A 58,496-nucleotide genomic window follows, 5' to 3' on the forward strand; every position below is an offset into this window, starting at 1 on the left:
TTAGTTTACAACAAATGCACCTTACGAACAGATGTACACCTGTATGTATGTATGTAAGTATGACTAATTGCATGTTTGTGTGCGCAATTATGACAATTGTACGGGCAGAGGTAGCGTAAGAGTCGCGGAAGAAAGCGACAAAAGGTAAGTGCCCTGCAACGGCGAATGACATTGAAAATCATGTGAAAAAACATGCATCGTGAAGACCATCATCAACAGCACAGTAGAGCATTTTTCTTCAAAAAAAGTAACGCAATCTGTATTAAGAAATTAAGTGCTCATAAACCATTGCGCGACCCCCAGTAGTGCAATGCGACCTCTGGAGTGTTCTACTGCGCTTGACTGCGAGCCTATTGGAGGCTTCTAAAGGATTTGAGCACATGCTCAGAGCCTCTTTTCCATATCACTACTCGATTTATAGTCACACCACCTGAGTGTGCGAGTCTTCGTCTCGTGCAAGAGCCTATGCATTTGCAGACGATGTGTGTTTCGTCGTCCGGGTCGCAAAAACACCAGACGCTTGTTTTTACTAAGCCTAGTTTTCACGCTGTTCGTTGTGTCCTTTCCAAACTGGATAAAGATGCAAAGCGAATGGGGCTGGTGGTAAACGAGCACCAAACGAAGTTCCTCCTGTCATCAAGCAAACAGTCGGCGCACTCGCGTATCGGCTCCCACATCACTGTTGACAGCTGTGATTTCGAGGTTGTAAAATACATCATTTCTCTAGGAACCAGGATTAACACCAATAATAATGTCAGCCTGGAGAATCTCGCTATTTTGGGCTAAGTAGGCAACTGAGTAGTAAAATCCTCTATCCACGAACAAAACTAACACTTTATAAGGCATGATAAGACCCGTTCTATTGTCTGGCGCAAAAGCTTGGACGGTGATAATCTCCCTGGAAGAATTCCTTGGAGTGTTTGAGAAAGAGACTCTGCATACGAATTTTAGACCTTTGCACGTTGGTGACGAATACGGCTACATAGATATTACGCAGCGAATAAAGATCAAGTGCTTACATAGACTGGGTCATATCGTCCGAATGGAAACAAACGTTTCGGCTCTGAAAGAATTCGATGCGGACTTAGCTTCACTTGGTGTGTCCAACTGATGCCGGTTATCACGTGAAGGATATGACTGGCGCACTTTGTTAAACTCGTCCAAAATCGCGTAAGGGGTTATCGCACCAATCAAGAAGAAGAAGAAATAAGAAACTCTTGGATACAGCATTTTTTTCTAACAGCCAGGTCTGTTTGAAGAAACATACTAGCCGGATCCTCAAACAGACTTGACTACTAAGCACAGAACAGATGAACTGTTGGTACTCTTGATATAGAAGATAATTAAAAACCAGGCGGTTATCCTGGAGGGGATTATCGATAATCACGAATTTTAGTAGGTCAACAGTTCTCTTGACCAGTTTTCAATTCCGTATACCACTGATGAACTCCGTCATGCCGTAAACTTGAGCCTTCAGTTGGAACGTCTTCATGAAAGTTTTATGAAGCTCCAAGCAAAACTCATTACTGGATCTATGTTCGATGCCCGTGTTTCTCTTACTTTAGATGCCACAAATCCACTTCCTATCCTGGAATTTTTATTGCAAGTCCAAAAAAAGGTGTTGCTCTGTTAGGTGTTTGGCCGAAATCTTCCTCCAATTTGTGATTGATGATTCGTCTTGATGTTCTTCCACAATTCAAGAGACCTACAGTTTTAAACCGACCCCGCACGGCAAACTGTTTTTATGAGGAGCTTTTTCATTGTAGAAATACACTCGGAGGTTTGCCAAAACCATAGGGGTGGCCGATATTAGAAACAAATTTTTTCTGTTATTTGATGTTCGATCACGGAGATTCAAACGTACGCACTGCGGTATGGTAGTCACGCACCAAGCAACTCGGCTACGGCGGCCGCTGTACAAGTAGTGATGGCACTAATCGAGATTTGCTCTGTTTGCGTAGAAGCTCACCTTGTGTGTATCCACGGCTAGTAGTTTAGTTGGGATTCTTGTCTCGAGGTGCTTATTTTAGTTGACTGTCATATCAAAAAAATATATTTATCAACAGGTGGCTTCCGCGAAAATTTCTATAACGATGAATAAATTGAAATGTCTGTAACACGAATACTTAGGACTCCTACGACGAATGAAAAGGCTGGATATGGTTTACAAAAATAGGAGATATGTAATTTCCATGCCAATACTCCTAATTGCCGAATTATAATAGAATATAAGTAATAGCACAAACTTGACCAAGAAGTACTCACACAACGAAAACAATGGCATTTTGCACCATTTATACCGATGTTTTGAAGATGGATAGTGAAATTTAAGTTATAACCACGCAGGGTATCAGCAGATTAGCCAGAGTGATTACTGAAAGGTATTCGAAATGGAATCTTGGCTTTTGCAATACTCCACGATTCGGGCACTCAATATTACTAAAGCTCTTCAAAGGTCTAATATGATATAGTCCACTTTTATGCCAGAAGCATTAATGTGTAAATTTTTCAAAATTTCAGTTATTGGGTTGAATTTATTAACCTTTGGCTGTTCTATATTATAATATACCAAAACCCACAATACCATGCACCCAAGGAAATCGAAAATATCTTTTAAAATCAGAAACCAAACTTTCTAATTTTCATAGAGCAATAAACTCTCAATAAACTTTCAAACATATTTGTGGCGTAGGGGGGGATTATATGTTCTTCAACAAAATCGATAAAATAGTAATGAAGAACATGAAATATGAACTTAGATGACCACGCATTGTCCGGATATGAAAACAGATAGTAACTCTAAAGTTTCAAGATATCTGCTGTAGACGTATTTAAAAAAGGTGGTTAAGTTTCAAGGGCCGGTGTTGATTTTGAATAAAATACAATTTTTTTTTAAATGATTGTCACTTCTCTTTATTATGATAATACTGATATGGCTCAATTGCGCATGGAACAAAAAATCGGCCAAATGGCCGCCGTGGCCTCGGCGGCACATCTCCATCCGATGGTCCAAATTTTAGATGACTCTGAGGCATAATTGATGCTCTAAGCCGTTAATGTGCCGAATTATCTCATCCTTTAGCTCTTGAATTATTGCTGGCACGTACACCTTTTCTTTCAAATAACCCCAAAGAAAGAAGTCCAACGGTGTCAAATCACATGATCTTGGCGGCCAATTGACATCGCCGCGACGTGAAATTATTCGGCCATCAAATTTTTCGCGCAAAAGAGCCATTGTTTCGTTAGCTGTGTGACAAGTGGCACCGTCCTGTTGAAACAACATATCGTCCACATCCATATCTTCCAATTCGGAAAAAAGTTCGGTTATCATCTCACGATAGCGAACACTATTCACAATAACTGCCTGACCGGCCTCATTTTGACAAAAAAAATGGAGATCATTGATGCCGCCGGCATATAAACTGCACCAAACAGTCACTCTTTGTGGGTACATTGGTTTTTCGGCAATCACTCTTGGTTTATCATTCGCCCAAATGCGGCAATTCTGCTTATTGACGAATCCACTGATGTGAAAATGTACCTTATCACTGAAGATGATTTTCTTCGAAAATTGGTCATTCACTGTTGCCATTTCCTGTCACCATGCTTGAGTGTGTATCTTTCCACGGTTCAAATTGAGTTAGTCTGAAATTTGAATATCAAATGAAATGCAGAAAGAAACTTCACGTTTAGGTGTGGTTCACATTCAACATCAGCCCTTGAAATTTAACCACCCTTTACAAGCCGCATTTGAGCCAAGATAAAATATAGCGTAAAATCGATGTCTAGCTGATGCTAAGTTAATCTGTGGTCCGAGTGAAAAGTGATAGTAAACGTTGAACGAAAAACCGAACCTTCTCAACTTCTTGAGAACAGATGAATTTGGTTTAAATTAAACTGTTTATAGAAAACCCTGCTCCTGACCCCACGAAGTCGTCAGCATCGTCTTCCAACCTAGATAGTTTCAACAAAGGTCCTTTTTGAAGTCAAGTAAAAAAGAGGTTGTCTGTAAAGTCGGTTTACTGACGATAGTGTAACGTGACAACGTCATAAGAAAATACTGATGGAATTAATTTTATTTGTTTGATAGATATTTTGTATGGATAAAGAGAAGGAGGTAAATGGAATCGCAATGGAATAGGCCAAGTTACATTTACACAAACGTGAAAAATTACGAAGCATTTATCAAATTCATGAAAGATATGTTCAATTTCGATTGTGCATCAGACGTTAATAAGTCATCAAGACTAAGAGGCAACATCATCGATTTGCCTTTTTCAAGACACTTTACACTTGAAACACTCCCTTTCATTTCCTACTTTTTCCATGAGCAAGGTAACGACGATTAAGCAGCATAACGACACTTTTTTTCCTTCGTGCAGCCGGCTAAATCGAATTATAAGACGTTATCACGTCAAAATTTATTTATTAAAGTAACTGCGACCGACGGTATTGCAAGTTATTATTTGCAGTCTTTAATAATGGGTTTACCCCACTGTATGCATACATGAATATGCATAAATATATTTTAGCTACATAAACTACGCGTAATTATTATTACATGAAGATATGAGGGAACTCCCATTCCATGGGTAGGTCTTTGTCTCGAATCAAGTTAAATTGTTTCTATATTATGCACGCGCCCATATGTAAGTATATGTGTGTATATGTTGGGGATGTTGGACCCGAGATCTCAAAACTTACAAAGTCCTATCCTGGAATTGGTGGCATATACAATTTTCGGGATTTGCATTTTTTACGAAGCATATAAAGTGAAGACAGAAAAATCCCCTTCTATAGCATCAAAGCAACATTGCAAGTCACTCTGTTTTTCTGATCAATATTTTTTTGTTTTTGTTTGGTGGGTGAGGTAGGGTTCAAAATGTCTTCGCACTTACAGTGACCGTCGTCTACCGCGTCGCACACTGGGGATTTTTGTACAGAGATGCGGAAAAAAGTATACATCCCAAAAAATATTTACATTTTTACTACTAACGAAGTTGTATATATTTGTGTATGAAAAGAACATGTCTAAAAACTATTTTTTAAAAAAATTTAAAAATTTTTTTTTTTTAATTCATAAATTTTAATTTTTTTTTTTATTAATATAAGCCAGCAAATATTTACGCACAGGATACATGTAAGTTCATAATTCTGAATTACCCTCAAAATGTCAAAACAAAATTAAAAGTGTTTCGTTATCATTATGCACATACTAGAAAGCGTTTAGTTATTATCATTGCCAAAAAATAATCAGTGGCGCCTGGTGGCACCTGGCAATTGATTAAAACTGAAAGAGACGTTATTAAGCAACACGTTGATACTAGTTTCTGACCGTAGGTAAATGTAGCTCAACTTGCAGATCCAAGAATATGAAGGAATATGATTTTTTTTTTTCGTAAAATTAATTATAAATAGATAATCAAATGCTTTACAGCCTTTGTTCTTCCGACTAAAATATATAAAAATATCGTATCCTAAATGAAAAATAAAAAATTGGAAGTTGGCTCAAGCAAAAAGAAAAAAAAACCACCTTGGGCTTTGAAGTTTTTTCTTAGTCAGTTCAATACTATAAAAAAATTATACTTTTGACATATCTATAAAAAAACTGTAAGTCGGAGTTTAGTAATTCTTTTTGATTTTATTGTTGGTTCTATTCTGGAATTTAGAAATACCATTAAACATTGCGTAGGTGGTATGTTGCAAATTTGACTTTTTTCCGCAAAATCCCCAGTGTGCGTCGTGTGGTGTGACCACTAAAACAATCCCTCCTCTCCTTCTGGGGAGACACCTTTCCCGAAACTGCTTTCTATATTACTTCGGGAGGGCCCAGGACGGCATCCATAAAGGACCCACGTCTGGGTCCACCATATTTGTAGCCAGCTTTCATGCTATAGGCTCGCCTTCTTGTGTCTCTATCTGTGCGGCTTCACTTTGTTGCACTGTGTCGAGGTCGATCTTTTTTTCCGTAATACGTTCTCGATGTATTTCTTTACCGCGTTCCAGCTGTTCTCGCGTTTGAGCATTTTGCTGATTATGTTGCTCGGTGCGATGTCGCCAATCTGCTCCCTCAGAGCATTTCTTTCCGCGAGCCATCTATTACAACTATAAAATTTGTGTTCAGCGTCATCGCTTCGCAGTATATGCACTTGGAATCGGTTATCTTGCCCATGCGGTCCTCGTATAGGTATCTCCGGAAGTATCCGTGGCCCGATAGGAACTGAGTTAAGAAGTAGTTCACTTCCCCGAAGTTCCTTTGGACCCATTTGTCAATTGATGGAATAAGTTTCGCCGTCCATCTGCCACTCGGTTCAGTGTGTTCAATCTTCAACTCTTCATAGGACTGAAATATTAATATTCGTGTTGCATCAAATAATAGTAGAATAATATAAGTGAACGGCCTTCCACTTCAGTTATTATTATTGTTCTAGGTGAATTTAGCGACCACTCGAATAAAGCAGCATGAATCTCTGGCTGCTTACGCGATGTAATATGGTGAAATGGGCATCTAATCTTAAAAGGCAAAGTACGAATTTATAAAACATGCGTTGGACCAGTACTCACCTATGCCGGTGAAACCCGATCAGATACAATCGCAACACAACAAGCAATGAACGAGACTGAGACGGTAACTCGCTGAGATCTTATGCGCAACGAAGAGATTAGAGGGATATGCGACGCGCAAGACATTGTTAGGTGGAGGCGAAGACGATAGAGGGAATGGAAAAATCACGAGCTAAGCATGCCCGACAATAGGTTGACTAAATCAGTAATGACGGGAAAGCCAATGACTATGAGGCCACCCGGATGCCCTCCCAAATGCTCGAATGAGTGTTGGATATCCAGCTCTATCGATAACTAATATTATTTTACATTCAATACAATCCAAAAAAATTGCAACTTTTGTATGAAAATTGCTGAAGAACCGGATTTAATCTTATAATAAATAAGAAGAAGAAGAAGGGATCTGAAAGATCTCTCTCTACACCTTGCAAGCAACACTTTATTTCAACTTTCATCGCTTGTAAAATCTGAAGACCTCAGATTTTTATTGAGAACTAGCGGCTTCAAGTTGACAAAATCTTGAAAAACTGCTAATTAGAAGGTTGCCTTAAAACAATATGTGGGAGGCGTGATCCCACTTCAGTGCCTAAAATAAGAACCTGAAATACGAGTCTATTCTTACGCAGGAGAAAAGCTTTCATCGAAAGTGGCCCACACAATCGTCACTCGATTCAGAAGGTAAGGAAGTAAAAGAATCGCATTTAGAACAGTACCTGTAATGAGCTGTAATTTGATATTCCTCTTTCTGCAATACTTTTGTACTTTTTAGTATAAATTTAGCTATAACCTATCCACTTACAAGCTTTATTTGTTGCTTTTTTTCAGTGAATTGAAAAATTTATCTCGCCCAAAAGATGGAATTAACTCGAGATGATTTATTACGATTTTCGAAGTGGATTATCGAGACCGGAATGCACTGAACACTTTTTTTCGACTGCTGACATCACACACTGAAGCAACACACTTAGCCACTGTGAAACACTCCGTAGTCCAGTAGTCCAACGAAGCCGTCGATCTTTGCAAGATGAATTTCGTGAAGGTCGTTCAAAAGCGGTTGTTGTGCCAGAAACAGTCGATATTGTGCGGCACTCGATAATGCAAGATCCTCATATGATATATAGGAGTAGCCTTGCGCATTAGTGGGACCATCGTACAATCAATATTCTATGAAAATTTGCTCCTCAAGAAGGTTTATACCCCCTGGATACCGCATAATTTGACAATTCCGCAAAAAATCAGTCGTGTTGATTGGTGTCTCGAATTGTTGAAAAAATTCAGCCGCTGTGGTTCAAAGCACGTCTAAGGTATTGCCACAGGCAAATTATTTAAAAACAAACAAAGCCATCGACAGTATGGGTGTTTTAAGATGAGCCTAATCAAACAAAAGTTGTTCGCAGAAGAATCATCTCAAAGTAAATGGTTGCCTGTTTTTTCTGAAGTGTTCAGAAAATCTGTTATCTGGTCATGTCTCAAATGCACCAATAGAGTAACTTAAAACTGTCAATTCTGAGTGGTACACCAGGTACAATTTGTTTGGCAGAAGTTTTCAGAGAATTAAGGAAAACTAACCGCCCAAGACGAATCATTCTTCACCAAGGCAATACGAGCCCTCGCGTGCCGGCTTACACAAGAGAGGTTTTGAGTACTCTAAAGATCGAATTAGCGGGTTATCCGCCGTACAGCTCTAATTTTGCGCCTAATTATTTCTTTTTGTTCCTGATCATCAAAACTAAAATGCGCAGTCAACGCTTTTCAAAGCCTGAAGAAGCTGCAGTAGTCTTTAGAGTGGCAAAAGAGGTTGTAAGAGACTTCGTTTATATAGAAACCAGCATTAAAAACGATAACAGCCTTGAAATCCAATGAAGAATCTCGCTTACCAACAAAGGCTACTTTGAGCTAAATAGGCAACTAAGCAGAAAAGTCCTCTCTCGACGAACAAAACTAACACTCTGCAAGGGTCTCATCATGCCCGTTCTCTTGTATGGCGCAGAAGCTTGGACGATGGCAATATGGGATAACGCGCCACTTAGAGTGTTTGAGAGAAAGATTGTGCGCAAAATTTTTGGACCTTTGCACGTTGGCGACGGAGAGTATCGCAGGCAATACAACATAGACATGACACAGTGAATAAAGATCCACCGTCTACGTTGCTTGGGTCTTGTCGCCCCAATGGATACAAGCGCTCCGGCTCTGAAAGTATAATATTCGATGCGGTACCAGCTGGTGGTAGCAGAGGAAGAGGAAGGCATCTTCTGTGTTGGAAAGATCAGTTAGAGAAATACTTGGCTTCACTTGGTGTGTCCACCTGGCGTCAGTTAGCACGAGAAAGAAACGACTGGCGCGCTTTATTGAGCTCGGCCAAAATCGCTTAAGCGGTTATAGCACCAATCAAGAAGAAGAAGTTGCTTTTGCAACAATATTTTTTGCAATTTTTTGCGGATTAAGTGTTTGAAAAATAAAAATGGGGATCGCGGGATTGTAATTCGCTCAACCCGAAAATTTCGGGATTTTAAAAATCGAAAAAATTGGCATCACTAGTAGGTATGCACACTTTTACGTATCATCTAGCGTGCGAACTTGCACTTGCGCACACATACATACATACTTGACTTATTGCCGGAGTAGAGGCCAGAAGCTTGAGTGGATGTACATACATACATATGTTGATACCAGGTCGTTGCAGCCGTTGCAGAATATTATTATGGTAACAGCTGCTCTTGCCTTTGTTGTTTAAGTTCAGATGTGGCGCGCAGTTATGCTGTGCGGGGAAGTACTTTTTTTATTTATTTTTAATTTTTTTTTTATTAAAATAAAAGTAGTCACGCAGCTACTACACAGCACACACACATACATACACGCACTTATGTGAGTTCGCACATACAAGAATGCACACATACATACATACACACATACATACATACACACATGCATACACCTATGGGTATCCTTTGTTTGTTTCAGCATTTTCGTGTTCTACATATTCGCCTCTTTCTGCTTTAATTTTTGATTCTGCTTGTAAACACACATACACACACGCATATACCATACATGGAGCCATGTATTTCATTGCGTCGTATTTGCTTTCTCTTCTCGCGCATTTCGTTTCTGTTCCATTTCGGCTTTCTTCATTTCTTTTATTGCACTCGTCCGCCATAAGAAATGGACGTTGGCTGCTTAAGCTTCTGCATTTCTGGCAACACAACTTGGTTAAAACACCTTGGCCAACAGAGTTTCAGCTCATTTGTGGCCCAAACCGCGTGAAAGTTGTACGTCCATCAGGCAGACGCTCCCGCTCGTCTCGTGGCATAGCAAAGAATATAAAGAACTAAAAAAAGAAAACAAATATCAAAGTGAAAGAGTTAACATTAGAATTGGCATTCATTATTTATAGGCCACTCACGCGTACATTTCGTTATAAATCTACATACAAACATACATACATACATACGTGTGTACAATACATGCATAGTATTCTTTGTTTGCCATCGAGTAACATTGAGCGTTCAGTCTGTGCGCGTTTTACGCGTTTGTGTGTTTTACGGCTATTTTCTTTAAGTCTTGACCTAATTTTCGTTTAACTGACATTCCAGTGACATTTTTTGTGACTACCGTTGGTATTCGAAGAAACGGCGCCAATTTGCTCGTGGCTCAAAGTGAAATTGTTTGCTACTCGAATTTTGTTAAGCGCCGATTTCGTTTTATTGCACTTTCGCTGGCAACGATCGCTTAACTCAAATATCGAAAGCATCACTTCAGTGCGTTTCAGTGCTACCCGCATCTACCTTCAATATTTAGGGAGTGCTAATTATTTGTGAAAAGATCTGCAACTTTTGCTTTCCGAAAAGTGAAAATACTAATAAAGAAAAATATGAAAATGTTGAAGCTCGGTTTGATTGCGTTTTTGACACTAATCAGCTGGATTTCGGTGAAGGCGCAGGATGATGTGCAACGTGAGTATTTATTTATTTATTTTAGGAAGTAGCCAAAACAACAACTATTGGTTAGAATTAAGCTCAAGATACAATAGAGTGAGGTGGCAATGGCAAACCTCCGAGTGCATTTCTGCCATAAAAAAGCTTCTCATATAAAAAGTCATCTGGCATTCAGAGGAGGCAAAAAACTGCAGGTCACTTTATTTGTTGTGGAAGCACATCACGGTCTTCACCACACATTGGATGAGGAAATCGGCCAAAGACCGAACAGAGGCGTAAGCGCGTAACTAAATAAGAAAATCGAAGAAAAGAAAAAATTTTGACCAGTTTTGACAATTTTTGTATTGTTTTTTATTTTATTTTTTTTAATTTTTATTAATTCCAAAAAAATGTAATTCATTCTACAAAGAATATCATATAAATCAAAGTTTCCAACTTTGTGCAAGATATATAAAAAATCGACAAACTATCATCAGAATTACAAAATTAAAAGTTTCGAATTTGAAAAAATCTAAGTACGCAGTTTCATAGCCCATTTAGTTTCAATATAGTAAAGCGAAGGTTTAAGTTGGCTAAAAATTCTCGTTGATTTTTGACAATTTTTTTCTGACGATGCTGCGCATTTTCTCCAAATAAAAAAATGTACTCGTTTTAAGGTGATCATGACTTAAAATTTTTTAAAGCAGATTTTAAATTGGTATTTTTGTGCTTAAATCTAATATATGTATGTATGTATTATTATTAAGCTACTGCGCACTGCGACTGAAAAAGACCTACCCTATATTTCAAGGGTTTTTAAAAATTTTACCACATTCTGGGGTTTATTGTACCATAAATTATGCGGGGCACGGCAATACCACAGTGGCGTATCCTTTTGCTGATGTATCCTTTTTCCGATGCATCTTTTTTTTATAGTGCAGAACATTCACAAAGGATGTATTCTGAATTTTCAGTGTACATTTCACAGAATCGTCAGGTGATCGTCTCAGAGATGGTATCTATTTTGTTTAAGTGGTATCTCAGCCTACAGTGGCGTGTAAGGTAACCAGTTAGAAGTCTTAAGTCTGCTTTGCTTCGTGAAATAAGCTTATCAGAAGTTCCTCTGTCTGGCATTAGGAATTATTTCGCTTGCCGCTCACCGATAGAATTGCGCCAGTACTCAACGAATTTCTTCTCGTACCACTTTCTAAGAAATGCGTTAACGTGACCTTTTATACAACCACGGAAAGACTCAGGATCAATTAGAGGCATATTTTTCCATTTTTTTAGCTGGATGATCAGCTATTTTATTTCCCTCTTATCACTCATGTCCAGAAACCCTAACTGATCAAACTGTGTTGAAGTTCATATTTCGCTTATAATAGGCTAACGAAACAGACAGTTTGGGATACGGAAGTGCTTTCATGTAAATCAAACAAGAATCCATAGTATTCGCTGGAATTTTTTTTTGGCTTTTTTTCTAGTCCTCTGTAAGACAGTTTCTAGCTCTTTCGGCATTTTGTAAATGTATGATTCTTCGTGCCTTCTCTAAGATGTAATTTTGAGAATTGTAATTTTAAATTGCCCATTATTGCATGCTTTGATTTTTCCATTTAGAAGATCGTATATTTGGAGCATTTGTCTTTTCGAGGAGCATGGAAATTTAAGATAAATTCCGTATTAAATATTTTCCTGTAGATCCATTCCTTAACAAAAGATTGGTTCTTCTCCTCATATTTCTCTACATATAGACTATTTACGTCTAGATCCGGACTCAAATATTCTCGACCAGGAGTGTGACGAGCTCTGGTGCAGTGGCTCTCATATCCTGGAAAACTTAAAGTATGTTCTCGTTTTCATTATAATTTATTTTACCAGTCTACCATGTGGTTCAGAAACACAGCGAAGAGGGGCATGCGTTATTGCAAATTATATTTATATCTAATTTCTTCAAGTTTGCGACTTAGACCACTTTCATAATTGACACTAAATAAATTCTGTATAAAGTTGAAATTACATCCACCTTCTCAAGATTCATTTTTGACGATATCGTGAGTATTTCCACTGAAATAATCCTAATTATTGGCCAGCACCGTTTTACTACCACCGTCGTCGTATAATGTGTTTTTTTTTTGTTTTTTTCTAAGTCAAATCCAAGTATAGCAGATGTCTGAGATCTCATTAATTTGCTGCAGGAAAGGCTTACCAAAGGAATCGAGTCGTGCCCTAGCTAGCTCTGGACCCTCACATAACTAGTGGAAAAGACTTTCCTTCGCTCCTTCCGCTTGACAGCTTCTGCAGATAGGATTGAAGGATAGATTGAGTCTAGCTGTATGATCCCCTACTTTCCAATGCACTATGGGGTTTTTTTAAATTTTTTTGGCATAAATCACAAATTTAAAGATAATGACTTAAATGACAGGCGAATCACGTAGATTAAAGTAGAATTTCGGTTTTTGTTTATTTTTTCATTCGATTACGCCTACACATCCGCCCTGAACATGATCTTTAAAATAATGTAACAATTTATAGTAAATTTTTGTTTCCATATATTTAATTTATTTCGCGAATTTGTGCATTCTTAAACAATAAATATTTATTTAAAATTAATTAAATTATTTCTTTGTTTTTATTAAATTTGTATGGGTGGATAATTCCCTTCCAAAATGGCTTAGGTACATTTTTAAACTGCATATATGGGTTCTAAGAAGAAAGAAAAATATTACGTAACTTACAAACAGCTTATTGAGACTACTTACTACCAATATGAACTTAGTTTTCTTCTATTTTAATATATTTTTCCTCAGAAGTAATCACATCAAGTTCAATATCTTCGTCATATTCTTCATCTTCTTCCTGATAATCTTTGTCATTATTTGTTAAAATATTTAAATATGGCGATTGAAGCAGCGCGAAAACTTCTTTTGGTATGTCTTTTTTTTTTATTTTTGTTTTGTCGTTCTTTTAAAAAGATAGTGGACAAAAATGGGTCCAAAGTATCTAAGGCTCTGTTAAAAACATCTGTCATATTATCCAGCCGACTGCAGTTTCTTGCATGCCCCCTTCTATAGCTCTTATAAAACTTATTTCGGGATTCGGATGCATGTTCCCCAAGACAGCCAACAGAAACCAGCGAGTTTTTTATTATTTGATGACCATGTACTAGTACATTGTGAACAGTAGGGGACATAGGATACCAAGGATAATTGTAATGGTACAGTTCAAAAATCATTCCACCAAAGGTTTCAAACTTGCTTGAGCTAATTTCATGCTCATAGGAAATGCTCACTAAAATTATATAGAAGTTTTTCAGTAATTGTTCTTCAACATTTAAAATTGAGGCTAATAAGGCTACGTCAGAAAATGCCCTCCTTGCTGTGTTGCCGTCATTGGAGTTTCCGCTGCCGTTTGGAATAGGCTTGTCTACATTGAGGCCCATTTCCTTTAAGAGCTATTAATTGAGGTTTATCACAATCTTTAACGAGCCACTTTTTCATCTCGACTCTATATGAAAGTTTCAACACAAACTCGAAAAAGCGGATCCAAGCATGCAAAGGGCTGATTCCATATTGAAGGGCATGTGTTTTGGCCTTGAAAACTTCTGAATTAATATCTTTAATATTAAGTAATTGTGTTGGCTTTGCTCCGCAGATGGGGCAAGACTGGCATGAGTTGCATCCCGACATTATATTTAAAACTTTCCCATCAATTAGGGTCATTTGTCCTAAATATTCCACAAATACCTTTTTACCATTATACCCGTGCATATATGATTTCAGATTTCGAATCTACCTTAGATTCATTCAGACTTTCACCAATTTTTTTAATATATGCTGCTTAACTGCGACTTCTGCCCGATTATTTTTGATATAAATATCTAGCAGTTCTACATTTCCGAACATATATCCCTCTGTAAAAGGGGCAAATTTGTGCAAACAAAGTTAGTTACATATTATTGTGGACGTTTTAGTAAGTAACTCTACATTTAAAACTCTGTGCACTTCTGTGCGCCTTGGAAGTTCTATTATACGAAACGCACCTATACTTGTTAAGACTAATTTAAATAATACATATGAATAAAACACGATATACAAAATCTAAACCACACATAATTGAAAAAATGTTACTAAACTATAATCTTATATTACCTTCCATCATTTAAATTTGGATTCTTTGTTTTATTTGGATAACTCGAGCAATCAAACTTTTTTCAATGTATTCCACCAAACTGTGCACAAAGCGAACACGATAATCAGCTGACTTTGAAGGCGTACCGTTCAATCAGTGTGATCGTAAAAAATTTTAACGACTAATTTCTCAACTAATTAGGGTATGGTAAAAACAAAAATAAAGCTTATTTTAAAATACAGGATACGTTATTTTTTTAATATATGCCAAAAAAACGCCAAAAACCCCATAGTGCAATGGCCTGTAAGGGTTGCAGTAATACGTAAGATGTTTGGCCGAGAGCATCCTAACAGATCATTCGCCCGATTCGATTTTATATGACGGTCATGTGTTTTTTGTTATAATACATGTAGTTAGTTGCTTCCATCTACTTTCGGCTAAAGCATGATAATGTGAAGCAATGGAGGCTTTTATCGTATTGAGTGGGGCGCCTCTGCTATTTCTAGTGTCGAGCCTTTTCTTGCTAACTTATCCGCTTTTGACTTAGACCACTTTCGTAGTTATGGGCACATATGAGTAACTGTAATTGGTTATATCAGCTTTGGCGTTTCGTAGGAATCCCCTACAACAAATGATACCGTTCTCCAACCATCAACACTTTTCTTGCATAACCACACATTTGCCCATTTCATTAATTTCCAGGTGTAAAGCAGTGTATCGAGGCCAGCGCTCTATAAACCATAAAGGGCTTTAACCCCGTGATTTTCCATTTAAAAATTAATTGAAATTATGAAAATTAATTACAAGAAAAAAAGTTAAGCTTTTAGAGAGTCACGATTGTTATCTATTTCAACACTGCTGACTAACACTAACACATGCACACATGCACTTATATATGTATATGAGTATATCCGTAATATTAATTAGCATATTTGTAGGTACATAAATGATAATAGACAGATGTTATATGCATACAAATATAAGTAAATATATTTGCATTTATAAATTTTAATACAAATTTATCCGCCTGAAATGTAAACGGACTTGTTGATACTTTGTCATTACATTTACATACTTATTAATAGTAATAACTAATATTAAATAATAAAAAGTTATTTCAACAACTTTCTAGAAATTTATTTTCATATTCACAAGTTAAAATAATGAAAAAATATATATGAAATGAACAAAAAATATAAAGAAATATTTCTGTTTCAAAGTACTTGCCACTATTACCCCATATTTTGGGTACCGCATGAATTCCATCGCTTCTTCAGACTGTGGACGTCTTTCGTCAAGATGTCTAAGTACAGAATGCAGAGGTGTGGGCAACACCAGATTGTTAACAGCCCCACAGCGGTTTTGAACAAATCAGCTGATTGGCTGACGTTTTCGAAGATGTACGACGGGGATATATTATACAAACAAAAAAAAAAATTGACACAGCCACCCCGCACCATAGTTCGTTGCCATCTGAACAACAACTTTTTGGAAGAGCGTAAGAACTGTTAGAATTCTTCAGCAGAGTACCCGTTGATGTTACAGCGCGGTGAGCCTCAGAGACATAGGAAGCTAGATTATAAGATCGTACGGTCACAGATTCTCCTACAGGGACCCTCACTGCTCAAAAACAAATCAGTCTACACAGTCCCCGACCTTAACTTCAAGAAAGACTTTACGTTACTTGGTACGTTTTCCACCGACAGCCGAATGGGACAAAGGGAAGGTGATTGAAAGATACGATATTGAAATCTACACTGACGGTTCTAAGGTGAACTGTAGTGTGGGAGCTAACTTTCATTCGGAGCCGCTCAACCTGTCTCCGTCAATTCGACTTCCTGACTATGCCAGCGTGTTCTAGGCCGAACTGTTAGCGATCAGAGAAGCATGTAAATCACTAAAACTCCATAAGGAAGTTGGTGCAAGAATAGCTATCTTATCAGACAGTCAACCAGCTATCAAGGCCTTAGACACCAACTCCATTTCATCCAAACTAGTCCTACAGTGTAGAGAGGAACTAGAATTGCTTAGTCATTGGCTTGAAATTACTCTGATATGGGTACCCGATCATAGGAACATACAGGGTAATGAGGTAGCGGATGAGCTAGCAAGAGAAGGTTCGACACTAGACATAGCAGAGGCGCCCCACTCAACACAATAGAAGCATCCATTGCATCACACTATCATGTTTTAGCCGAAAGAAGGTGGAAGCAATTAACTACATGTATTACAACAAAAAACATGTGGCCATCGTACAAAATCCAAAGCACGAATTACCTGTTAGGATGCGCTCGACAAAAAATTTCACGCATAACTGCAACCCTTACAGTTCATTGGAAGGTAGGGGATCATGCAGCCAGACTCAACCTCCCTCTCAATCCCATCTGCAGAAGCTGTCAAGCGGAAGGGGTGAAGGAAAGTCTTTTCCACTACTTATGTGAATATCCAATGCTAGTTAGGGCATGACTTCACTCTTTCGGTAAGCCTTTCTTACAGCAAAAAAAAAATAAAAAAAAAGACATCATCACACGAGAACAGTAGAAGTAAAACGGTGCTGGTCGCTAATTAGGATTTTTTCAGTGGAAATACTCAACCACTTCAACAACAACAACCCGTTGACGCGCCAATTTTGCTTTGAATGACCAAACCTAGTAATCTATCATTCTTGGTTTTTTGCTTAGTGCTCTGCTCAAACGCATTAATTGCATTCGATTACCTCAACCGGTTTTAATAGTTTATATTTATTAGCACCTTGATCAAAACGATCCCGGGGTATATTCAGAAAGTCCAAAATACAAATTTATTCCCCAAAAGTGAAATTATCGCCTTCAAAGTACTCTCCACCTACTGCAACGCCCTTATGGCAGCGTTTGATCCAGCTCTCGAAACATTTCTGGGACTCTGTTTTGAATCGTTTAAGCAGAATAAAATCGCAGAGAGGTATATCAAGTGAGTTCGATGCCTATGGTACTCGTTTCGTTCTTGGTCAAAAATTCACTGCTAATGATGGCACTGGCGATGGTGCGTTATTATGATGCAAGTTGCATGAGTTGTTTTCACACAAATCTTTTCTTTTTTGCCGATTTGCTTCACGTAAACGTGTCTTAACGCCCAAATAGTTGTTCTTATTAACTGTCTGGACTTCTAACAAAAATTCATAGTATAAAATATCGTTGCGGTCCATATAAACCATGAGCACCTCGTTCGTTTTTGACTGATCTTGGTTCATTCGGAGCTCCACTTACTCGCCTGATTTATGCACCCGACTGGGAAATCATGTCTTTAGTGATATCAATGCGGCATGAAATTCAGGTTCTTCTGGACCATTTTTACAGCAACTCGGCGCAAGCCGAAATCATTAACTGCAATGTCCTGAACGGATCCAGAAGCCATGTTCAAGTCCTCTGCCGGCTCTCTGATAGTTAACTTGCAGTTATTGAATAACTTTTCTTTCATTTTATTGATTTTTCTATCAGTTTTCAATGTTTTAAAATTCAATTTTTTACGCAACATTAAATACAAAGTTGTTGTTGTAAATACAAATCCATTTGTACAACGGCGTAACCTTTACATATATCAAGCAATGGCGATACAATTTTGCTCGGAATGTTAATCACAGATTTGACAACCTAATAAAAGAACGGAACTCAAGTCAATTGACTTATAGCACCAACTGGCGGTTGTTTTGGGGACTTTTGTAAATTATTCTTGTGGTTGATATCTTTGATGGTTTTGATGATGTTGGTGGTGTTGATTGTGATGTGTTCTAGGTTGTTGGGCTCGTTGCTCGTTGTTGAATGGTCTATGATGAAATCTTGTACCGTAAGTCAAATCTAAATTTTTGTGTTGGTTGTGGTGTTCTATGGTTTTGACACATATACAAGCGTGCTCCAAATCATGTGAATGTATGTATGTATCTTACCGAATCGACCTCGTCGAAAACAGGTCATAACTTCGGCGTCGTGAACATTCGGTTTGGTCGACGATTTGGAAACATGTCCGAACTTTCGCATGATTTTCTGCACTTCGTCCTATCGAATTGGACTAATTTCTTATCGCCATTTACAATATGACGAAGGAACCTTTTCCGTGTTTGCCTAAGAACTCACAGTTCACAAGTAAAGCATCACCCTTCAACATATCTCGGCTTCAACTCGTTCTCCCATTTATTTCTCCAACTCCTTTTGCACTTTTCCACAAATCTTTAAGAAGTAGTGCCTAATATTAAGAATCTTCGACCTCAAAATCATTACTCTTGAAGTGTTCGTACCACTTGCGACCAAACACGAAAATAGCGACCTTTCTCCTAAAACTTAGCAAAAAGGACCTGAGAGTACTGGTGGGTGTAATCACAGGGCACGACGCTTATGGTCAGCATATGACTGCCATGGGGGTCGTCGACAGCCCGATATGCCTATCCTGTCTTGAGAACGACGACACTGCAGAGCATATTCTCTGTAGCTGTCTGGCGTCTTTCAGAATCAGACTTAGGATATTGGGTTGCGATATACTGAGTATGGATAAAGTCCATACTCTTCCTCTCCCGTATCTCTTAAGATTCATCAAAGAATTCAAGAGATTTGTGGAAGAGTGACTTCAAACTAATTTTTCCGTCTTACCACCCACATTTATCACAACGGACCTGTGAGGTCTAAGCAGACCAACTACCACCATAACCTACCATCCACATTTTCTTCTCTTCTATCTCCCTATTCTTTCTACTGAAATCTCCTGACTGGGTGCTTGAACTTGTCCAACCCCCCACAAATCTAATATAACCACTCGCGACACGGCTGTGTCGCTGCCTGTATTTACGAGCATTCGAGCCGTAGTTTTCTTCGAATGGAAGTAGAAAATCAAAATTTCACACAAATTCCGAGAAATCGACGCATCTTTAAAAAAATACTTACACTGAAAACAAAAGCGTAGTCAATGCATGCAAATTACTTATTTGAACGAAGCCATTTAAGAAAAATTTATTGCATTATTGGAAATGTTTAACATTTATTATTGATTGTTATTTGCTGAAATATTTTAATCGAGACATGATTTGAATTTTTCTTCAATCGAGAAAAGTTTTAAAATCCGAGTAGCAAAATACTCACTTATTGTCATTGTTTTTGTTTTTGTTTTTTTTCACAACTAGACTTTGGAATTTGAATATGTTTCGTGACTATTGCCATGCCTTACCGCATTTGTGCTTTATTATACATAACCGTTATTTTGTGTAGCCAAAAACATCAATTAAATGGCGAAGCGCTCTATTATTACTTATTACGTTTGTCGTTGGATTTTCATTTATTTTTAACGCTTTCAGCCTACTACTTGCAACAGTGTCCGCGCGATGAGGAATATGTCAACGAATGCCTGCGTGACAGCGGCAACAAATTGGTGCATTATCTGCGGCAAGGCATACCTGAGTTGGATATTTACGAGGTGAGCTGCGGGTTATTGCGCCCGTTATTCAAGCAAATGTTAAATTTCAACCCCTTAATTGACACACACACACACACACACACACACACATACACACACACATTCTCATACTCAATTGACTAACTCACACAACATTTTCTTACAGATTGAGCCGGTCGTCATCGATGAGATTGGCATTGTGCTGGGCAGTGGACCGGACGGTTACCGAGCCCTATTCCGTAATATACAAGCGTATGGTGTTAGCAACATAACTGTAACGAATGTGCGGTGAGTAAACCCGAAAAAATATCAACTTATTCTTAAGTCATCGTAAAAGATGTTCTTCCGAGAGTTTAAAGTGAAAATATCGTTAAAAAGCAGAAAAGCTCCATAGGAAAAAGAGCTAAAAATGCTCCAAAAAACTGCTTGTGCAAACTTTTCTCAAAGTAGCTCACAGCTCTAAGGAAACTTACCTGTACTACCTTTGCTGCTTCGGTTTCTAAAGTTTTTTAAGAAAAGTAGCCCAAGGCCGTCCATGTTTGGTTTAGAAATTAACACTGCGTCAAGAAGCTACAGCACTAGGACTTCTTGTCAAGTTTTGACGATTTATTTGCTCTTATTTAATTTTCATAATTTCTGTTTTACCAAAATATAGTTCATTCTCCTACCAACCAAACCAAAAACCATATAAATCTAAATTTTAAGCGTTGTGCAAATTTAAAAAAAATTCAGCGAATTTTTATCACAATTTTAGAAAACTTTCCGGTTTTGTAGTTTATTAAATTTTAGATGTTTTAAATGTTTTTTTTTTCGTGTATTTTCTCTACTTTTCGAATTCTCGGTATTTTTTATGTGGAATTAAACAGCTAACACTGGTAGCAAAAAAAAAAATGGCAAAAATCAAAGCGATTTTTGAGGCACTTGAAACTTGCACTTTGTTGCACCGAAATTCAATTGGCGATAGAACTGAGTACTAGAAATTTTTCTAAAAAATATGTTTAAAAAAATCTTTTTTTTTAATTTGTTGATTTTTTTAAATTTGCACAAATTTTGAAACTTGGATTTTTATAGTTTTTCCAGCAGAATGAACTATATTTTTATTAAAAAAGTTATTGAAATTGAATTTTATTAAAATTTTAATATTTATTATTTATTCTTTATTGAAATTGAATTTTATTAAAATTTTAATATTTATTAAAATTCAATTTCAATAAAGAACAAAAAAATGGTCGAAAATTGTTAATAAGTCTATAGCACAAGTTTCTGAAAGTTGTGAGTTTGCGTCTTATTTCTAAAAGGGAAAGTAAAAAAAATTTCGGGCTTTTGGGCTAAGGACACTCATGCATCAGAGCTTGGCATGTCGCCTGTACATGTTTGGCGGATGCATCTTACTCTCTATAGAAATTGTATCGGAGTATATCCCCAGGTTAGAAGATTCCCATGGAAGATTCAATTTCCAAAGTCCTATTAGAATTTCTGCGAAGATTCTCAAACTATTCTTATTTAACTCCATTTAACTCTTTAAAAGGGTTTAGGTGTATGCTACCTATCATTGATTTTGATAGCGACAAATCCGATAGATTGCCCCCACAAAAAGGCTCTGCGCTTATAAATGGGGAGGCCACTTCTTTCGAGACTAATTACTCTGCTACTTCTTTCTCATCAGAATAAATTAAAATCCCATAATTCAATGTTTTGAAAAGAAATCCAGAAAATTCGTTTAAAGTGTCTTGGAGCTCTTGGGATCCATACCTGATTGTTCCGATCTATGATATCTAGCTGATGAAGACACTTCAGCACCAATTTTGATGTAACTCGGAAAGAGTTGAGGGCCTTGATTGCTGCCTGGTTATAAGTAAGGATAGCTATGCTTCTGTTGTTGTAGTTGCGTTCAAAGTCAGAGGGAGCACATCTTTCTATTACGTAGAGTTCCGCTTGAAAAATACTTGCATTTTTGTCTACCACTTTCGAGTATCTTTTCTCCGGTCCACAGATACCTGTTCATGCACTTTCCTCGGTGAAAGATCCATCCATGTACCATAGGTTATAGAAAACCCTTCCCAAGTTATTTTATTGTCCAGTACAGCCTTCAAGCATTTGATCAAACTGATGACGTGGCTGCCGAATTTACTGTCACAATTTCGTTTGAGATGGCCAAGCTTAGTAGTTTGGCGAGGGAAAGATACTCTGAATACATCCGATTCAAAAATGTACCATCTAAGTCTGGTGAATGCCGGAAAGCAGCAGAAAAATTGCTTTATACCCTCCTCAGTCTTCAAACACGGTATACGCAGTGGATCGCCGATGATGCCTATGGTGGCATCAGAAGAAATTTTGCTGTTACCCTCTTAGTACTTTTCAGGAAACACCGCTGATTGGCGGCCGCCGTAGCCGAATGGGCTTGTGCGTGACTACCATTCGGATTTAACAGAGAGAACGTTGGTTCGAATCTCGGTGAAACACTAAAATTAAGAAAAACATTTTTCTAATAGCGGTCGCCCCTCGGCAGGCAATGGCGAACCTCCGAGTGTATTTCTCCCATGAAAAAACTCCTCATAAAAATATTTGCCGTTCGGTGTCGGCTTGACACTGTAGGTCCCTCCATTTGTGGAACAACGTCAAGACGCACCCCACAAATAGGAGGAGGAGCTCGGCCAAACACCCAAAAAGGATGTAGAGCCAATTACATACATATAAGACCTGATGCACTCGAAAGCTACCGCATTCTTGACGTTAAAATTGCCTCCGACCAAATTGAACACTCCAAGGAACCGCAACTCACCAATTCATCAGCCAGTTCACTGCTTTGTGCACTATTCACATTTCTAAATAGATTCTGACCCAGAGTCTGTCTGGAGCATCATCAGTAACAATTCTAAATTCATCGTTGAACACACATACTCAGAAAACCCACTATTATTAGACCACCTTAGCCAGAAATTCAATGGGAGATACTATTCTTGGATATTGAAAAGACATACGTGACCAAAACTTTGCTGTCAGCAGTCAAGGCGATCAATAAATAGCAAAAACTATGATCTGTAGACGATAAATACCTCGAATCAAAGATGAAAGGTTTAAGGCAGAGAAAGACGAAAGGATCACTTAGCAAACCCTTGAAAACAGAACAATCTGGAGCGACTTCCATTAGCACAGTACTTTGTATCACCATCGGGAAAGTCGGGACAAATAATAACTGAAAGCCATATGGCTTATATGGTATGGAATTAAAGCCTTACTTCTTTGGATGTCTGACAGACTTAGAATCCGCAGTCATCCTCATAGGTATTTCATCTATTTCTATTTCATTCATATTTCCCAAACAAATGGTAGCACAGAGCATATTTAGTTCTAAAATCGGTCCCTCTGCATGCTCATGGACGATGTGCCTTGAACACACAATGCCTCTGCTCACAGGCCTATTGTGCCCCCTTCATGGATTCAAAGTATTTCTCTAAGCCCAACTTCATCAATAAATTAACGCAGCAATGACGACATTGTTCCCGTTAGTAATGAGTCGTTTCTGTACCTTTTTCGCGTTGAGTTAATACAGGCTGACGCATGGATTTTAATTGGTATTGTACAGGAATCATGAATTGGATCAGCGATTATGTAGGAAATCTAAATAAAAAGCGATGGTCCGGTCTAGAACGCTACAGAACTGCAAAGTGTTTTGTGACAAGTCCGAACAGAAAACTGTCAAACTTTCTACTAAAACTTAGAAGGAAAGACGTTCGGTTGATGGTCGGTATCATTACAGGACACAAGCCCGAACAGAAAACTGTCAAACTTTCTACTAAAACTTAGAAGGAAAGACGTTCGGTTGATGGTCGGTATCATTACAGGACACAACCCATGGGGTCAGCATATGATTACCATTGGAATCATTGACGACCCAATATGCCTGTCGTGCTTGAAGGAGGCGGATAGCACTGAGCACTTTCCCTGTAAGTGTCCTGCCTTTGCTAGAGCACGGCTACGAGTTTTGGGTTCCGATGTCGTGAGAATTAGTAATATTCGATCTCTAAAACTGGAGGATATTTACAGATTTGCCAAAGAATCTGGAAAATTCTCACCGGACTAACTATCTCTATCTCTGTCTCTATTATTTCCTATCTCTATCTCTGATACTTTTCTCCTTCCCTCCTTGATTATCTACCCCCTTTCCAGAGCTTTACATACAATGGGCTTTTTAGCCTGAGTATTTTCTCTTGGTGCTCCTTGGCTCGACCTTTGCAAATTTCAATTTCAAGCCTTTATACCGACACACCTGCATGGAAAAAATTATGAAAAAAATGCATTGGTTTTTTTCTTCTTCGGCACCTCCGTTATTTTAACCTTGGCATATTGCGGTTTACTTTACAAGTACCATTTAGTTTGCGTCAACTGAGGCATTCACAAGTACAACATTGTTGATTTGCGTGCAAGTGTGCAATTTATAATTTAAATTCATGAATTACTAAGCATTTAATTTATGACTTCGGACAGTTTGAATTTGTTTTGTTTTAAGCTGCGCAAAAGTTGTTTCATGGTATTTAATTTTTTAAGAATTTGCGTGCTTTTCAGGAGCTCACGTAAACATTTTATATATATATATTTTTTTTTTTGTTATATGAATGTACATATATTAGGGCCAAACAATTTTCTTTTTCGGCGTTGTTTTTAGAACACTCGGATTCAGTATGAAATGGTAAGAAAATGAGTATACTAAAGAATGGCTTTGAAGTCAATATAGAGACCCCACATTTTGAAAGAAGCTGTCTTTAATTAATACGAAGTTCATATGAAGATTAAAACGAACTAAAGTGCAATAAGCTCATGCAATCAGCGCCAGTAGAGGACGTAAGAATTCCTCCAAGCAAACTGTATACTGCGGTTGATTTGAGCGAATTCGTGAAAACCAATAGAAGCTGGCCTTTGACTACTAATTGTGCGCTCTGGCCAAAACTGAATATTAAAAGGACAAAATGTCTCTTTGGATTTAATATATCAACTTCCAGCGCCCTCACAGGTATTATAATGGGTCGCTGCACTACTGGTACTCTAGCCAGTAGAATGACTGCAATTGTCTTCCGCAGGAGTTGTAGAGATGAAGAAGAAATTCAATGGATACAACACCTCCTCTGTGAATGTTCTGCACATTGAAGAAGCCGTGCCGCATATCCAGGCGATTATTGCTTTGAAGACTTGGGATATTTGTGATTTAAGCGACTTAGTTAGACGATGGAAATCAAATGCAGGTATCACAATGGGCCTTACATAAGACCACCAAGTGTCTTGTCTTGAACAAGCAACCTGACTAACCTAATCTAACCTAACCTAGAGCATAATGAATCTTTTCTTTCTTTAATACAATCCTGCACTTGGGAATTTTTGGTACAAAGAATTTATTTTTCATGTAAATTTTTTTATTTATGGTAGACCTCTTTGTTTCGCCAAGCGCTAGCGATGAGGAATTGATGAAGGAACTGGCATAAATAAACCTATGTTGTTCAGTGTTGCCAACATAAAGCTGCCAAAAATTGTATTTTCTTTGGAAGCACTTAATAAGTCCTAATTATTAGTAAAGCCGCATTCATACAGGGCAACTTTTGTGCCGCAAACTCGTTACTTGTGAGGCTCGTGCTCTCTCAACACTCTTTATGTTCTCGTTCCTCTCTATGTTGCGGTTGACTGAATACTAAAAAACAAATAATTGCACTGTATGAAAACATCAAAAGAGAATTCGCGAAGTTAAAGCAACAAAATTTGCTCGTTATGAACGTGATCTAATGAAACTTTTCTAAAATTTGAAAAGTGAGTTGGCAGCACTGAAAATAGTGAGTTATACCAGTTTTATGTGGTATTACCTGATATACCCAGTAGCGGCGAGTCTTGCTCGATAGCTTTGTTGTTGCTTTCACGCGCAAATTTTTCATGAAGTGAGCAAAGAAAAGACATAGCGGGCAGAGAAGTGGCGAATCGAAGACGTCTTATAATTGTTTAATATCCTAATGGGAAGAGTGATTCTATATAATAGCTTTTCTCTAATGGACTTTTTATATTAGAATTTTATGTAGACTCCGAATATACTCGAAACGATGTAAGACAAACTCGTTCCATACAAATTGATCCACCCTAATATGTATTCTTCACACAAAAGTATAATAATCAGCAAAATCCCTGCATTAGAGGCAAGGAAATCAATTTAAAATTCTAGGCAAGTAGTTATAAGAAAGTCATTTGATGAGTTGTAGGTGAAAGGGAAAGACATATAACTTTTTTTTTGTAATTTTATCAATTTTAAATTTGCAACGAGCTAAACATGGCAAATTCAAGAATGAGAGGTCAGGTATTGAATTATGAATATAGCAGGCAAGGAAGGCAATAAAATTATAAAATTAATAAATATATGTGGATACAAGGTGGCGCCAAATTAGTCATCCGATTTTTTGTTTGAATACTTTTATTAATACATAAAAAAATTATTTTGTGTGATGGGAATCTTTATTTTGATATTGCAGCTGTCTAGTTCCCAAGCGTACGTATTACGCCATTTGCCAAAAATTATAGTGTAATTAATTTTGCGCCACCTTGTTTATGTATGCATACACACGAAAGTGAAATGAAATTTTCTCTACGTGCCAAAAATAATAAACTGCAAAACTACAGTTTAACCTACGTCAATAAAAGGGTCATCGGTGCACTTAAACCAGTCAATAAATTACTTAATTTTGTATGGATTTCAATCGCTAAGCTAATGAAATGTAAATATGTAATATATATATATATATATATATGATTACCATTCAGAATTCAGAGAGAATCTCGTTCGAATCCCGGTGAAACACAAAAATGATGACAACGTTTTCATCAACGAGATTCTCTCTGAATTCCGAATGGTAAACACGCACCAAACCGTTCGACTACGGCGGCCGTGGGATACGGTACACTAGACAGGGCTAGTTTACTGGGGCGGCAGTCCTTGGTCGGGAAAAACCCGAGTCATTCCGGTAACGTAGAACCAGCCGCAAACGACTACTTCGCCAGCCTTTCTCGCTTCTTCACTGCGAGGAACTTACAACTCTTCCCCACTAAATCCACGGCGACCCTTTTCACCACCTGGACAAAGGAGGTCAAGCTGCAACTCAAGGTAAAAGTCACTGACACACAAATTCTGACGTTTAACAACCCAAATACACCGGAAGTTACCTTTGACAGCTTGCTCTCCTTTTTAGCGCATACAACCGCTTTTACAACTAAAGTACAGAATCGCAACAAGGTCCTCAAGTCGCTTGCCTGCAGCACTTGGGGCAAAAACAAGGAAATGTGGCTGTCGATTTTCAAGGCAATAGGCCGACCGGTTCTTTGCTGCGCCCGTCTGGTCACCTGGAACCAGTGATTCGCAGTGGACGAAGCTTCAGACCTATCAAAACACTGCATTAAGGACCGCGACAGGATGTCTTATGATGTCACCGATACAACAGCTACACGATGAGGCCCTTATGCTGCATGTGAGGGAACATAACAAACTGCTCAGCAAGCAGTATCTACTAGGGTGTTACCACAGGCCTCACCCATGCAGACACCTGCTTGAGCCTGAGCCACCTCCCAGGCGCGTCAGGAGGCATTTCCTCAACTACGCGAACGTAAGACAAAACAGACAGACAGCTACTGAATCGGACAGGTACAGACAGGCCATAAACGACATTCATCGGGAGACCCTCACCACCTTCTTAATCTCCCGACCCCCGAATGCCGTTATCGGAGTCCAACCACCACCAATCGCAGACGAAGAGCTCCAACTTCCCCGAGAGTCCCGCGTAACCTTGGCACAATTACGTTCTGGATACTGTAGCAGGTTAAACTCCTACTTATCCAGAATCGACCCGGACACACTAAACATATGTCCGGCATGTGAAGGCACCCACACGACACTAACCACCTTTTCACATACCCCATTAAACCCACTCATCTAACAACCCTCTCCCTCTGGACCCAACCCGTCGAAACAGCTAGTTTCCTGGGCCTACCGTTAGATGAGCTAGACGAAGATGACCGATGATTACATTACACTGACAGGGCAAAGTTACTGCTACAATAACAACAACAACAACAGCTATTTTTGTATTCACTTTTTAATTTTCGTTATTTTTTTATAAAAATATAAATTCATTTTACAACGAATTTTCTGCACAAGATTTATAAAAATTTGGCAAATTGATTAATTTTTTAATCAGAATAAAAACACGAAAAATATAGTACCTCACCATTTTTACCTGTTTGACTATTTTTCTGGAGGGGGAATTTTTTTATTCAGGGGGGTTTTTATTGGGGGTGGTATTTTTTTGTTTCAAATTTCAAACTTTATACCAAAATTCAAAAAATTAAACAAATTTTCATCAACATTTCAAACTTTTGATCAGAATCAAAAAACCAAAAATTGGGTACGTAGTTTTATAGCCAGTTAAATGAAGTAGTAAAAACAACTACGCGACATCGGAAAGCTGGAATCGCCATAGACAGCCAGAAGACTCGTTACTCGACGCCCACTCCTGCTCTCAGAGAGTACTGCCCAACAATGCGGCATACACGAGTAATGGACCAACATTTCATGTTTTTGCAAATATAAATTTAAAGTGGCTCAAAATTTGCTTTGATTTTTGATAACTTTTTCACTGACATTTTTTCTCTGTGCTTTTTCTCCGTATACAAAAAAGTTGGGCATTCGTTATTTGGCGAAAATTCCCAACATCGTTAGGGGAACAAATTATCAAAAATCAACCAGAATTTTGAGCCACTTCACACTTGCACTTTGATGAGAGTTTAACTGGCTATAAAATTGCATACCCAAATAACAGTAAAAAAACCGATTCAAATGTTTGAAATGTTGATGAAAGTTTGTCGAATTTTTATAAATCTTGTACCTGGTTTGAAACTTGGTATTTTTTATGTGAGTGAACTAGATTTTTATAAGAAACTAAATTAAATTAAAAATTATATTCATAGATAATCCAAACTTGTCAATATGTGGTATTCTAAGGGGTGGGCCAAATAAGACCTACTAATGACTGAAGACTACTGCCTAGCAGTATGCGCAGTTGCTGCATCTTGTTGAAACCACAAATTACGATACTGCTCCGCCATTGGTCGCAAAAAGTTTTCAATCAATGTTCTGTAAGAAGCTCCTGAAATCGATTCCGGCGTCTCATGCTCATTTTCGAAGAAATATTGACCGATAACTCTAATAGCCATAACACCGCACCAAACAGTACATTTAGATGGGAGCAACTGATGTTGGTGTGTTGCCCTTGGATTTTCAGAGCCCCACAATCTACAGTTTTGTTTGTGGACATAACCATTTAAATGGAAATGCGCTTCATCCGGCATCAAAACATTATTTAAAAAAACAATTTGTGTGTCTAATTGTGTAAAACGAATAGCGTCTTGTAATCGTTGTTGGTGGTCTTGCGGTAGGGTTCCATAATAAATTTCCAACAATTCAATTATAACCCACAAAAAGAGAAAAATAAATATGTCAAAAAATAAAAGAGTTATTTGTGCTTAACATTAGTAGGTCTTATTTGGCCCACCCTGTATAATTTTGCAACGCGGTATATTTTATTCGAATGAAAATGAAATAATAGTAAATGCATAGCTGATGATAAAAACATAAAAAATTTTTTACTTTTTATTATATTTCTCTACTGAATTACGAGTAATAACTGACCAAAAGCCAGTATAGCAACAAAATAATAATAATCAGATTGCATAACACGCGCCGATTAATGAATAAAATTTTAGACTGTACGAAACGTTCCTCGTAGTTAATAATAAAAAAATATTGATGTGCGTTTTTGATTAAAAACTGGTTGCTTAGGCGCTTCGGGGAGATTACGGGCACTGAGCAGGAATTACGTGTCAAGTGGCATGTTAGGGAATTTTATTATAATTTTATCAAAACTAGCAATCATCATCTGGACTAATAGGAAAAATACATATCAACAAAAAAATATTAAATATATTTTTTTTATACTGGCAGCTAGAATAAGTTCTCACTGACCAAGCAGCGCAGTAAACAACGTGAAATCCATATTCAGGATCCAAAGATCGCATGCCGGCTCGGACATCAGCAAGTATTTTTGATGTTGTTGTTTAGCTAAGAAGATTTTTCATCACAAACACAGAAACGCGCTCAGTGCTATGCCATTGCCAGCGTTTGATGTCTCATGTCCATTCTGGGCATCAAACTCAAGGCTAACCGAACGGCAGTCACGTACAAACCTCAGTTGCCTACAGTTAGTGTATTACGGTTGCGAAAAACTTGCACGAGACGGTGTATTCAACTTTCAAATTTGTGTGTAAACTTCATTCAGCAGTTTATTTTTCCTACCAAAATGCACTCAAAGCGTAAAAGATACATACAATTTTCCGGCGTTACTGGCCACACAAATGCCTTGCCGCCTAATGGAAGCGCTAGTGCCGATATGGGTGTGTACGAATACTTTTTTGTGGCACTCTTTCTCGCTACTTTTCACACATACATATGCGCTATAATGTTGAGATATACATTGATGTGTAATTTGTTTATCCGAAAAACAAATTATTTTGCTGCGGTCGACTGGTCGGTTGTTGCACGTGTTGTAGGTTGCTCGTGAAACTAGTGATTAAGCGATTCTTAGAGTTGGTAAATAACCCCTCAAGAATCATTTGTACTTCAACATTTTCATTAGAAATTTCATTGAAGTTATTATTTACATAACTCAAAATTTTTTTTAGTTAGAAATCTTGGTTATTTTTGTACAATTTTTTATGTGAAACTAGGGATTTTGTAAAATATTGAGTTTTCAGTTTTAGGAGCAACGTCATTCAAAATTTCATTAGTTGCCTAAATGGAAAAAATAAGGCTCTCAAACTAGCCAAATTCCAGATTTCACTGGAGGATCATCAGATTTGCATGAGTTCTAAATTTTTCTACAATATCCCCGTAAAAACGTAGATTTGTAGCTCGATTTCGGTTAGGTTAGGTTGAAGCGGTTGTCTACTGTGAGACCCACTCAGGCTCATAGCTCATTGTGATGCCATGTGGTTAACTTGTTCTTATCTCTCCTAAAACCAGTGTGTACTTTTCAAATATTTTAGAAGATTTCCACAGAATTAAGATCTTCCGATTCATAAAAGCATTGCCTACCTACATAAAATGGTAAATCTACGTCTGGATAGAGCAGGACAATGGCACAAAAGGTGCGGGATCATCTCTTTCTTTTCCTCATCTAAACAACTTCGGCAGATTTCTCAAATATGCAACTTTAATTCTCAACAGAATCTACAGGAGAGCGCAATAGCTTTCTTTGCGGTCCTTAACTGGAGAAAAAGCTTGATCCCAAAGATAATTTTCGAATTAGCGTCAATATAAATATATTTAGTTATTCTTTGAACCGCCGTAGCCGAATACGTTGGTGAGTGTCTACTATTCCAAATTGCGCATGAAACAGCAAAATTATAGGAAAACTTTTTTCTAATAACGATAGCGGCAGGGATAATCAAACTTACTTCCGAGTGTATTTCTGCTATGAAAAAGCTCCGCATAAAATACCATTTACCGCCATTTGATGTCATTGCCATGCGCGAACTGATTTCCCACTGGGAAGCTCTTCATGTCAGTCCACTCGTACTGTACCTGCAGTGTTTATCATACGCCACCGCAAACAACAGCTTAGCTGCCCAAAATTTATACATTGCGCCTGCTGCCACTAACGACTGTCGCGTGTAACAAATTTGACATTAAAGTGATTTGTGAACGCAAATCGGTACAGTCAGTACGTCGCATGAGCGCTTACATATATTTATTTTATATTTGCACTCATAAGGGTGCGTCACTCTCCATACAAAGAAAATTAAAAACTCTTGGTACTATTTTTCTAAGGAAATAAAAATAATATTTTTCAAAACAATTTTAAGATTTACGCGAGCTGGAAAAAACTTAACAATTTTATCAACGAAACCAAAATAAGGCGATTTTTCTTGGATTCAGTATTCGGCGGCCGCCGTAGTCGAATGGGTTAGTGCGCAACTACCATTCGGAATTTAGAGAGAACGCAGGTCCGAATCTCGGTGAAACACAAAAATCAAGAAAAAGTTTTTTCTAATAGCGTTCGTCCCGCGGCAGGCAATAGCAAATTTCCGAGTGTATTTCTGCCATGAAAAATCTCTGTCGTTCGAAGTCGGCTTGAAACTGTAGGTCCCCCCATTTGTGGAACAACATCAAGACGCACACCACAAATAGGAGAAGGAGCTCGGCTAAGCGCCCAAAAAGAGTGTACGCGCCAAATATGTTCGTATAATTACTGGAACTATTGATTGTCCTTCCCTTCTAATGGTGATATATATATATGTATATAAAAGGTGGTTAAATTTCAAGGGCCGATGTTGAATGTGAACCACACCTAAACGTCAACGACACTGTTGGACTTCTTTCTTTGGAGTTATTTGAAACAAAAGGTGTACGTGATAAGCCAGCAACAATTCAAGAGCTAAAGGATGAGATAATTCAGCACATTAACGGCATAGAACCTCAATTATGCCTCAACGTCACCGAAAATTTGGATCATCGGATGGAGGTGATGGAGAAAGATTTCTATCACACAAAATAATTTTTTTTTTATTTAGTGAAAAAGTTATTCGAAAACAAAATTGAATAATTAATTCTGCGCCACCTTGTATAAAATAATATAGATTAAATTGGTTTATAAAATTTCAAAACAGTAGATCCAATGTGACGAAATGAGCTGTTTTAATTTTATGAAATATTTATCTGTTTTTGTATTTGTGAATCACTGATTGTGGACCTGTAGACTCACTACTGGCAATCGAAATGGCAGTTCCAATATGGCAAATGAATTAAAAAACAAATCGCTGTATTCTGAAGGCTTTTTGGTTTTTTTTTTTGTCGCTGAAACAGTTTTATGCTTGCCCGTCAGAAATTTTTATTGCCTCCCAAACTTATAGCCTCTTAAGCCTTCAACCTCATAATTCCATAAAGTCCTTAACCTTTCGATAACTCCAAAGTCTATCACTTTGAAGCTCTTTAATCCTTAAAGACCTTAACCCTATAATTATAGAACGAGCCATTTCAGTTCTTCATTCGAAGAACACACTCGAGCTTGACTTGTTTACAGTAGCACAGAAAACAAACTATGTGACATATCACGCTGAAATTTGCCATGTAAGCTTATAACAGTCCTACCAAAAAACAAAAAATTTATTTTTGCCATATATCATCCGCGGACCGTTTTATTGATACCGTCTCGTTCATATTTGAGCAGAAGTTACATACATTTTAAGTATGTTGACCCTGGTAAATTTTCTTATTATTCTTCCTACATTTCAACTTTAACTCAATTATTTGATTATCCCGGAGTTCATATAAACTAATTTCGATATCATTTGCTGTCATTCCTAATATAAACAAGCACACATACATACATACGTAAGCAAGGCTCAAAGAAGCTGCGTGCAAGTTACACATTCCGATTGCCATTTCGTGTTGGCTTCAGGCAAATACTCGCATGCGAAAGAAAACAAAAATAGGAAAGCCAGAAAGCACACTAACTATTAAACGCAACGACAACAAGCAAAACCAGCAACAACTACACCGTAATGCAATTGCTGCTCCATTCAAGGTTAGAAGCATTTAACTCGTTTACGCTTATGGCTCCATCGCCGGCCGCGTCCAATGAATTGAGAAATTTGATAAATGGTCATTCGCTTAGCACTTTTTTGTGCGACTTGATGTTGCATGCAACAATGTGGCGTATGCACTTGTATGTATTGCTAGCAGACACACTTCGCCGCTTAGCCAATTTGTATCAAGGTGAAGAGTGCAGTGTCGGCCAATTTGGCCAACACGTCTTCAGTTGTGTTTGTGCGTTTGTTAGTTGTGTGTATAGACATTGAAATGTCATTCTAATAGTTATGAACTGCGAACAGACTGTTGGTCACGTCGATTTGTCTTAGGTCACGGCAGAATGCACAGCTCAGTTTAACTCACAATCTACCAACCTCAACTTGCTTTGCAATGCGCCTGCAGCAGGGCCCACCCCTAGCCATGCGTACATACATACATTCATTCATACGAGTATTTGTATTTGTCACCATGACCTGCTTCGTGGGCAATGAGTTATGACTGTGTACAAGTTCATTAGTGTTACTTGAGGTTATCATTTTCAGACTTTTATTTTGCTTTTCGGAATGACTTCTAACTACTTAGATTAATTTGGCACCACATAAATTTAACGGAAGATGTATACGAAATCGTATGTTTTTGTAATTACACAATTTTTTATCATGTGTTCATGTTAATATTGGAGTTTTCAGAAAAACAAAGAGTAAATCATTAATTAATCGAGGAATTTTAAAATGTGTCTCAGTTAATATCGTCCACTTATTATCATATAATCATAAAAGCGCGAAAAAGAACTCTAGCAAGGCAGTTAAATTTCAAATGTTCAGACGATGATGTTATATGATTTCTTCATAATTTACTTATGTAAGTAATTTCAATATTTTTCACTGTGAAACCTCGATATAACGCATCTTAATAAAACGGAAAATTCAAAATGATAAATTATAATTACCTTCTGCGAGTAATTCTAATTATTTTTACAGAGAAACCTTGATAAAACGAAAAACTCAAAATAATATATGATAATTTATTTTTACAAGTAATTATAATAATTTCGACAGTAAAACCTTGATATAAAGAACCTTGATAGAACAAAAAAATCATTATGATAGTTAATAATTTACACAAAAAGTCATAATTGACTTTTATAAGTAATTTCAATAAATTTTACAGTGAACCCTCGATATATATCGAACCTTAGTAAAATGAAAACCTCAATATAATAAATCATAACTTACTTATACAGGTAGTTTTAAAAAATATTACAGTGAAACCTCGATATAACGAACCTGGATAAAACGGAGAGCTCAATATAATAAATAATCGACTTATATAAATAGTTTTAACAAATTTTACAATGAGACCTCGATATATCGCACCTTAGTAAAATTATAGACTGAATATAAGAAATGACTTTTTACTTTTACAAGCAATTAAAAAAAAAATTACAGTGAAACCTCGATATAATGAACCTTGCTAAAAACTCACCGTAATAACTGATAATTGACATTTACAAGTAATTTAAATAATTTTTACAGTGAGACCTCGTTACACTGAACCTAGAAAATAAAAAACTCAATATAATACAATTTTTTCTGTGTCCCCTGAAACCCTCTTTAGAGCGAAATTTTCTATATAGTGAATTCTGCATTTGTTGACTATTAGAGTTCTGTTAGCAAGATATAACGAACCTGGATAAAACGGAGAGCTCAATATAATAAATAATCGACTTATATAAATAGTTTTAACAAATTTTACAATGAGACCTCGATATATCGCACCTTAGTAAAATTATAGACTGAATATAAGAAATGACTATTTACTTTTACAAGCAATTAAAAAAAAAAGTACAGTGAAACCTCGATATAATGAACCTTGCTAAAAACTCACCGTAATAACTGATAATTGACATTTACAAGTAATTTAAATAATTTTTACAGTGAAACCTCGTTACATTGAACCTAGAAAATAAAAAACTCAATATAATAAAATATTTTCTGTGTCCCCTGAAACCCCCTTTACAGCGAAATTTTCTATATAGTGAATACTTGCATTTGTTGACGATTAGAGTTCTGTTAGCAAAAGCCTCTCATAACGAAGTATAGTGCGTTAAGTGCAAAGTGTCACACTTGTTTCTCATTGTGGCCAAAGTGAACTATTTAGCAAGGCGCAAGAAGATTTGCCCACGCGACGAAACTGCAATCAGAAGCTCCAAAAATGTTTCGATGGTACTCTACACCGCATTTTATTTATGAAGCCACCTTGCAAAATTATGCAGGTAACTTTTCTTTTAATTTTAATTATTTTTATGCAGAGGGTTTTCCAATAAGAGGTGTTATTTTGGTATTCAAAGAAAAATACTATTTTTTAATATAAATGATCGGATGTTTATTTCATTATAAAGAGGAAAGTACGCCGTTAATAGTGGAAAATAGGAAAATAGGCAAATGACCACCACGACCACGCTTACAGGACAATATCCTTTTCATGAAATTTTCCATAACCGAATTGCAAAGTGGCTGCCCTATGTCCTCGATAGCCTCACGAATTCGTTAAATCACAAGATCTTGGTGGCCAATTGTGATCACCTCTTCGAGAGATAACACGGTCCGGAAACTTTTCCCGTAAAAGATCAATGGTTTCGTTGCTTGTGTGGCATATAGCGCCGTCTTGTTGAAAATAAACGTTGTCCAGATCAATACCATCCAATTCCGGCCATAAAAAATCGTTAATCATCTCTCGATAGCGCAATCCATTCACCAATAACACCTGTTATTGGAAAATCCTTTATGTATAAAAATTTAAATTCATTCTATAATAAATAGTTTCAAGCTATTTACAAATTTGAAAATGTTCGGAAAATTTTCCTCAAATTTTTAGACTGGGTGTTTGGCCGAGCTCCTACTCCTATTTGTGGTGTGCCTCTTCATGTTGTTCCACACCTACAGTTTCAATCTGAGGAGCTTTTTCATGGCAGAAGTACACTCGGAGATTTGCCATTGCCTGCCGAGGGGCGACCGCTATTAGAAAAAACGTTTTCTCCATTTTGGTCTTTCACCGAGATCGGAACCTACGTGCTCTCTGAATTCCGAATGGTAGTCTCGCACTAACTCATTCGGCTATGGCGGCCGTTTCACTTAAATACTCGTAATAATAATATAATATAATATCAAAATAAACAGAAAACGGTAGAAAAGCCAGGATTGAGGATCAGGAAGGTTCTGTGTGTTTGGTGAATGAATCATCTACTATTAGGTACTTCCCTACACCCAAACTCTTAATTCGGACTGACCTATTCCGTCAATAAATGGAACGTCTGAAGCAAGCAATTCCCCGAATTGCGGTTTGCTTTGGCCAATAGAAGTGAAGTTGTGCCCTCAAGGCCATACACATCGAGTGTAACTCTCCAGAAGCTCTGGGAGCTTGGACAACCTCTTTTCTGGCTGTGAAGAATAGTTTTTCTGGAGAGAAATTCACTTCAAGAGAAGCTTGTGAAAATCCATTGTATCAATTTTGCCGCTTCCAAATTGGCAACAAGATATTCAAAAAGGCTACATTTTTATCAAACCTTGATCATTTTAATTATTCTCAACAAAGAATTTTCTACTCTTTCTACTTCACTTCTTACAAAAAACTTTTTCCGCAATTTCATATTTCATTCCAACTGTAGTTTTCGAAGCTGGGAACAACTTAATTTTAGTCACACACAAACCCACTTGGCTACAGTGGGTTTTAAAAGATATAGATCCTGTGATCGAGATGTTCCTTCCAATTTTAACGGCGATGACGGTCGAGCTCAACGTGATTTGGCATAGTCGTATGAGTTTTTCAGAAAAACCGGACATGACGTCTTGGAAGCAGCTTCTTTCTATCACTTACTTTTTGTGAAGTAATTATTGTTTATTACTACAGCACAGGGCTTTATTCTTTACCTAAAAATCTGAAGCACTAATTCCCGAGAAATGATTTTTTTTCTTTAGCGCCGCGCGTTACTTATTTTTAATTTCCAATGTTATAATTCATTTTATAGGAGTATTCATATCTTTATATATTTATAATTAGCACTAAGTTTTATAATATTTTCCTTTCTTTGCTTGCAGCTCCGATTTGGAAACTTTGCAATTCCAGTTGACTTGCGAAATTCCACACATTAAAGTTCGTGCACAATATCGTTCCACGGGTGTACTGATCTTAGTGAAAGCCTCAGGTGCTGGTGATTATTGGGGCGAATATGGTAAGCGGCGCAATTTATTTTTTTTTCTAGTGATTAATTTTTTTATATAATATATATATCATTTTTTTTTCAATTAAAAAATTTAAAAATTTTATAAATTTGAATTTACAATTATTTGTATTTGTATTTACTGCAGACGGTGTCAAGGCGAAAATCTACTTCAAAGCTAATCCAAATGTGGCTGACGATGGACGTACTTATTTAACAGCCGAACAGGTCAAGATGGACTTCAATGTTAAAGAAATAAAAATGGGCGTGGATAATATTGCTAATGGCAACACGGTGATACGTGAGTACAGTTTTATACTTCATTTTATAGCAAAGTGATTTAGATAATTGCCACCCTTTTGCCTTGATCTAAACGAGTACATAAACGGTTTGGTGACAATGGGAACACTATCGTCATTAGAGCGTCAAACTACCTAACAGTTCTGGCAGATAGGACATAAGGATCGAGGCCAGTAAGATTCTGATTACGGCATACTGGACACGATTTGGAATTGAGGCGATTGGGCTGGGATGTGTTCCCCTGCAACCTTAATAAACGGCTTGAAACCCCCCGAAAATGGCATTCAGAAATGAACACCATCTCCTCCGTCCTATTAAAACCTTGGCAGGTCTTAACATACGTTCAATGATCGTAACCACTAACACTGGTTGTATAGGTTGGGTTGAGATAAATCCCCATTAATTCCGGTTGGGGCTTGGCTCTGAACTCTGGACCCCATAAAAGCTAGAGCGAACCTTTGCATGACCTCCCTGCTTGCATAGATAATCATAGAGCTTTTTAGGAAACTACACACACGATCGGAGATAGCTGTCTTAAGTTTTGACCATGAATAATGAATAATACTATTGAAACACAAACACACAAAACCAAAAACAAACACCAGATGAGCAAACAAATATCTTTAGGAGAAGCTCGATTGTGGTGCATTCACCTCCTCTTAAAGATAACCGAAGCAATATAGCAACAGGCAGAGTAACGAGCCTAATGGCGACAGTCTGCGACGGAAACAGCATGTCGCTAATTCCAACGGAGACACCTACTGGCAGTTACCAAGGTACGCTGAAATTGGCTCAAAACAGAGGCAAACCGGGCCCTGCGCAAAAGCCAGGAAGACTTCTGACAAGCTTCCTGAGCTCTGCCAATAGAGTTGAGGCAAACAAAATGGTACTATATAAGAAGCTCATTGATCTCGTCGGCAAGTTGGGTTCTGAAATAAGCGAGCTCATCAGTTTATGTGAACCGCAGCACAACGTGCGTAGCGATATCAAAAAACGGCGCAACATAATTATGCGCTGACGCACGGAGCTAGTTATGCAAGCCGAAGCGGAGCAGAAGACCTCATATACTGTTCCGATGAGCAAGACGGTGGAAGTCCAAACAACAGCCGACAGCCGTGTCATAGCCACACAAAGTCCACCACAAAGCGGTAAGCGATTCAGGGCTCAATCGAGCCCCAAGGAAAACTCGCAAGACTCTGAGAAAACTACGCAGGCAAAAAAAGGAGACCTGCAGCCTAAATGGAGAAAGAAGAGCAATTGTTAAGGCCAACGCAAAAGGAGCATGAGTGGACGAAAGTTCGCAGGCAGAAGCAGAAAAAGGATAAAAAGGCAATAGCACCAATAAAACCAAGGGAGCATACCCCACATACCACTGGAGTGACAGCACCTTTGATATGTTTCTAACATTTTCGATTTTAACCTCCTCTGCAAAAAAAAACAAAAAAAAAACAGATATATGCCATCTGGTCCGGGCAACTTGTAGCTGCCAAAAGGATTGATGGCAAATCGCCTGGCGACCTCATTCACCGCAGATCTGGCAACATACCAGTCATGCCAAGAAGAAATAGTAGCAGCTCGGACTACAGCCTCTTTCAATAAGGGCTGTTGTCGGCCAACGTTTATCTGATTACCTGGAAAGTGAGATTCCATTAGCAAGCTGAGTGTCTCACTTTACCTCTCCGCGAAGGAGCCATCAGATTTCCTATCTGACCTCAGCTTTGCGGTTGGATCCCTCTTCAGGATCTTTACCAATTTGGCCATATCACTCAAAAATTCAATACCGCTGAAGAATTCCCTATAAGAAGCTCTTTTCGATTCCCGAATTGGCTTCTTGTAGTTCTTCTATGTTAAGCATGACATTATCACTCCCAGTACTCAGCAAAATTAGTATTGAGGGCTCGATTTAGAAGTTTTCTCGACTCACGAGTCAACACTTGGAGTTCTCGATTCCACCAAAGAAGGGGAGTACGATTAAGGAGAGTTAGAATTGGACAGGTTGACTCAAAATATTCAGTTCAAGCAGTGTTGAGTTTCTCAACAGCCGCCTCAATGCCCTTTCTTTCCGAAATCTTGGTGGCGTCAGGTCAAAGTCCAGCAATGCCCTCCTAAACTTCTACCAGTCTGTTTTCCTGAGATTTAGTTACTCACAATTTTTCTTCGGCTGACCAAACCTGGTAAACTATCACCCTTGACTATCCTTTTATGGTCGATTCCGTTGAATATTTAAAGGCACTGTTGTTATTTTTTTCAGATACTTACTGAGAATCAGTTTGTAGCAAAATTCTTAAAAATATTTGACTAAATTTCATTTTTTCTCATCACTTCTCGTTACAGAGGCCGCATTGAATCTCTTCATTAACTCAAACGCTCAAGAGTTGTTAAAGGAAATGAAACCAGCGCTACGCACGAAGCTCACACTGGTCATACGCAACTTCATGGACCGGATTTTCGCGAAAATACCGCTAGACCAATGGATTAATTTGAATTAATAGTTGCGTGAGCGGAGCTGCGCTGGCATACGCGCAAATGCCAGCGATTGAAATTAAAATTTATCAGTTAGCAGTTTATTAGCTTAGCTGTAATCTAAGGTTAATTAGAAATTAGTCAAAATCTATTTATTTAAAGATAATCAATTAGAGCTAAAACTGTTAGTGTGCGACAATTTCTATTAAATGGGAAATTGCTATAGATTTACATATTTTATTCAGTACAAGCACGACTAGAAGTAATGACAATTCTTCAAATAAAATTAATTAATATAATAACCACAAACACTTTTAATTATGAGGAAAAAAATGAAGTCGGTACTAAGTATTGGGCAGAGTTCGAATAAAGAAGTATTTCGCAACGGTGAACCCCACGCTTTTGCGAGAAAAAAGCTTTACTCAGAATTTCCCATTCTCTTGAAAGTGACAAAGTGACTATCATTAATCGCTTTATATTAATATAAAAATAAACTAATATAAAATAATGGTTATAAAAAAATGAATAAAAAAAAATTATGAAAAAACTAAAATCATAAATAGTAAACCACGAGTAAATTATCTGTATGTAAGTCACATGGAGGTGTGTGTTTTTTATGTGTGGTCGTGAGGCAAAAGCAAAAATAACTGTAATCTGCTACCAACTGCCAACATAAATTAAAAGGCGAGTAAACAATAGACTTTGGGAACAGCAACGCTACAGTCGTCAGCAATTTGTAGGCGGGTTTGGAGGAGACAGGGAATGCACAGGCTCAAATTATTGAGCGAACACCAAACTCACACACATCCGCACACACGCACATGCATGCATTGAAGTAATAACGAAAGCTGTTGAAATGTCACTTGGTTATTTAGACTTTTAAACTGCCCACCCTGACTGTAATAACCATTTACATATTTATGTATGTATGTGTATGTGTATGTATGTGTGTAAATAATTGAATGTACGAGCATGAATGAACGACTACAAACGAACGTTGCTCGTTTTGCACGCATAGCTCAACATCGACTAGGCAAGAATTGTAATTTTCTCAATAGCTTCTGTGACCGAATAATGTAACTTATGACAGGGAATTTGGCGTTTCAAAAAAATACTGTTTTCATAGGTATAACAACTAAGGCTAGGGTAGGCTCTTCAGGTTAAGGTTGTTTGCAATAGCTTTGATGGCCTATGAAAAAAGTGGCAGATTATTATATTTTAGTAAGTGAAGTCTTGGACGCATGAAGCTGTTGTGATAATAGACATAAACGCGGCTCCACCTTAAAGAAATGCTAACACGATTCCAGGGTGGACGGGGAGGAATTAAATAGTGTTAGTGGGAGCATGCCCTATATACCATTGGTGTGACGGCACCTTGAATAATGTTTCTGATAGATTTCAATCCCCTTAGCAAGAAAAAAAAAGATATATATTTTTTATGATGATAATTACTATCGCCTGTGCTAGAAAATTCGGCCATAACTGTGCCTCTTGTACGGAGTTTTTTGTTATTCAATTTGAGCTCATTTATATTTTTGTCTTCTTTTCTTTAGCTCTATTCCTCTCTGTTATCCCTTGTCTCCTTATCTTTAGTTCTTTACCTCCCTTATCTTTAACCTCCTTTATCTTTATGTTTATGTTTATCTTTATTTTTATCTTTATCTTAACTCTCATCTTTATCTTTATCTTTATGTTCATCTTTATCTTTATCTTTATCTTTAGCTTTATGCTCATCTTTATCTTTATCTTTAGCTTTATGCCCATCTTTATCTTTGTCTTTAGCTTTATGCTCATCTTTATCTTTATCTTTATCTTTATCTTTATCTTTATCTTTATCTTTATCTTTATCTTTATCTTTATCTTTATCTTTATCTTTATCTTTATCTTTATCTTTATCTTTATCTTTATCTTTATCTTTATCTTTATCTTTATCTTTATCTTTATCTTTATCTTTATCTTTATCTTTATCTTTAGCTTTATGCCCATCTTTATCTTTGTCTTTAGCTTTATGCTCATCTTTATCTTTATCTTTATCTTTATCTTTATCTTTATCTTTATCTTTATCTTTATCTTTATCTTTATCTTTATCTTTATCTTTATCTTTATCTGTATCTTTATCTTTATCTTTATCTTTATCTTTATCTTTATCTTTATCTTTATCTTTATCTTTATCTTTATCTTTATCTTTATCTTTATCTTTATCTTTATCTTTATCTTTATCTTTATCTTTATCTTTATCTTTATCTTTATTTTTATCTTTATCTCTATTTTTATCTTTATCTTTATCTTTATCTTTATCTTTATCTTTATCTTTATCTTTATCTTTATCTTTATCTTTAGCTTTATGCTCATCTTTATCTTTATCTTTAGCTTTATGCCCATCTTTATCTTTGTCTTTAGCTTTATCTTTATCTCTATTTTTATCTTTATCTTTGTCTTTATCTTTATTTTCATCTTTATCTTTATCTTTATTTTTATCTTTATCTTTATCTTTATCTTTATCTTTATCTCTATTTTTATCTTTATCTTTGTCTTTATTTTCATCTTTATCTTTATCTTTATCTTTATCTTTATCTTTATCTTTATCTTTATCTTTATCTTTATCTTTATCTTTATCTTTATCTTTATCTTTATCTTTATATTTATATTTATCTTTATCTTTATCTTTATCTTTATCTTTATCTTTATCTTTATCTTTATCTTTATCTTTATCTTTATCTTTATCTTTATCTTTATCTTTATCTTTATCTTTATCTTTATCTTTATCTTTATCTTTATCTTTATCTTTATCTTTATCTTTATCTTTATCTTTATCTTTATCTTTATCTTTATCTTTATCTTTATCTTTATCTTTATCTTTATCTTTATCTTTATCTTTATCTTTATCTTTATCTTTATCTTTATCTTTATCTTTATCTTTATCTTTATCTTTATCTTTATCTTTATCTTTATCTTTATCTTTATCTTTATCTTTATCTTTATCTTTATCTTTATCTTTATCTTTATCTTTATCTTTATCTTTATCTTTATCTTTGTCTTTATCTTTATCTTTATTGTGATAAATAATAACGCAAAAATCTCACGGTTTAATTCCATTTTTTCCACAAATGAATTTTGTATTTGTAAACTGCTGTAAGCAGCACTAATTTGTCTTGCACATTAAAATGTTCTGTGTGTGTTTATAGTAAAATATGTCAAACTTTTCAATTGAAATGTCAGATCACGTCAGACAGCACTAGAAGTGCGCAAGGCCAGAAATATAAATATCAACCCTCGTATGTTTTAGTAGTCGCCTTAGCAATTTTGAGCAAATTCTACCAAATGCGCTAGTCATTCCTTCCTTCTGCTAACAGGCGCATGACGCAAAATCCATCTCCACTTTTAACCCAATACCAGAGGCGTAGCCTCCTTAATCGCTACACTGTGTCAACACCACAGCAAAGCTTATACCTGCATAGGTGCACTAACCGTCCATAGAATTTTTTCTCGCACACCCTAAGGGCCACCTCATCAGACATTGTCATCGTCCATGTTTATGCATACATTCACATACCTACGAGTATAGGCACGCGAAATGAGTTGACATTTCGTAACAACTGTTATGTTATGAAATTAACACACGCACACTCGTAAGCGTTGACAAACTCATGACCCTAATAACTGTTATCGAATGCCGCACTTCCCCCTCGCTCTTTAATTAACTAATATGTTCGGTTGTATGTATGTGTATTGTATGTACGTGTGTAAGTAAGTAATGATGCAATGAAAAAGTGAGAATTCAGGGAATCAAATTAATAGCCAATGTATACAAGTATAAGTAAGTTTCTTTTTGCTTAGTGTTAAGAAAGAAAATCGGCCACAATCGCTTAAGCGGTTATCGCGCCAATTAAGAAGAAGGAGTTAAAGAGAGAAGAGCATAGCTGCAATTTAATAATCCGGACCGCTAAATTTCTCAAAGTAAAATGTTTAAAGCACTTTATGCTTCGTCCTCTGATCGAGTCTCACTGAATTTTATTGTTAAATAAATAAATAAATAATTGGCGCGTACACCCTTTTTGGCCGAGCTCGTCCTCCCATTTGTGGTGCGCGTGTTGATGTTGCTCCTCAAATTGAGGGACCTACAGTTTCAAGCCGACTCCGAACGGCAAATTTTTTTTTATGAGGAGATTTTTCGTGGCAGAAATACACTCGGAAAATTGCCATTGCCTGCCAAGGGGGGACCGCTATTAGAAAAAAATTGTTCCTTCACTTCCGCTCTAAATTTAGTTAGATGAAGTGAATATCTCCGCAGTTGGCTTGAGGTAGAGGATTGCGCTCATTTGCTAAGCCATATGCTTCTGCTAGTAATCTGGGCTAAAAATAATTATGAAAATCGTGTGAATAAGTATTCGCGCAAGGAAACGTATAGAAATAATCAAATGTTACTCATACGCCCTAAACTCCCAGCCAATTTGAGTTCAACAGCAAGCAGTAGAAATTTAATGCAAGTTCAATGGTTGCCACTTACAAACAAACATGCATACATATACACACATATGGTACATATACACACATACATATACATATACATACATATAGTCTGTGTGCCAAAAGTATCTGTTAATTGCTGCTGTTGCTTGCAAAAAAGGCGAAAACCGTTGAAACGACAACCGTAGACAAATTGAGACGATGTCGTACAAATTTAGATACGTATGAACATACATACATATGTATATGAATATTATTTTTGCATGTCGCTGCAAGCTAACAAATTTGTATATGTAATTGGGTATATTTGCTGTGGGTGGGGTGTGCGTTTCGCTTAGCGCTCGACTAGCTCAGCTTCCGCGCAAACGCTACGAACGAAAATAGCAAACGCAAATCAATTTGTCAACTATGATGACAGTTTTAGCTGCATGCGTGTGTGTATGTGTACGTTAGTGTGATGGAGCGGAGAACGATTCGAATTTAACATGCATTACACTGAGTTATATAATTTTAAATGCTGAGAATATTTCGCAGGTAGTCAACTAATTAACTGTGCTTTCTTGTGTAGGTGTCTGTGTGTGCGCACACATTTGATATTAGCCACTTTAATTTCGGTTACTGCTGCGTTTGTTATCACCGCCGTTCTCACTACCTTATCTATCCGCCGTCCTCTCCTGCAGCATTGCAACTTGCGCGCTGCCGCTCTAATGCGCACACGTAACACAGTTTTGTAAGTGTGTGTGTAAGCGGTTTGTAAGTGTGCATGTAATCCAGTTGCCCGCGCCGCGCGATAGCTGACGCGCTTAGAACTTCTATAAAAATGCAAAGCCGCAGACTCGTTTCGTTTCAGTTCGTTGCGACGTTCTTTAAGGCGTGTTCTTCTCAAGCTAACCTCGCGCTCGTTGCGAGTTCTATACATTTAGTTCTATCGCATTTTCGGCCTTGCACAAACTTCTAAATTGTTTTCTGCCAAATTTGTTCAAACTGGAAAAAGTTAAAAATAAAAACTTAAGTGCAAATTGCATAAGACATAGCGAAATTTACAGCATCTTTTTTCTAAAAAGTGAGTGTCGCCAGAAGGATCATGGAAGTGAAAATTTAAAGTTGAAGCATTTACGAATTATATTGCATAGAAAAATGAATTCAAAAATGTCAACGAATAAAGTATATTTATAGGACAATTTAAAAAGTGGGCATGTTTTTAAAATAAATAAATTTATAAATTATAAATTTCTTAAATAATAAAAATAAAATACAAAAACTATAATAATTAAATTTTCAAAATTTAATGGTCTATTTAAAGTTAATAGGCGAGTAAAATAAATTAATTAAGAACATTACAAAATTAAAAATATTAATAAGCATAATTTTTTTAATGTTGAATTAACTTTTTATATTTAGCGATTTGTGTGGAAAAGTAATACATTTTCAAAATAATAAATAAATACAATTTTAAAATATTTAATTAAAATAATAGATTGAAAGGTTTATTTAAGGTAGTAGTCCGGTGTAACGACCGAAATTTCGACGTTTTTTCATGAATCTTTTTTAAAAAGAAAATAAAATGCGATCGTTTTACATGTTTTTAATGGTGTTTCGAAGTATATAAACAATTTTTTTTAAGTTAATTTTATATTAATTTGTTTAAAATTTTTCACGTCAAAGTGGAGTCCTTAAAATAAATATCAGTTGGTTCGGGGAAACACACAGCGTTCCAAAGTCATCTGAAATAAAAAATTCAAAGACATTATTATTCTGTAGACTTTATTTTAGGTCCCGAACCTAAAATATACATAAAAATAAAAAAACAAAAACAAAATGGCGGACTTGTGAAAACATTTCTCAAAATTTAATTTTTTTTCTTCATAAACTGTTTAAATTAAATAATTTATTATTAAAAAATTAAATGCTTTAAAGGTCCAGGATCTAGATATGTGTGTCTAGAATAACGGGTTAAATGTTTAACCAAATCGGTTGAATAGATTTGAGTCAGTTATTCCCCGAAATTTCGAAAACATAGTTTTGAGAAAAACGCGTTTAAAGTTTCGACAACAAGCTGCTGCTGGCGTGTCACACGCTTTCATACACACTACGGCGCGCTCTCTTATTTTAGCTATAACTTTAAAAATAATTTAAATTTCTGTCTGAAATTTTTATAGTATATTTTTAAGATGTTTTTCTTCCGAAAAATGTAAAAAAAATCGATTTTTTGAACCCGTCACACCGGGTTATATACACTTGTAAGGCTAAAAAATCACGTTTTTTTTTGAGAATTTTTCACAAAGAACGATTTTATTAAACCAATACAATTTTTAATTATTCAAATGATGTCTTCTTTAAAGTTAATTATAGCAATTATAGCATTTAAAGTTAGTGAAAATATTGAAGTGCACGGCTCCTGCAGATGATCTTCCAAGCGTTCTCCAAAAAAGAGCATTCGGCGGTGGACAAAATATCTCCGGTTTGGATTATCTGAAATCGGAAAAACAATTTGATTCTTTTTGTGGATAGATAAAGCTAGGTATTAATCGAAGGAATAGTCAAAATTTTAGTTTTTGATAAAATGGCGACTGTAGGAAAAAAACCGTATTTTCTACGAAAATTTTCGCGAAAAATTGTCTACAAAAAATAGAAAAGCTCATCAGTACTCTTATTCCTTCGATTAATAGCTGGGGAATATATCTGAGAAGGTTGTGGTAAAATTTCAAGACGATCGGTTTGGCCGCTTTTGAGTAATCGTGCCCACCGACTTCCAAAACACGGTTTTAAGAAAAACGCGTTTAAAGTTTGAAAAGCACTTTACATAGGGTAAAAATTCTCTGAAACGCTTTTTCCAATTTGCGTGTAACTTCGAAAATATGCACCGGAACGATATTAAATTTTCTGTGTGCTTTCACATATATATCGGTTATGGCTCAATATATACATTAAGAAAATAAAATAAAAACAAAATTAATTTTTTCAAAATTCTAACTGCATATAACCCCTAAAAGCTCGATAAGTTAAGAAAAACGAATTAATAATAATAAATAAATAAATTATAAGAATAAATAAATAATATTGTATTAAACTAAAAATATTAATAAACATAAATTTTTAATACTAAATTAATTGTATATATTTGGTAATTTTCAAAAAAGACTAATACGTTTTAAAAATAATAAATGTACAACAACAATAAATATAATTTTTGAATATTAAATTAAATTAAAATAATAAATAAAGATTAATAAGTTAAGAAAAATGAATTATCAGGTCAGTCCATAAGTTCGTGCGTTTTTTAAAGGTGGTTTTAAAATTAATAAAAAAGATGTTTAAAGTATTTATTAATCAATAATATATTTTCCTTCATTATTTACAATGTCTTCCCAACGTTTAGGCAAATTTTTAATTCCCTGCTCAAAAAATTTTTTGTCCTTGGAGCCTTTTTATAGCTTCTTTTGAGGAATAGTTATTGTTTGAAGTCCACGGAAAAGGTGATAATCACAAGGTGCAATATCCGGAGCCTATGGTGGATGCGCCATTAGTTCCCATCCGAGCTCGTTCAGCTTGCCTTGCGATATGACGTCTTGCGTTCTCGTGGTGAAACAAAACTTTGCGTCTATTCACTAAAGACGGTAGATTTTTTTTAAGTGCCTCATTCAGGTTTGATAGCTGATGGGAATAATAAGCAGCAATTATCATCTGGTTTGGTTCCAGAAGTTCATAATAAACAATACCGGCCATATCCCACCAAATAGACAGGAGAATATTTTTGGGGTGAAGGCCATCTCTAGGGGTCGGTTCTGGTGTTTAATCTTTATCTAACGATTGGCGTTTCCAAATAGGATTATTGTAAAGGACCCATTCTTTATCACCAGTAACGATATGGTTCAAAAACATTCATTTTCAAGCCGTTGTAGCAGCTGAGAACACACATTCACTCTCTGCTGTTGGTTGGCGACGGAAAGTCTATGCGGAACCCATTTTCCCAGCTTTGAAACCTTTCCCAACTGAACCAGGTGACTGTGAACTGTTCCATACGATGAATTCAACCTCTGAGCTATCATATCGACTGTCAAATTTGGCTCAGCTTCCACGAGTTCGAGCAAGGCGAGGGAGTTAAAGACTTCAGGACGACCAGCGCGCAGTTACTTCTTCGGAATTTTGAAACCCACTTTTGCGCAGTCCTCACACTCAGGGTATCCTCTCTGTGAACAGTGTTTATTTCTTCAGCAGCAGTTGTTGCATTTTTACCACTTTTATAAAAAATTACAAAATATGCCTCTTATACGCGCTCGAAGATTCCATTTTATTTTTTAACAACACGTGCTTCTATCCGCGATAAAATCACTTGTTAAATGCACAATATATCAAAGAAAATATAAATACTTGCGTTATATTCCGCGAATAATTTTTGTAAGCAAAAATCGTACAAAAGTGAAATTATGGGTAAAACACACACGAACTTATGGACTGACCTAATATTAATAATAAATAAAGAAGAAAGTAATAAAAATAAATTAATTAATTTTATAAGTTAGGTTAGATTGACCTGGCTGGCATCATATAGACCTTATGGTCCCTAGTGGTCCCAAATGGAACTTGACCTTTACGTTTCCTAGTAGTATGTTTCTTGTAATAAGCCTGCGTCTTTTGCGAATCTAAGCGAGCTCTGAAGCTCTAACCACGAGAGATTCTAACCTCTCATATTCTAGAGCTCCTAAAGATTTCATTCGGGTTCTAACTATTGCAGGGCAAGAACATAGAAGGTGTTCTAGAGTTTCCTTCTCTTCTAGTTTATTGCAAAATCTGCAGATATCGTTGTTTGTAATTCCCATTTTGTATGAGTGCCGGTAACAAATTGAGATCTGTCAGTGTACCTTCGATAGTTCTGCTGTTCTCTCTAGACAGGGCTAGTACGAATCTGGCGTATTTGTCTGCATTCTGTGTACACATGATTTTCGCGGTTTCGCAAGTAGCTAGATAATTCCACCTTCTATCTATCCGTGTTTTCATGTCCGCAGCGATGTCAATGTATACCGTATTTAAAAGTTTCAGTATGTCGTTTTCTTGTTCGAATTGTATGTAAACAGCGCTTTCGGCAATCTCATCTACAATTTCGTTTCCTTCAATGCACTTATGTCCGGGTACTCAATAGATGTGTAACCGTCTGTCTGCAACTAGTCTCTCTATAGCTTCCATAGTCCTAAGAATGTTTTTAGATGAAATTTTATATGAGTTTATTGCCGTTATTGCCGCTTGACTGTCAACGTATATATTTATGTTGGAGTTGCACGATGTCCTTGTTAGTGCTATTTCTGCAGCCTTTCCTATCGCAAAGAGGAAAAATACTGCAATGGTCAGAGAGCTTAATGAGCCGCCTGATGTTTATCTCTGCACAATAAATCCATCATTACAAGCTCTATGCCTATGTGCCGGCCTCCAGGTCCCGCTTTTTCATCAGGATAATTTTTTTCGCAAAACCACTGATGATTTCCCAGGTTTCCCCGCTACTTAGATTTTTTGTCGATTACAGCGATTGTCAGGGGTTATGTAACCGACTAAATTCGTCCGCGTTTGACGTTCTTGTTCCCAACGCATCCCTTGGAAAGAGGTGTGCTCCGCGTCATATTCGGCTGCTTCGCCGTATATATGTACATGTGGGGTGTTGGCTTTTCCCAATTTTTGAACAGGTATTTCTGGAAATCCAGTCGTATGCCTAAATGCTGCAGAACCTTTTTTGTAGTTAGCGTATTTAAGAACGTAGGTTCGAATCTCCGTCAAACACCAAAATTAACAACAATTTTTTTCTAATAGCGGCCGCCCCTCGGCAGGCAATGGCAAATCTGCGAGTGTATTTCTGCCATGAAAAAGCTTCTCATAAAAAACCATTCGGAGCGGCTTGAAACTGTAGGTTCCACCATTTGTGAAGCAACATCAAGACGCACGCCACAAATAAAAGGAGGAGCTCGGTATTTCCTTCCAAAGAGGAATGAGATAACGGGCTTATTGTTGCAGAGTAGGTGGAGGGGTTTTCTCCGATAAACTCGGAGTTAACCAATCATTTCGCTTACTTGATCATTGCAGTGTATTTCAGGCGGAAGCACTGCCATATAAGAAGGACTTACGGTAATAAAACGAGAGTATAATTCACAAATGAAATCTTCATATACTCGGACAGTCAAACAGCCATAAAAGCGCTAGAATCTGAAACACACTCGTCAAAAACAGTCATAAAATGTTTTAAACTTCTAAATGACGTATCAAAATACTACAAAGTACACCTTATTTGGGTGTCAGGTCACAGGAATATAGCAGAGAGCTGCAAGGTAGATGAACTTGGCGAACCGGTACAACGCTTGACCTCCAAGTGGATAAGACGCTGATACCTATGTCTATAGCCACTTCGAAACTACTTATAGATAGGGAAACCATTAATAAGGTAAAAAAATACAAGTTGACGAAAGCTCTCAACATGCGAACTAAGCAGAGAAGCTATAAGAAAAATGATAGGGATATTAACTGGTCATTGTCTAATAGGCAGCCACGCTAGAAGGTTAGGACTCCCGTACTTCGATTTCCGTAGAAGCTGTCTTAATACAGAAGAAGAGAAAACAGTCAGATAAATTTTATGTGAGTGTGAAAGCTTAGCTACAAGGAGGCTCCGCACATTGATATGGCATTTTTAACTGATGTAGCGGGCATAGCGCATCGTTTATTAAAGCTACCGAATGGTTTGAAAAGCAACCTATAGGGTAAGGATAAGTTCCAGTGGTATCACAATGAACCTATGAAAGATCTAAGTGTGTCATTGCGACAGCCACCCCACCTACCTACCTACTTTGGGGTTTGATAGACGAATTTTCGGTCTCGTATAAATTCCTCATTATGCACTGTTGGTATGCCAGAATTTTGAACCTTAGCTCTAAGGCAGCAAATATGTCCATCTTACGCTATTGAAAGCCTTCCTTACATCTAAAGTGGCAAGGTGGACTATGCTTCTGCATTGAATACTACCCTGTTGCGCTGCTCCAACGCAGTTTATGACAGTTTCAATTGCCGCTATTGTAGACTTTCCGCATCTAAAGCCGTGCTGTCTTGCTGATAGCCCTCCGGCTTTATCTATGCCTGTGGCTAGTCGAGGCTTGGTCACGCTTTCAAGGAGCTTGCCTGCTGTGTCGAGCATTCATAATGGCCGATGGTTGATGGGAGGTTCGGGTTGCCTCTCCTCTTGCTTACTAGCATAAGCTGTAGCTTTTTCCAGATGTCTGGGAAAATTCCATCTCATAGACAGGCGTTGTACATGTCTAGTAAGACTTGTGGTCGCATTTTTGCGGTATCCTTGAGAACTTCACCGGGTACTTCACCAGGACCTGGGGCCTTGCTGTATTTTAGTTTGCTCGTAGCTGACTGGAGTTCCTCACTGGTGAATAGTGGAGAGGCTCTTTTGTCACGTTTATATGAAAATATGATGCAATATCGTTTTACAGGATTTTTAAGCGTCCAAAATGGTGGTTTGAAAACAACGGGAAACGTCTTTGACAATTCATTTTGTTAGGCTATTCTCCGAGAAAGAGGAGAGTTGCCATAAATATAAATTTTTAATACATTTTACTAGAAGTATATAACCAACAGTCATGTAACATCCCACCACAACTACGACGGCCGCCATATATTAAAATTTTGAGCAGAAGAGTGTCCTAGAAATTTATATATTCAAATCAAAACTACGAAAACTTTTGCAACTAATAACTTGTCAAATTGTAATTTCCTTCAGAACACACATCTCAACAATGGAACCAAAAGTCTCACTATTGACATTTGCGCTTATTGCAGCACTTTCCTGCCCTATTTATGCTGCGAAAATGCGTAAGTGTAGTTCGGTCCAGTTTTCTTTAGTTTTAAGGAATAAAAAGCAAAAATTCAACATCACTTTCACTTTGCAGCTGATTATATAAAAATCTGTCATCGAAGTGATCCAAAGATAGCCGAATGTGTTAAGGACTCAGTACACTCTCTGCGACCATATCTGGCTGACGGCATTGAGGAGTTGAGTGTGCCCTCGATGGAACCTCTTTATATAGGCGACTTAAATATATTGGAAGGTGGCGCCAATGGAATCAACGTTAAAGTGAAAAAGCTGAACGTTTACGGATCGTCCAACTTTGAAATAAAAAAAATTAGGTAAACACTTTGAGTACGGGGTTTTTACTTCTTAATTTAACAACGCTTTGAAATATTTTAGATCTTCGGACGATGCTAAGCGTTTCGATTTTGAACTGGTTTTGCCTTATTTGCATGGTGAAGGCAATTACAATATCAATGGACAATTATTGGGCTTAACGCTGCGTGGTAACGGCCCTTTCACGGGAAATTTCAGTAAGTTAAAAGACGCTGCATAATCGCAGCCGTAAATATTTTCAACATACCAATTTGAACATTTATAATATCCTGGTATGCACCATTAAATTAATTTATATATTTTTTTTATTACCTTTATAGCCAACTTTTACGCCTATGTGAAGGTAGTCTTCGAAGTAACCAATGTGAACGATGTCGATATGATTGGTGTTAAGGAATTAGTTGTGAAAATTCGTACAGGCAGCGGAAATATTCATTTACAGAATCTATTCGGCAATGATAAAACGCTCGGTGACATCATAAACGAGACGATTAATCAGAACTTCGAGCTCTTCACTAATGAAGTCATACAACCCATCGAGCGCGCTTTGGAAAAGAAATTTAGCTCCGTCGCAGGTAAAATCCTGAGTAGTTTTACCTATGATGAACTATTTCCTCTGTAAACGCACGATAACTGTATTTTAAGTGTTAATCATGGCTACTGACTTGTAAAGTAATTAAATATTTATCTATATATTTTAGAAAAATTTAATTTTTTACAACGGTGCGTTAACATCAAAAATATATACCCGTACTTTTGATTGTTTATCGCATAAAACCTTGAGCCCATATATTTATAATTTTATTCTATATTAGCAACATAAATGTACTTGAGAGTACAATGAAAATTATGTGATATAAAACTATGTAAAACCCAACAGTTTGTAATAATTTGTAGTGTGAACAAATAAATAATATATGAATGTAGCTCTTTTGAAATAAAATTTGAATTCGTCGATTTCTTCCGCTTGATTGGCGCGATAACCTTTTAAGCGATTTTTGCCGAGTAATGCAAGCCACAAACGGAAACAAAGCCACAAACGTGTAAATTGACACGTTTTTGTCAACCGGTTGGCCATCAGTTGCGTGTGTGTGGCGAAGTTCACGATATTTCTCATTTCTTTAGACATTTTGGGGCGGAACCAATTGTCACTGCGTTATATAGACTAGAGGTGGAGAGACCTATCTGCCTCTGGATCTCGTCGCTGCTTGGCTGCAGGGAAGTAAATGGGTGTCAAGAGGGGCTAAAGTCACTTAATTCGTTCACAGGGGGACGCCGCATGATGCAGTCCTTTCGCCCTACTTTGACTAGTTGCTATTGACGAAGTTCTGATAATGCTAAATAAGGATGGTGTTAAGGTAGTAGCATACGTCGATGACTTGGTCCTAATGGTATCGGGACCGTTTCCCTCAATCATGGCTGAGATTTTGCAAAGGTCACTGGCTGTACTGTAGTCGCTGGGCCGCCACTTGCAGCCTCCGAGTCAACTCTGACAAAACGGAGCTGGTGCTATTTACCAGAAAATATAAATCACCACCCTTTCGACTTCCCAAATTAAACAACCACATTCTCCCGCTTTCATCGGGAATTAGGTATGTTGGAGTGATATATGACTATAAACTACATTGGAAGCTACACATTGAAAATCGGGTAAAGAAGGCCAGTATAGCCTTCTACTCCTGCAAATCTTCGGTAAAAAATGGGTACTCAGGCCACAGGTCGTGCTGTGGATGTACAACGCAGTGGTTTTGCCAAATTTAACGTATGGATGCCTGGTTTGGTGGGAAGCTCTTCGAAAGGGCTATCATATCACTAAACTAGGGAGCGTGCAAAGGCCTGCATGCATTGGCATCACAGGAGCGTGTTTTTCGCTTCCATGTTTGGCAACACTGTGTGGTGAGAGAGTAATCAGCTGACACGTTTCTGCGGAAACAAACCAAAATGCCACGTTAACAGTTTACGATACTACGGAGCAGAACGGTGGTGAGAATTCATTTACATGGGGCTCTCATTAGTTTCATCGTGTCAGTTGACACGGGCGTACGTTTACGTTGGTGAGTGTGAGCACCATCACTTGTCAACGAAATGCGTAACACTAACATTGTCAACAAATCTACCAGTGTTCGGCGAAATGAGTTTCAACCGATTGTTTCGATTTGTTTATCGCTTGTGGCCTGCATAACCAGCGTCAATTGTACACAATACCAAGTGACGCCAAGTCCTTCTTCACCCGTTGGACAACCATTGAACAGATCCATAAGTAAAAACACTCTCAGTTGATCGTCAAAAAATGCCCACAGCTGAGATCAGTTGATTCGAAAACGCTCTCTTATGTAACATAGTTGCATGAAAAATTTGCTAGAAAATCGTTTAAAAATTTCGTACAGATTCTTGTAGATATTTCACAATATAAAAGCATTAGTATGGCTAAAAAATATATTAAAAATATTTGTGTTTCAAAAATTTTCAAGTCAAAGAAATTATTTTGGATTTTTTTCAATGAAATTCGCTTAAGCTTAGGACGCGTAGTGCTTTCCCCCTCATTTAGCTTCGGTTTAAGTTGATTGATCAGACATACACATACATCAAGATTAAATTTCCGTCCGCGCGTCAGGTGTTAAAAACTATAACTCTCGCTGTCTAAGAATTTGGGTTGGTGCCAAAAATTAACAGTCAGCCCAAATAAAATTATATTAAAATGCGCGTGGATATATAAAGTTTGGTTCGCATCGAATTTAGCACTTTGTAATAGTATAATTGCAGCCGCCATAGCCGAATGGCTTGGTACGTGACTACCATTCGGAATACAGAGAGAACGTAGGTTTGAATCTCGGTGAAATCAAGAAAAAGGTTTTTTCGAATAGCGTTCGCCCCTCGGCCGACAATAGCAAACCTCCTGTGTATTTCTTCCATGAAAAAGCTCCTCATAAAAAATATCTGCCGTTTGGAGTCGGCTTGAAAGTGTAGGCCCCTCCATTTGTGGAACAACACCAAGACACACACCACAAATAGGAGTAGGAGCTCGGCCAAACATCTAAAAAGGGTGTACGCGCCAATCATATATATATATATATAAACAGAATGAAATAGCTGAGCGATCAACGCCAGGCGAATCGATATCATCGGGTGGTAGTTCGCACAATGAAATTGAATCAAAATGAAATTAACATGAAAATTTAAACTTTATGAGGTTGGCACTTCGACCCCATGATCTTTTTTATCATTTATACGTATGTATCTGTGCAAAGCATTTCGCCAAGTGAGTTATCTTTGGTGAAGAAAATATGCTTACATTTTTCACTGATAGCTGATTTTGTCGACCGGCGGCAGCAGGAAAATTAAAAATAAATCTAACCTGATAATATTTTTAAGATGTATGAATTTCTAAAAAGTTTGATACTTCTAATAACTAAATAAACAATTTTGGCAACGAACTTTCACCCGACGATGTTCGTTCAGCGATTTGCTTAGGGTGAACGATATGAAGTGTTAGCAACTTCACACTGCTGGTATCTGTAAAACAGCTCATGACATCAACGTCAAAATTGTTCTAATCACAGTTCAATATATCTTCTTCTATATTATAAAGAGGAAAACTTTGTTTGTTTGTTTGTTACGAATAGGCTCAAAAACTACTGGACCGATTTTAAAAATTCTTTCACCATTCGAAAGCTACATTATCCACGAGTAACATGGATTATATTTTATTTTGGAAATAGGGCTCGAGATATAGGTCAAAACGTGGACCCGGGTAACCTTCGGACGTGTATGTACAATATGGGTATCAAATGAAAGCTGTTGGTGAATGCTTTAGTACAGAGTATTTTTCATGCCGCTCCGTGACTGGGGTCTCGAGATATAGGTCAAAACGTGGACCCGGGTAACCTTCGGATGTGTATGTACAATATGGGTATCAAATTGAGGCTGTTGGTGAATGCTTTAGTACAGAGTATTTTTCATGCCGCTCCGTGACTGGGGTCTCGAGATATAGGTCAAAAGGTGGACCCGGGTAACCTTTGGTTGTGTATGTACAATATGGGTATCAAATGAAAGCTGTTGATAAGTGCTTTAATTTATACCTATTGATGACTAGGGTCTGGAAATATATGCCAAAACGTGGACCCGCCGTGTCTTTGCACCGAATTAAACCAAACTTACACACATTGTTAAGGAGGTATTGAAGATGGTTTCCGTATAGTTTGGATACCTATTGGTAGATAGGGTCTCGAGATATAGGTCCAAACGTGGACCCGGGTAACCTTCGGATGTGTATGTACAATATGGGTATCAAATGGAAGCTGTTGGTGAATGCTTTAGTTCAGAGTATTTCCATCCGCTCCGTGACTAGGGTCTCGAGATAGAGACCAAAACGTGGAGCCTAGAATGTGTTTGTACAATATGGATATCAAATTGAAGCTGTTGGGGAATGCTTTAGTACAGAGTATTTTTCATGCCGCTCCGTGACTGGGGTCTCGAGATATAGGTCAAAACGTGGACCCGGGTAACCTTTGGTTGTGTATGTACAATATGGGTATCAAATGAAAGCTGTTGATAAGTGCTTTAATATGGGGTAATTTTCATACCTATTGATGACTAGGGTCTGGAAATATATGCCAAACGTGGACCCGCCGTGTCTTTGCACCGAATTAAACCAAACTTACACACATTGTTAAGGAGGTATTGAAGATGGTTTCCGTATAGTTTGGATACCTATTGGTAGATAGGGTCTCGAGATATAGGTCAAAACGTGGACCCGGGTAACCTTCGGATGTGTATGTACAATATGGGTATCAAATGAAAGCTGTTGATAAGTGCTTTAATTCGGGGTAATTTGATGACTAAGGTCTGGAAATATATGCCAAAACGTGGACCCGCCGTGTCTTTGCACCGAATTAAACCAAACTTACACACATTGTTAAGGAGGTATTGAAGATGGTTTCCGTATAGTTTGGATTCCTATTGGTAGACAGGGTCTCGAGATATAGGTCAAAACGTGGACCCGGGTAACCTTCGGATGTGTATGTACAATATGGGTATCAAATGGAAGCTGTTGGTGAATGCTTTAGTTCAGAGTATTTCCATCCGCTCCGTGACTAGGGTCTCGAGATAGAGACCAAAACGTGGAGCCTAGAATGTATTTGTACAATATGGATATCAAATGAAAGCTGTTGATAAGTGCTTTAATACGGGGTAATTTTC

General features: G+C 37.1%; 2 protein-coding genes across 3 annotated transcripts; both read left to right on the forward strand.

Annotated features, from left to right (window-relative positions):
- The first annotated feature begins 9,766 nt into the window (after positions 1–9,766).
- LOC129249460 (protein takeout) lies at positions 9,767–40,968 on the forward strand. Of its 2 annotated transcripts, XM_054889300.1 has the most exons (7): positions 9,767–9,830; positions 10,155–10,514; positions 19,921–20,039; positions 20,185–20,306; positions 37,782–37,915; positions 38,052–38,204; positions 40,538–40,968. In XM_054889300.1, exons 2-7 carry the CDS (start codon positions 10,433–10,435, stop codon positions 40,690–40,692), a joined length of 765 nt encoding a protein of 254 aa, XP_054745275.1. In that variant the 5' UTR covers positions 9,767–9,830; positions 10,155–10,432; the 3' UTR covers positions 40,693–40,968. The 2 variants fall into 2 exon arrangements, with proteins under 2 accessions (XP_054745275.1, XP_054745265.1); XM_054889290.1 differs by having other exon boundaries at positions 9,814–10,514.
- Positions 40,969–45,988: 5,020 nt separating this feature from the next.
- On the forward strand, positions 45,989–54,240 carry LOC129253253 (protein takeout). Its single transcript, XM_054891552.1, has 5 exons — positions 45,989–46,196; positions 52,893–52,984; positions 53,062–53,299; positions 53,361–53,494; positions 53,618–54,240. Exons 2-5 carry the CDS (start codon positions 52,909–52,911, stop codon positions 53,917–53,919), a joined length of 750 nt encoding a protein of 249 aa, XP_054747527.1. The 5' UTR covers positions 45,989–46,196; positions 52,893–52,908; the 3' UTR covers positions 53,920–54,240.
- Positions 54,241–58,496: the final 4,256 nt, after the last annotated feature.

This window comes from Anastrepha obliqua, chromosome 1 (genome assembly GCF_027943255.1).
Source record: "Anastrepha obliqua isolate idAnaObli1 chromosome 1, idAnaObli1_1.0, whole genome shotgun sequence".
Lineage (NCBI taxonomy): Eukaryota > Metazoa > Arthropoda > Insecta > Diptera > Tephritidae > Anastrepha > Anastrepha obliqua.

Excerpts from the sequence above, each read along its gene's own strand:
- LOC129249460 (XM_054889300.1), top strand. The coding sequence starts at position 10,433 with ATGAAAATGTTGAAGCTCGGTTTGATTGCGTTTTTGACACTAATCAGC. Across the intron at positions 20,040-20,184 it reads CTGAGTTGGATATTTACGAG|ATTGAGCCGGTCGTCATCGA; the intron begins GTGAGCTGCGGG and ends ATTTTCTTACAG. Across the intron at positions 20,307-37,781 it reads ATAACTGTAACGAATGTGCG|CTCCGATTTGGAAACTTTGC; the intron begins GTGAGTAAACCC and ends CTTTGCTTGCAG.
- LOC129253253 (XM_054891552.1), top strand. The coding sequence starts at position 52,909 with ATGGAACCAAAAGTCTCACTATTGACATTTGCGCTTATTGCAGCACTT. Across the intron at positions 52,985-53,061 it reads TATTTATGCTGCGAAAATGC|CTGATTATATAAAAATCTGT; the intron begins GTAAGTGTAGTT and ends TTCACTTTGCAG. Across the intron at positions 53,300-53,360 it reads TTTGAAATAAAAAAAATTAG|ATCTTCGGACGATGCTAAGC; the intron begins GTAAACACTTTG and ends GAAATATTTTAG.